Raw genomic sequence first — 72,089 nt, 5'->3', positions numbered from 1 at the left:
TCCTTATTTTATCCACCTCCAATTCAACCCAGGCTGCAGCTCGCGAGTAACTCCGAGCGACTACACTCGGCCACCGGCCCCGAAGCCACTGCAGTTAATCACGCAGTGCAACGTACTGCTCCCCGTGACGGCGAACTTTGTTACGACTGTAACCGGCGCCAGCTACGCCCTCTGAGTGCACGTGTTTCACCACGCTCTCAAACTCTGCACCTCGGACACGGAGAGTCACGTGACAAAAAGCAGGATGTAGAACTACCTCAAGGCTACTTATTGCCGCAGTAGTATGGCTTGCCCTCTCAACACGCTTCTTTTTCCTATTTTGTTCCCTCTGTGATGGCCGGCGCTTTAGTTCTTTACATCGGCTTTTAGTATTTTTTTACTTTTTTCCCTCTTTTCCCAGCAGTGGCAGGTGGGCGAATGGGCAGCTACTAGAGGTGGTCAAGATTTTATGCGCCGATAACACGGCATGTCGGTAGGAAAGGAAAGGCGCAGAATCTGTCCTCCATCTCAGTGGACACCAGTCTCTACTAAATTCGAAAATGAATTGTGGGAATAACAAATGCGAAGAGGAATTCGACACAGCAAACAGAAAAGGTATGCTTGGTTTGTGGGGTTTAACGTCCCAGTGCGACTCAGGCTATGAGAAACGCCGTTGTGGAGGTTTCCGGAAATTTCAACCAACTGGGGTTTCTTAACGTTCACTGACATCGCACAGCAAACGGGCGCCTTGCTTTTCGCCTCCCTCGAAAAGCGGATGCCGAGGCCGGGATTCGATCCTGCACCGTTGGGAACAGTAGTCGAGCGCCGTAACCACTGCACAGCCTCGGCGGGGCAAAAGTTTGCTTGGCACATATCAAATTCAAATTCATTTATTTCTGCCTTGTAATGTTATTTATCAGTACTGTTAGCCCTTATTGGGCCAGAACATGGCCGTAACGTTTATAGCAGCACGAGCACATTTTATCACGGACAGCGTAAGTTCGCTGTTCAAGCTAATACCGCACTTAAATAAACAGAATCTCCTCCGCGAATGGCTCTTTTCAACGCACTGGCATCTGTGGATTAAAGAAAAACCAAGAGCACGCAAGAATTCAAAACACAAGAGCACAAGAAATAAAAGAAGACCAGGAAAAAGAGTGTGAGTGTTATCGACTACACTGCACATCAGAATTCCACGCACTTAAAGGAAGCACATACCTCATAGATTGCTGTTTTGAAATCATTTATTTAATAGCGCCATAGCGGGAGATAGACTCTTCGAACTGGTCCAGTGAATTAACTTCTGCTGTCCGTGGTAGGCAGTTCCAGTGTTCAATTGTTCATGGGAAAAAAAGAGAACTTAAATGTCTCCGTCGTTACCCGTAGAGGAAGGAACTGTGCAGGGTAGTTTCCGCGTACTCGAAGCGATGATCGTTTTTGACGATACCGCTTTGATGTCAAAATTGAAATTGGCTTTGTTCATTAAATAAAGGTATTCTAACCTGGCTTTTTGTATTCACTGCGAAAGTTAGGGCAAGTGTAATTTCGCAAGAAGTTCTGTGACCAAGTCTGTCGCGTATTTTGATGGCATAAATCTTCGGCATATCTCTGAACTGTCTTAATTTTATATATTTGGCTTTTTGTGAAAGAATCCAATACAACACATGCATACTCAAGCTTAGAGCGTGCTACGGTCATATAGGCCATAAGTCAGACATATGTAAATGCAAGTCAAAGTCTACGCTTCAAATACCAAAGTTTTTGCTCAGCTGACGCCCAAATTATTATTTCCAGTTCAATCGTCAAATATGATCATCCCGAAATATTTGAAATGCCTGACATGTGAAATAGATTTACTGTCTAGCTCGTAATCGAGATGTAAAATATGTTTAGTATTCCTAGTAGTCCTTGCAAAAAATATTTTATTCTAACTTATTTACATTTTTTCTCTGGAACACCATTGTTGTATAGTGTTTAAGCCCCAATTCACCAAGACTTTATATTCTCGACTTGAAACATCTCAATAAATGACAATCGTCTGCAAACAAACGAAACGCAATTTTTGGATTTAAATTTTGAGCAATGCCATTAATCTAAATTTAAAATTGTACTGGAACCAGTACGGATCCCTGTGGGCTCCAGACGTTACTGGCAATATTTCAAATATTGTAGAAATATACTACAAGAGTGTGAAAAGAAACTGGACCAGATTATACAAATATTGATGCTCCATTCTACAAAATTTGCTCGATTTGCCGAATTCTTACATGAGGTAGATTTTTGCGTCTCCTAAAAAAATCAGAAATGGTATTGGCCACAATGCCTGCAAACTTTTAACGGACATTTTGCAATGCACTGAGTGCCAGTATGACATAGGCGTTTCCAGAGTTTTAAATCATGCAGATTTTTGTATAGTGGCACACAGAACAACTGGAAAAAAAATCCTGTTGAAGAATTGTTGTTTAAGACAGTTGGTTTTTTAAATATCTTGGCAGAAACTGTTGATGGAAAACAATTGTCGAGATGTGATTCACTAGGTTCAAAAAAACAATGACAGCATAAAATTTAAATGTCAATATGTTCTTCAAAGTCCACGAGGGTGTTGCTGTGGGCTAGTGGATTGAACATTGCGCAATTCACCTTTATAGTAATCTTCAAAATCACCAGCCGACATCAGCATACTGAACCCATGATATTCAGACGAGTGATGATGGTCGTGTAGAACATTTTGCTTAGGTGCAATTATTCAAGTTGGGGAAGTTGCATGAAAGAACACTTGCACTTGCATAAGTCAGAGTGGGACTGAGGGCTTGTCTCACCCCTTCTCTCATGCGTGTTCTTTCATGCAACTTTGCCATGTATGAAGAGATGAGTTTGCCAGTTGCACAAACAGAGGTGCAACAGCTGAAATAGAATTAAGACATTTTTGGAGCAGCGAAATTGCTTTGCAGCTGTAAAATTTATATTTGGAGGATCTCACAGGAAAAAATAAAAAACTCCAAAACAGTCCGCAAACCTTACTTTTGGCAACTAAAAAAAATGAAGAGGTTTGAATATCGCACCGTATGAATATGATCCAAACGAAATCTAGTAAGGGCCACCTATCACCGGCGCTTAGTATATTTCCTTCGGAAATCTGGCGTGTACCTTTTTTTGTAAGTAAGCAGTTTGCATTGCAAAGCATGCTATCATACAAAAAAAAAAGAGAAAAAAAGAATGTGAGCCACAAAACCAAGTGGGTTAAGTTTTCAAAATTTAGGGACTGAAAAAAAAAATAATCATCCCCATCATCCTGACGATGCCCACTGCAGGGCGAAGGCCTCTCCCATATTCCTTCAATTAACAAGGAGAAAATTCCAAAGAATATGCACTTTTTTTTTTCTGCACCTAAAGCGGTTTGACAACCTTAAATTATTTCATCCTGCTCATAAGGCTCATAAAACAATGCTTTACTGTCTACAAACTCCTTAGCTTGTGTCGTGTGAAGGCAGCTCCAGAAGAGCTCAATTTGAAGCCACGTCTGCGATCAACTTGAGCCGAAAGTAAGCGCACTATGAAAAAAATGGATTCAAAAGCAAACCCAACTGGGAAAGAAAAGAAAAAGCAACTGCCCTACATTATGGCCATTGTAACGAGCAGATAATTACCGTAGTGAAACATGAGATCCGTGCATTAGACGCAAGGAAAAGAGCAAAGAAAGTAAACATCTGGTCAGAACAAGAAATGCAGCAATAATATAATAATAGATTACTGCATGCTGTTTGGTCTAGAATCCAAGCTTCCAACTTTTACTTGAATGCAGAAGCACCGCCTGTAGATATCCATTCATTTTGATCCCCAACTAACGAGAACACAAAATCTAAACCGATGAAAGCATATGTAGAGACCACAAGAAATGCATCACAATCTAAAAGCAAGACTTTCATTCTAGGCAAGCGGATACAAGACCCTCACAATAAAAACAGCTCATATTGCGATTAAAAATGTAAAATCCTGATGCGGGAAATTAAGATCGGTTGGGCATAGTAGGAACTCAAAATAGTGATTTGTAAATTATGCGGTTTAACGTCCCGCAAAGGCAAATAGGCTATGACAATACAGGATGGCTCAATAATATTTTTGGACATCAGTTAATCCGCTACGTGAACTCACAAGGCACTGTACTTGCTTCTCCATTATACGCTCCTCCATTATACCTCAATGTAAAGCGTAGCTTTTTGGGCTTGGTGGTGCACGAACATAGCCATATTGTAGCGCCAAATTGACAAGACACACGAGAAGATCGCTCGTGTGTCTTCGGTCTTCTCATGTGTCGCGTCTGTTTTGAGCTATAATATAGCTAACCTCAATCTAACCTGCTACGTTGGGATAATCAGCGGAGCAGAAAAGCCACAATGACGGATGGGAAAGTGGTTTGAGTTCCTATACGTCCGGAGCGTTATCTTGATAGTCTGATAAACATTTCATATAGGGAGCTTGCATGAAGCGATGCATGCTGGGTATAATCGGCCATGATGTTGTCGCTGGCAGCAGACGGCTGGAAGCGCAGCCAGGCTGAATGGAGCGAATGCCTTGTCATTTTCGACGGTCCACCGAGCACACAAGCGGCTTTTCATGCGCTGTCCTTATGTGTGTGCAAGACCTTGCAAGATATCAGTGGGCAACGTACGCGTCGACGCTGTGCCTGAAAAATCGGGCGCGCTATGAAGAAAGGCAAAGCAGTGCGGCGCTGACCTGGGCGCAGACGACTGGCTGTACTATGCGTCTGGACCTGTGGCCGCCCGTCGACATCGCCGTATCGCCATGACTTCTAGTTCTGGCGAGTAGTTTGATACTTTCCCGGACTAGCGTCGGTCTCTTAGTGTTGGCCCATGCGAGCCATTCGAGTCGGCAACGCTAGAGGGATCATTTGCCTTCCCGCACTCGTGCATGCGTACTTTTGGAATTGTGAAGAACCCGCAGTCGCCTGTCTGATCGCTCCAGCATCATCTGCGCGCCCTACGCGACCATCCAAACGAGTATGAGTGACGTGCTGCGTCGTCTGCTGCCAGCGACAACATCATGGCGGATTATACCCAGCATGCATCGCTTCATGCAAGCTCCCTATAAAAACATAGTAGGTTTCCTTTACTTTGTCACATAACGTGAGCAAGCACAAACAGAAACGCCTAGAACGAGGCCGAGACTGACATATTAGCGCTAATCACCCAACGCTCAAGAAAATAATTTCATTTCGTGAACCCCGTGCGCGTATAGACCAACACCGTGTTTACAAACAAACGGGGCGCTCGCGGTATCGCAGCCGACTGGGGGTGAAAAATAGGGTTAGCGCCCATAGGAATACATGGAACCAAAATATTTCTAAGCAGTTTCCTCATTTCACGAGACACCTATGATGTCCTTGTTCCGTGCAGAGTAACCGTGAACATCCTAGAACAGATCGTGAAAGTATGAAATCTCATGACCGAGGCAAAGTATTTTTAAAACACCGCGAAACGTATGGGGTAAACGCTACTTACCGCAACATTTTTCTCGTTTCGTAGAGCACCAGAAGTGGTGGCCGGTCGTTAAACATTGGCCAGTGCTTTGAAGAAGTATGCTGCGTCATTACTGAGGCGGTCTAAAACTCCCCGAATAATCTATGTTGTGAATCCGGACACCCCCAAAATGCTAATGTAGCGAAACACGTAGTTTTGTTTACAGTCTTTTATGCTGCCGCATGGAGTAAATTAGCTTGAAAATACTGTCCCTCAAGTGATACATCCTAGACAGAATTACATTTAAAAGGCAGTTGTCAAACGCCGTACCGAACGGACCGAACGAGAGTCGCGCATTGCAGCAGACGACAGCGCAGCTGGCGATACCCACCGCGGCCGCCTCCAGCTCCGGAGCGTCTGTTAGCGACAGCGCAGGTGGTGCATTGCCATCTGCAACTGTGCGCAGTCAGTTTATCGTGCTGTGAAGGGTCCAGCAAGTCGTCAAACTTGCAGTACTTGCAAGGGAATGTAGTGCGCCATGAAACATAATGTCGGGGCGTGATACAAGACGCTCGTCAAAAAATGAGAAGGGTTCAGCGCTGCTGAACCGAGTAAAATGTTGCGGTGTGTAGTGTTTACATGTGTTTCTATTGGTCGCCCTCCCAACTCGCACCCGCATACGTTTCGAGGCATTTTAAAAATACTTCGCCTCGTTAATGAGATTTCATACTTTCGTGATCTGTTCTGGATGTTCATGGTTTATCTGTACCGAATAACGAGATCATAGGTCCGCCGTGAAGTTAGAAAAATGATTTGAAATTTTTCAGGTCCTGTATTCCTATGGGCGCTAAGCCTAGTTTTCACCCCCCAACCAGCCCAGCCTGGCGACAGAAGCGCCACCGCATCACGCTTACGTCACAGATCGGTGTTGGTCTATTAAAGGCAAGAGAGAGTAGTACGCCTATTATTTTTGTTAAAGAAAGGAGAAAGGAAAAGTGGCGTGCCCGTCCGGGGCCCCGGACCGTGGAGCGGACTGAATATGCCGAGAGCCGTTTTCAGTCCGCGTGCACCGAGCGTCCGCCGCGGACCAAGATTCTTTTTGCTCTTCTTGCTTTATCGTCGCCACCTCCGCGTTGCTACGCCCGCGCTTTTAATCTCGTATTCAGTTCGAGCGGGGCATGTTTCTTGTGCATGCGCTCCGTCATTCGCTCCGTGTTCGCAGCAGTGCATCGTTTTTTGTGTGTTAGTGCGCCCATGTTGAAACTCTCGGTAGAAAGGCATTCGGCAGCGCGCACGAACAGCGGGGGAGGAGGGTACACGTGGATAGTCAGCTGGCTTCGTATGAATGCTCGACGGCCGGATGGACACGCGGACGCTTGATCACGTGGCAGCAGATCCGTGGTGACGCGCGCGGACCGTCCGTGCTCCGGTCCTTTCTTCTGAACCCACCTTTACAGACGATTACGTAAGCCGTTCAGAAAGCTGCTCGTCTTCGCATCACCGGTGCCGAACCAACAAGTGCGAGTTCAGTTGGTCACGCAAAAACCACTCTTTCAAGCCTTCTTCCTTCGAACCTCTCAAACGTGACACGTTGAAGCAACCGTAGCGCTTGAGCAAAACACAAAGAACACGAACACTGCAAACTTGCCGGCTCGATAAATGCCCGTCTGCTTTGAGCATTACCTGTCGACGGCACTTCGGAGGCACACACACTTCTGCTGAAGTTAAGCACGCGAAATGCAACACATTTCACGATTGTTCACAATCGATGAAGCACATTTACCAACCGTCGAAACGTGGTCGAACCTGTCGTAGCGCAAGCAGCCATGTTAGCGAGCGGAATGTAGCCTGGGTAACTACCGGCGACCGCCTGTCGGTGAAAAGGTGAGGGCATAAAGTAACACAGAAAGTTTGTTTCGGTTTCAGTTTCGTTACAAAAAAGAAAAGAAGCTTGAGTGTATTCTGAGTTTTAGTATTAATTCTTGTGCTGTATTTGGTGTAAAGGCATATTGGCGACAGTATACACCAAAGAAATATCCAGGAAATTGCCAGATGGAGATAATGTAGAATAACGACCTGCTGCTTGCTTTACACTGAGTTTTAAAAGTTTACGTGTGAGTTCAGATGGCAGCATTAATACGATTGTCACTTTCCAGTGATAGTTCAGCGAAGCCGAACAAAGTACGCATGAAATTTGTTGTAGAACTTCAGCAATTTCGAAAACGAGGCAACTGTCTCAAATTTGTGATCGACAGCATGACAAATGAAGCGGCAGAGTTGGAACCCGAGTTGGAAGTCCGTTGTCTATGGTGCGCAGCCGTGTCTCACCATGCGTGCCGATAATACGGTGCTGAACAAAGCTGCCTAGTAGGTGTGCTGACAAAGATTAGACGACACAGATAACTTTCTCTCTTTCTCATTTCTAATTAGGGCTGCGTGTTTTAAAAGGGCTGTATTCGTTGTGGTATAAGGAAATCAAATGCGGCCCTTTTAAAACATCTATGCAATGCGTAATTCGAAGAGGCGCTGTGCTAAGGTGCACAGGCTGGAAACTCTCTGCGTGTACGCACTCAATGTGCCGATTAGATGCAGACATTATCGGCGTCAAAAGTGTATTACCGAGAACTTCACAGAATGCCCACACCCAGTGGAATTAAGGCAATATCAAACCATGTTTGGATGTGGGGGGCCCGGTACGCAGCATGCGCTTTGCAGCTGCAACAGCAAATGTACCAACACGTAATTATACATATCAGTCACCTGGCCTAATTTGAAGAGTATCTTTATTCATTGTGTCGTGTCACCCTCCATGCTTTGGCTCATTCTTTGTTCACTGTCGCCCAAATCTAAGAACCCGAAAATATCACATTTCCTGGAATGGACGCAACATCCTTCGAATATGATCTAATATTATTTCCATTCTCCCTGAGAAATTTCCCACAGTGCGATCAATTTTATAATCAATACATTTCTTATGCACTCTGTAAACCAGTACCAATTGTATTTTCTACTGCAAGTGTCAATGTGAATGATATGTGCATGCTAATTGCAATGCATTTGAAAAAAAAAAGAAATTGAACGAAACACAACTTTGCTGAGAGAATAAATATCCAATTCAAACATTCAATATTTTCTCGGGTTCCCGTCGCTGTGTCAATTTTACTATTTTATTTTTTCGTGAAACATATTAACAATAACGCTTTGTGATGAGTACACCATTAGAATATATAGTGTGCTTGCAGCAAAGATTTGTTGCCGCGCCGTTTCTACGTCGTCGTTTGCACCCTTCTGGTAGATGCTCTCGTCTGCACCCTTAACGTAGGGTGCTTCGACGAAATAAGGTGGAAATTTGTGGCACACCCTTTGACGCATCCTTAAAGGTGAGATACTGCCATATATGGCGCATTATGGGGTGCAAATTCACAGCGCATCCTTTTCTTGCACCCTTAAGGGTGAGCAACTGTTTAATGTGCACGGACCACAGAGTGAAATGCCGTCTCGTAGGGCTTAGACGAACTAAGAAACATTATCTGACTTCGCGGGGCGGCCTGCTGTGTCCCCACGCCTTGGTCCCCACCAATATATTTTGCATGAGGGCTATCAAACGAGTAGTTAGCAGTCATGTCTACTAGCCATCAAAGAGCGGGTTTCTGAGTGCCATTCATGTCACTTAGTTGCCAAAGTCAGACTAGCTATGACACCTGTGCGGAAATGGAATAGACCTAAAAGAATTGATCTGGGCTCGAACTTGATTTTACTGGCCCGGTTGATGACAACTGCTATGCGCGTGTGGTTGAAGCAGCCACAAAATACCTCGAAGTTCGTCGCGTACAAATATGAAACCCTGACGATGTCATCAAACAGTTGCGTTTCATTTTCGCCACGTTGGGCAGTCCGTAGATGGTCGTCGGTCAGAATGGTACTTAATTTTCCTGACGAAGCAAAAGGTAGTATTGAAGCGGAACACCACGCGACACGTTGCAAGCGAACCGCATCACCCTGCGAGAAACAGACAGGCCGAGAGAAGGGTCAAGAGGACTAACGTGTGGACAGAAAAACTGCAAAATGAATGTATTGCTTGCCGTCTGGCAAAGTCTCCTTTAGCCGAACACTCAAGTGCTCATGCGACCGTTCAGCACGCTGCTGGCAAGCTTATGTTTGAACAACACACAAAAAGAGCCTCAGATTTACTTAATCTCACAAATGCGCCGACTCTAATGAAAATGGAGTATACCACCCATCTGGAAGGGTAACCAACACTCGTCCGCAATATCGCCGGCTCTCTGAATTGGCTGGCTGCTAGCGTCACTAGTAACACTGATCATCGTTTATTTGAGGTCTCTGTGCTCAAAGGTGGTCCATTACAAAGTAGACACGTGGACCACATGCGATGGCGTTAGACCTCAGAAATCTAAACCTTATTCTCACAACCGGCTTGCTACTGCTCCGTCGCCTTCGTTGCGCCGGCATTTGACAGAGCCGGATGTTAATGGGCCCCATACTCCTCGAAATTGGGAGCCTTGAGCTGTGGGACCTTTCGGGAGATTTCCATGGACCGGCAGTGATAGAGATGCGACTCACCAGTAAGCGCGAGTTAGCTTCTCTCACGTGACTCTATGTGGCGGCTAGCGTGCAGCCCGAGCAAGCGAATAGTTGGCGGAGCAGGATGCCACGAAAGAGTGCCTAGATTCCTCTCGCCCCCGCAGCCGTGATAGCGTATTTGCCCTCCCAAGCCAACTAAAACAAGTGTCATGCCCAAGTATACAAGCGTTGTCATAAATCATTCAGTTTAATTTCATTTGTATCTTAGTCGCAGTTCAATATAACGTGGAAACATTGCATGCAGTTATGAATTCCACACATTATCTAGATGGTCAAAACCGTCAACCATATTGTCATGTTGTCTGTGACGATACTTTTCCGTGGGATCGCTAAAGACATAGGGTTAGTACAACCCAGGTTAGAGTGAACGCGGCGGCGGCATTCCCATTTAAACCCACTTCACTTCTTTGCTAGTCATGTTTGCAGACATGACTGTGCGTTGTGAAAATATCAGCAGTCTCTACATCACCTTTGGATGAAATTGAGCTCAATTTACGGCGCATCAATTTGGCAACGTTGGCAAAACGGGGATCATAGTAGCCGCTTGTGTCGTACTTCGCAATGCCATGCGTTGCGGTGCTGCACGTATAATGGTGCGGCAGCGCACTCCACTATTGCTAGTCAAACATTTCCTAGTTCGTTACATGTTTAGGCACTTGTGTGAGTTGGTCAAGGTTGGTAAATGTGGCGGGCTAGTCATTAAGAACGAGACTCAGAAATCTTCGCAGAAATACAGCCGCTAAGAAGCGCAGGTATGGAGATATGTCCATTTGGCGTGGAAAAAGAAACAGTACTCGCACATGAAAAGAAATGCTCGATTCCTTTCAGCGTCTGAAACTCGGTGGCTGAAACAGCGTTAGGCAAGTGGCGCGGATCGAGATGCGCGATGCGTGTGTATTGCACTTAAGGGGAAAACAACTGATTGCGAGTCATGTGAAAGTGGACGGTTGTGGTGACAGTGTTCTGTTGCTTATGAGCAAAGGTAAGCTCGTTCTCTAAAACACCAGTGACTCTATCTAGCGCGAACGCTGGCTACTTTGGCTGTCTTGGTGGTTCGACGGGACGCCGGGAACGGATGGCTAAATTGCCGACGGCTCCGAAAACCAAGTTTCTCGCGCGTAATCGACTGACGCGCGCGCAAGAAATACTGTCAACCATGCACGAAACCCCGCGCAGTACATGCTGCGTGTAGTAAAACATGCAACGTACAGCAGAACTATCGCAGTATATACTTATCAGCCTTTATATCACTCGATTTTGCAATGGTAAACAAAAATGCAATGTTAAAATACTCTTCTGTCTTTATTGTTTTATATAGTTGACTTAAAGGGCGTAAAGTGAGAAAGTAAAATGAAAGTAATGAGTTACTTTTAATAACAATACCCACCAGTGAGTACATTCAACCATGGGAGTGCCGTGATGGCGCTACTCGAGTTTAGCCCAACCTCCTCGCCGCGTTTTACCTCCTTGGTTAAAGAACTCGAAATGGCTGCGCCAATAGATTGGCAGGCGGATGTGCTTACATGTAGTCTGCAAATTTCATTTGGTCTAGTTACATAGAATACTGAGCACAGGTGCTGAACGGTGAACACCTTAAGAAACTGACGTACAGCGCTAAACGTGCGAGCTTTACTTTACCACAAGTCTCAGGAGAGGTTGTAGTGCGTTGTGTTGAGTTGTGTTGTGGTGTGGTGTGCACTGCCACAATAGTCTACGCAACCGAAGGAACCGTGATCCGCCGGGGAGATTTCACCGCTTCTTCGGCAAGTAGTATGAATAGCAGAGGCGCGAAGCGTGCATAACTGGGGACAGTAGAATCCATTAAATGTCTCCTTTGCTCTTGTGTCAGTTTAGTTAGTGTCGCGTAGCAATACTAGTAATCGCAGTCGGGCCTCACTCATTTGAAGGTTGGCGTGCTTAAGCGAAAGCTTGCATACCCTACGTAAAAGCCAAATTGCTAGCTGTTTTTCACGGGTTAGCGCAGTTCTCCGGCAATGCTAAATGAATTTGATAGTGCCGCATTCAATTGACAGGATAGAATTTTACCAATTTTACTCATTTGTTTTGAGCTATTCCGAATTAGTAGCGGAAGAACGCGAAACAATTACCAAGCGGCCGGCTTACGGCGCTTGTGTGTATCGCTTCTCGTGGTTTCCGTCGTGGAGCGTCTAGATGGACGCCCACGAACTGAAATTAAGATCCTAGGTCCCTGGCCACGGCGATTGTCTGCGGTGAAGGCCTCCCAGGCACTGCTCCGCGTTATGAAAAGCACAGGACTGATCGAAAGGCTATGATTTTTTATGTTACGTGATATGACTGTGAAGTGATGTGATGTGACATGTCTGTGATGTAACTGTACTGTCATCACCCATCCCTCTCTCACCCACAACATTTATACCCATCTACCCCTCTCCCCCAGTCCAGGTAGCAAACCAGTTCCTTTACCGGTTAACCTCCCTGCCTTTCCTCCTCATCTTCCTCCTCCTCCTCCTCCTCCTCCTCCTCCTCCTCCTCCTCCTCCTCCTCCTCCTCCTCCTCCTCCTCCTCCTCCTCCTCCTCCTCCTCCTCGTCGTGCTTTCCCACTCTCTAAGACACTTGGCGACCGTTTTCGGCTGTAATTAGAGGGCGTAACATCTCTAGAGTGCTGGCTTTGCGTTATAAGTTGACATGCAAAACTACCGTTCTTACGCAAACTATTGCAATGATTGCAGCTACGAAGATTCGGAATTATAAAATTTAATATTAAGTGCAGTCAATATATTTTAGCAGTCTAAAATGAATTGCGCTCAACGTACGTCTAGACAAGCGCGGAAGTGTACCCATGCAGACAAAAACAGAGCCACATTTACACCTGTGTGGCATGTTCGTGGGTAATCTTTATTAGGAATCCCCTTCGGGGACGATATCAGTTATGTTGTAGCGTACGGACTCGTCAACGCGCGAGCTAGAATATCGCAGTGAGCAGAACCGTGCTTATATGCTCACGAGCGAAATGTAAACAAATGTAATGAAGTCCGAAACCATTGGTGCGAGAAATGGGCTTTCATCTGTGACGCGCATTTCGCTTCCACGGAAATATTGCTGTCTTGCATGACTTGTTCCACACTGTCGTAGATGTGGGTTGGTCACCGAAGAAAATTCCGGTAAACTTAACCGATTTACATGGCTACACAAATGAAGAAAATTGTACACAAATTCACACCGGTGACCGTTTCGTCCGGCGTCTTGCAAGCCACCGTCTGCGCCGACGGTTGGCTGTGTTCCGCTCTCTAGGCTTTCCTGTTTCTTTTTTCCTTTTAGCCTCCTTCGTACTAGTGAGACGCCCAGCGTGCGTAGACTCTTGGAACTTGGCAGTCGCGGCGCCAATACGGTACGGCGGCGGTAACAGAAATCCTCGTCGCCTCATCGGCGTCCGCTCACGACCCCTAGTCGGCTCGGATATCTGGCCGGTCTGGCGTCCGCATCTGGTTAGGCCGCCAGCAAACATACGCACACAAACACACAATAACGAGCGGCCGCTCGGCCAGCGATCAGGGTGATGATAGCGCCGTGGCGCCGTCTCCTGACACTCCTTTCAATTCTGGCTTTTTTATTTTTATGTCCCCGACACATACTGTACACGGAAGAAAGCAAACTTTCCTATTTTCTAAGATTTTTACGCCGAAAATGTTCTTCGAGGTTGCCTATTTTTTAAAAGCCGCACTTTAACAGGTGCACTGCGAAATGAGGCACTTCAGGCGCCCGCCTACGGCGCTAAGATATTTCCGCCGAAGAGGGCGCTAATCGCTTGTTCTTGTTGGAATCCATATACTGGACATAAGCTGCACATCCAGAGCGGGCACTTTGTGTGCGCACATTCTGTACACTCACCGCCTACACACATTCCATACACACATTCCGTAAACGGCGACCACGAGAAAACGATTGCCGGGCTTTAGCATGCTACATTGCGCGTGATATTTGGTTTGCGACACGCAAGTAGCATGCTCACAGAAAACCTTTAAGATACGGTCTCCAAATGCGGCAGCCTCTATTTTTCCCAACCATGGCAATTCCTTTTAAATCTACCTTGGTAACCTCCTCAAAAGAACACTTGGATCATATCATGCTCTAATTGCTGATGATGCTGCACAACATGAGACAATAGCAGGGGTTGCTTGTCTCTTATTAGCTTTATTAGGCTTTTCTCTCAGCGTGTTCGACTATAGAACCATTTTTACTAGGGATTTTTGAGTATGGTACCAGCCACGGAGAATTAAAGTCCTCCCAGGGCAACTGCTGTTATTTCTGTTTGGATATTTTGATTTCTGATATTCAGTAAGATTTTCGTCGCCAGTTCTTGGATCGGGTACCTTCTCACATCAATGAAATTAGTCCTTTGTGGGGGTAATGGCTGCATTGGAATATCAATTATAGAGTCGGACTTTCTCGCGTCGTGTACCCCTGGCCTATCCTGCCATAGTTATCTGCTTTCTCTTGGGTCCCCTTTCTAAGACATTTGGTTTCTTGTTGAAACACTCCAATTATCTTTTATTGCTTTTGAAGACTTAGAACATGTACAGTATAAGCGGAATTGAGGCCACTGCCATTCACGCAAGTGCGACGTGTTTTTGACATGTCTTGGGGGTAGGATTACTTCCCCTCATTATTTATTTGCACAAATCTGGGCGTTCTCCCTTACATTGTGCAATGAACCTAAAATAACGGGTTATTTTTATCCTCTCTTGTCACCGTTTCAACTAGCTAAGAAAACATGCTCTGAATATTTGCCTATTTCTAACTTTTTCCAATCTACTCTCATTTGCAGCCACTCACCTTGGCTTCAGAAATGGGGCAGTTAGCTTCGTTGTTCAGAAATAGGTAAATATTACTCCCTCTGTGAACGGTTCTCAGCTACATACATCCATCCATTCCACTGCTCTCATTCGTCTGCTTGGCTTTCCTTAATTATCCTGTTTGCTTTTCATCAGTAGGATTGCCTTGCCTCTAAAATTATACTAATTCATATTATTATTGCGAAGAATTTATGAACTTTTTGCTTTGAATCTCCAATCTCCTGGTGGGCAATGGCGATTCTTAAAAGGCGCAGCAACAGCAACATTGCCCTGCACTCTCGCCAATCTTCCACTGTGGGAATCTGCCATATTCAGAGGCGAGAAGAAGAAGAAATTGAGTGGTCTCGTGCTTTTGCCTCGTGCGCGCGCCAGTGCTTGCTGCGAGCGGAACGCGACTAGGAGAACGCAGCCAAGGTCGACATTAGTTTTCAAGGCTCCCGGCATTGTATCTGCGTGAGGTAAGTCCATGGCAGTGCTTTATGGCAAGCAGCAACTGCAGCCAGTGGTCTGTGCTCTAGCTTGTGCCGGCGGTGTACCTTCGGAGCGTTTGCTGTGTCTTCTACAGCGAGACTATTGGTAGTTCCATCAGGCCGTGTGCAGCAATCTCCAATGCCTTGGATGAGGACGTCCTAGCTCAGCATTTGGTTTGGCGTATCATGAGCGACTTCGTGCAGACTGAACTGCGTTTATGTCGCAACGACGAAGCCATGTATGGACTACAAGCGGCTGGTCACTCGAGGCTTTTCCGGAGTATTGCACTCCTCTCCCCAGAATCTTACGATACGTGTACGCCGCCACAACCTAAGAAGGAAGCAGCACGAGCAAGAGTTTTTGTCGATTATGGACCCCACCCGCGCCTGCGGTAACATTAGGAGAATCCAATGGTGCCCTGCGTAGCACCCTTCGCGACGTCATTATCATAAGGGATCAAATAAACCTGTATACTTTGCTCCTCCAGCTTAGGGGATATCGCGAATTGAAGATAAAAATGGAAGAAGGTATTTTTATACATAGTTTAAACAGTAGGAAGCGCACGTATGGAGGTTCTATAGCCCATAATATTTAGAATGCCTTAGTTTTGTGCAAATTAAGCTTAAATGCTAGTGTTGTTTATTAATGCAACATTGGTCTACGGCCACCGTATACTTTGAGCCCGACGGGAGGAGTGGAACAAAGGCCGCACTTGGAAAGTCTGTCCACATGTTTTACGTGCAGGCTAGTTCGTGTTCTCGCAGTTGTGTGGTATGTTTCATGGTCACAGTTGACCCGCAGGGGTCGTGCTGGAGAGCACTCCTTCATTTTTGTTTCTTTGCAGAAACTAAGTTCTCCTAACTGTCATACATAACGGTACTGTCACTTAGGTGTACTTAACTTATGTGCGGAACTGCATCACGGAATCTCCATTCAAACCATTTTCGTTATCCATCATGGCAGCTTTTAGTTCCCTGTTATAAACTGCAAATACCTTTAGTTTTTTTTGTTTTTCTAAAGTGATATAGCTGTCATAAAGACATCTCGAACAGCAACTTTTATAATCAATTGACCAAAAAAGTCATATTTGTGTTCTGTACCATTGTTTTCGCTTCCATTGTTTTTCCTTTATGCAAATCCAGACCACCCGTCGCTGCTACCGTCGCCGTGGCAGCGCTTGCACCGCAGGCAAGGGTTGAATCGCAGCATTCACCCAGCAGTAAGCAGCATCCTATGGCTTCATTGCCCGGATAAAGGTAATTCAACGTGAACGTGCACTTTCCAGGAGCATTAGATCATTAGTAGCTCATTCGCCCTGCTTTGCAGCTAGCTTTTGCGTCTTGCAGGAAGGTTAGGTTCCACCATTTACGAGGGACATCCTTCAGGCAGTACTGGATTTATTTTGTCGTAACCATGGCGTGTGATGGCGTGTGCAGGTGGCCATAGTGTCAGCGGAAAGTTTCCAAGAGCACTGCTGTATTCGTCCTCATCCGCCACCAGATTTGGAAGGTACATTGGTTTAAAGCCTACCAAAGGAGCAGCGAGAGGAAAAGAGGTTCTGGACTGAGGACTCCAACTGCTACTCCGGCAACATTTGCAGGCGAGTAAGTCTTTAAGATTTACCCGGCCCTATAATCACGTCAGCGGTTCCCGGCGTAATTTTCTTCAGCGCCTACAGCATGTATGCAGGTCTTATCAGCGGTTTTATGGGAATTCTCTGCAAATGTTAATGCTCGCTGTATTGACAGCGTTGGGCTCTGGCCGTCATGCACCTGCCATGCACACGGCATTGAGGAGAGTGGTCCGGTAATCTAAAATGTTTTCTAGGAATGCTAACAATGATGCAGGATCAATGATATCGGTATTTGTGGTCTGTGAACCCACGGTCAAGTTTCGCCTACGAGGTGTCGTGCTAGAGAAGCAAGGAGCTGAGAATCGGATTTTCTTTTCTCCTTGGTGCGACCTCTCCGCTATCTTAATCATTAACCTTCTCGCTACTGTCTTTAAGTGTACTTAACCTCCAATACGAATCACATGCCACTCTTAATCGACCCGCTAGAAGATTTATTGCAGCGCATGCTAGTATTTGACTGCCAATAATAGCCTCCGAAACGGATTCCTTTAAAGCGACGTAGCTGTCATGGCTTTTTGGAGCAGCAAACCTATCCAAACTTGTATTTGTCACAATCGCCTGGGCATCTTTACCACTTTTCGTGTGCCTCAGGCAGTGATAGGCATGCTGGCGGCGACAAGTGTAATTGTGTTCGCCTAAGCCGCAGCAGCTACTCCTGTTTTAAAGGTCGGCAGGAAAACTTAAAATTACTGGTGCTTACTGGGACGCATGGACGTTTCGGGATGACTAAACACTGCTTACTATGCTAACTTGTAGTGTGTGCGCGGCACATTTTTATGTTGAATCGCTTGGTAAGGCAACGTATTGTTTGTATTGAGCCAAACGGGTTTCTTTCAGATTATTACGCAACCACCGTCCAGCTTTTTCTTATTACCTTGCCGAAACCGCGGCCGTGGAGTGTTACCGAGCGATGACGCTCAAAGGACATTTCCCAGTAGGGCAATCTTCTTGTCGGTGACACGCAAAGTTCATTTGAAGGAAAGGCTTACGGAGAATCCCTGGCATATTTGCTGCCGAGATTCGTTCATGATAGCAGGGTGAGCTTATTCTTCAAGCAGTAGATGAATGCAGGGCTCGTTGAGCCTTATATTCTACAGAGACGCATGAGTCCTCTGTGGACACACTGTAACGTTCCCTTATTGCAACCGACACGAGAAGAGTGATTTTAAGCATTGGATATGTTATTTCAATTTCAAATGGTGAGCCCCTGAATTATTGCAAGAAGTAAACGCTTGCATTCACTTCACATCAGAATCCGCCGCCTCGCTTTGTTCGACACCGGCTGCTTTTCCAAAAGACGCCTCTGCCGCTTCAAGGTCACGGGTTAGCTGCGATTCTAGATTTGATTATGCTTTATGAGAAGCATGACGTTTCATGCCATAGGAAGCGCTTTTCTGGAAGTAATAGGAAAGATGTACTCGGTACAGCACGAAGACTGCTGGTGGCGGCGACCACTGTGGAGTGCGCGTCTACGAGAACCAGTTATTTGCAATGGGAATTTTGACCTTTGTGAGTATGGCGAATTTTTTGGGGGAGTGGAGGAGGGCGTCGTTTAGTGGTTAGCTTAACGGAGGGGGTGCAGGGAGGGAAAGGCAGCTATAGTCGGATACAATTGAAGAAAGAAGCCGAAATACGCGTCTGCCATTCACGGTAATGGATCAACTGCGGCCTCATGAGAGCCAGCCGATTTCATTAGTAGATATGGCTTCCTTTCAGCGGTAGGCACCGCAGCATTATTAAGTTGTTTCCGACCATACTGAAGCACTGTTCTGAGAATTCTTGTGAATTGCACATTTATCGCCGGTTTTCTTCGAAAATTGTTGGTTGAGATGAGCTGCTGCCCCCTGCTTTCAGTCCCCTGCTGGACTAGTGTCGCACTTTCAAACAAAATTTCTCGCTTGAGTGCAGTGGTGACAAAACTTCAGAGTCGCTCAGAAGATTTTATGCAATAGCGCCGGCATTAACCCTCCTTATATTTATCTCCCTTTGCGGCAGCCAGTAGCAGCCCCGTACTACTTTGGACGTTTTCGATGGAAGCCGCCGACCCCGATAATACAGGACCCGACAACGAAGCTGGCCCCGGTGGAAATGGCAGAGAACCCGAGCAGCGGTAAGACATTCTGTAGGTTTTGTCCGCCAGTGTTTTGGATGATTTCATGTTGCATACAGCATAATTATCTGCTTTGACGTGATTGCAGATTTTATTATAAAGCGAACCTCTGGGGCCTTGCTATGTTGGCATGTGTTTCAGTTATAGTAATTGCCCATACGACACATGCTCCTTGACTAAGACAGATACGCTTCCCTCCATCCCGCAAGTAAATATCCTAATAAATCATCAGAGGGCCCCATGGCATCTCCCCAGACCGCATATGTACTATAACGGGATTCAGGCGTAACGTGGTATTTTCGCTTTTCTCCGGTCAGTTGCAGGGACTAACAGGGCGCCGGCACTGTGCCCGCCGTATGGGTTAGTGTTCGGGAAACTCCAAACACGTGGAGGCACGATCCCCTTCAGGCTCATTTTTGTTTTAAACAGATGACGCAGCCGTGGGTCGGCACCCCATTGCACGTCATATTAACGGCCCTTAAGAGGTAGAAGTTGCTGTGGAGCTCAGCACTTGTTCTATTAGCTCTTCTCCTCGCACCATCTGAGTAAGACAGTTACTGCGCCCCTCCATTTCTTGTCTTTGCTTCACAAACCAACGATGTGTATGCGCCCATCCGCTCTGAAGGAACATTTCTGCCCTCGCCTGCTTCACTGGAAGCGCGCCCTTACACTGGAACTTAGCAGAGATATGGTGATTCTTGCATTACACCGCGCCTGGTGCAGAAGCTGATTTTGTATTATTGGATCAGCCTTTACAGGTTGCTGCTTTTACACGTAGAAAAAAGTATGTGGGAAAAGGTATAATTGTGAGAAAAAAAAGGTCTAAACAATGTTACTAACAAACGTAGTAGGGTATATATAGTCTTGGCAAAAGTGTAGAGCCCACGGGGTCTGCTTTTGAGCCGTGTAGTGGCGCTGATTAAGAATTAGGAGATCCTTCCCATTGGAGAGGGTAGGGCGAAAAATCTTCTTACTATCTAGAGGATTGAACTCTGCAAATCCATTACAAGCCGCACAAATAGGCTCAGAAGTAGATCCCCTAGAATCTACTTTTCTGCCAGTGACTCTACTTACACTTTTACCATTTATTACAAACGAGGTTGATATCGCAAGTGGTTAAGGATGTTAGTGCTTGTCAAACCTTTTTACAAGCCTTATAAGTCTTTTTTGCTTTTTATAAGTTGACCCTAGCGGGAATTACATTCTGCAATGTATTCCATCCGGAGAGTTAAAAATTAAACAGGTACTTCGCGCTTACAATTGCCGCTGTCATTCTCCCTAGAAACACCACAGACACCTAGACAATATGTTTTTGTCGGCCAGGTCTAATACAATTTTTCGTATCTCCCGAAGGGGAGCGAGTAGCACGGGCTTAGCTGGGATATACGAGTTTAACAAGAGCCCTGCTAAACGAAATCAGAACTGTGGGAACCAACGGAAGAGCGCGGCTTTCAATGTTGACCTGGCTACTCCTCGTTTTAGGGTTAACGCCTCAACTTTGCGATAGGAAGAAGCCGCCGTGACAGCTGACTGCCTAATTTAGCATTCTCTTCACGTCATTGACAGCCAGACCCCCCCGCTAGATGTTTTCGCTTTAATGCATCGTCGTTGCATTTCTTTTTATGCTCCTCCACTCGCATTTAGGCATTGGGGGAAGCCATCCTCACAGTCGACTGCCATTGCACTCTGGCGAAGCCTCGGCTATCCTACACGTTTGAGTGCATTTCACACCTACTTGAAGGAATGCCACGATCATCGCTTTTTTATTAATGTAGAGCACAGGACTTGGCAATAACGCCGCATCAATATTAACTCTAAACGACACGTTGCAAAGCGTGATCTATCTTGGTCCTAATCAGAAAAAGCAGAACGCCAGGTTTTAAAATTATTAAGTAAAAAATATTATATATAAGTAAAAAAAAATATTTAAAAAAATTAAGTGAAAAGAAATTAGCTTGGCAATATCGGATAGGAACATCCCATTACACTCCGCAGTGAAGCACTGGTAGCGGTAAGAGAATACATTTAATTAGGACACGTAGTGACCGAGAATCTGGATCACGTCGGTGCAATAACAATTGGTAACTTACAATGGGATGGAGTGCACTTGGCAGACACACGCAGGGGATGAAACCCAGTTTGTCTCTATACCCCAAGAGTAAACTATATAACAACAGTGTCCTATATTAGTACTACACTACATGGCGCAAATGGGAGACTAACGGAAAGGGTTGGACTTGAAGTGAGGACAGCGCATAAATGCAGTCAAAGAAAGAAATAGGTAAAATAGAGACAGGTAATAGCAGTTTGAGTCAGGGTAAGATTCTGAGTTAGTAGCATCTAAACAGAAATCCAGAAGCGTCTTTGGGCAAGGGATATAATATGAAAAATAATAATAAGCCATTTGAAAACAATCAATTCGAATATAACACGATCAAACTTGGCACGGGTCGTCAGATTTTGCGGGAGGACGGGCAGTTTTCCTGAAGGAGCACTTTTCACCTCCAGTGTCTGAATTCAAGCTGTCGCCGGCGGTGACCAGTATTAGCCCGGGAAACAATATTCCGGTGGTTTCCTGCCAAAACAAGCTATAATACGAATTTGTGAAAGATATCTCGCTTTTTTCGAGCGCACTATATTTGATCAAACAAAGTTCAGCAGAGCTGTTATTTTGGCTTACTGAGACATTTTGTCAACGATAGCTCAAAAGAATGGACATGCGCTGATGTGGGCTACCTGCTGCCAGCATGTGCGGTGCCATCTATTCAGGACATGTGTTCTAATTTGAGCTCACCTTGGAGGAGCGTTCATATCGGGCACGTTTTACTTCCGGAGCCTTTTAAGGCGACTTTCAAGTTACAAGAATCGTTTTTGCATTTCAGCGCGGAAGAGGAAGTGACAGAGTGGCATCTGGAAGATTTTGACATGGGGCCCTTGCTCGGAAAGGGGGCGTTTGGAGAAGTGTACCTGTGCAAAGAGAAGAGTAACGACTACGTTATAGCACTGAAGGTCAGTGCTGAGAAAGTAGAGTACATGAACTTATTGATTCGATTATTGCGCCCTTGTAGTGAGCATTCAATTCGTACGGTACACCATTGCTGCCGTACGGTTCTATTATTCGATCTTAGAGGACTTACATGTTGCATCAGCGGCTGCTTGAAGGCCTCATTTATGCGGAGTAATTTATTACACGTTGCTGGAGTAGTATTTAAAAAAAAAGCGCATATAGGCATTCGCGGTGCAGTGTAAAGTGGCATCATGTACGGACCTTGCACGGTTATGACTGGGTGGTTCACTATGTAGAAGTAGCGAAAGAAAGTTTTATTTATATACGAAGGTTGAAATATAACATTTCTTCTGAAAACAAAACAGAAATGTGGGTAATTATTTAATTCGCAATGATGTCTCATATTTAACACTCTATCATAGACATAATGTCACTCTGCTTTAGAATCCGGCTGTGGAAACCACAATTACGTTTCTTTCAAGGGTTCTAAAATAAACACCTGCACACGGGGCACAAAATCATCCAGTATATGCTCTCATGCAGACGAGAGTCGTCATATGGTATTAGAGTACAGAGTCCACCAGTTCTATGGACACCGCCTCAGGCAGGCCTGATTTGAACAGCGGTCAACGCAGCCATCTGCCCAAGCAGGCAAATGGTCGCTCTCGCAGAATAAGGCTAATTAAGGAAAATAGCCCGTGAAAATTCGGATACAATTATTCGTTGCTTTCAATAAGGTATACTTTTGATGAAGTTGTAAGAGCATAATGCGCCTTATTTCTTTGTTCATGCTGCTTGTTTAGGGAAAAGTGTGGATTCATTCTTACTAACGCTGGAGGCTCACGCGAAATTATTTAATGACGACGCCCGATAGTTTTATTGCACGATCTTGTATAGCGGTTATTTCTAGCGGGCCGTGCAGTGGACATTTCACGGTCAGAGCCCCCCATTTCTTCCCGTGACCTGCCTCGATTGTCCTGCACACTCTTATCACGAGGAGACTCACTACAATTACCGTCCGAACGCAGTACGTTAGGTCTTCGTTACGATCTAGCTCTTTAGTTCGAATTTGCGGTGTATTGAAACTAATCTTCGAGCTCTATTTCGTTCAACTTACCGAGTCTAGACTGTTTTACGGAACAATGTTGCTCTTCGGTGCTATATGTCTATGTGAAATGCATGTCTCGGTGATTGGCACAAATAAGCCACCGTGCCCTTTATATTTAGAGTCACCGGATATTTAGATTGATGAGCATACACAGAAGCGTCATGTGCCGAGAATGAGTGCACAAAGAAGGCTTTTGAGGCTGTTTATTTATAAACAAAATCAACATACAAACTCCGCCCTGTCAGAACATGTGGCGTTTGCGACTTCATCTCTCGCTTTTGTAAGCAGCTCGCGAGCGTGCTTTTAGAGACAGGTAAGCGCATGTATTTGCAGCGCCACATATCTGTGTTGCCCTATCTATCGGAAGTCAAGCGCCTGATTTTAGTCGCCACCAAATAAATAAAAAACAACAACGCAGGGTCGAGGAAAGGGTAACCATATAAACGGAGGTGTAGCCTGCCACAAGGCTTGTAGGATTGCAGGATGATTATGGCAGCGCTGTTAGGTAATAATCTTGGTCCTGCACTGAACGCATCCACTGCTTTTAGAGTTAGGGGCTTAAAATACTGAAGCTGTTTAATATCTGAACTAGGGCTCAGAGACGTCCGAGAGTTTTTCTATGAAAACGCCCGTCGGAAAGTGAAAGCACTCCGAACAGTGCTATACGAACAAGCATTTGGCGAGTTTGCAAAGTAAATGGAAACGAGTACATGTCTCGAAGCTTAATACACGTGTATCCAAGCGGCTTAAGCCATGTGACGCGCTTAGAGACGTAATTACCTGCGACTCTGTTAGAACATTTCGCATCTGCTGCCTTGCTTAATGTCCAATCAGCGGCATCCACAACCGTAGGTTTCCTTGCGAGCACGATTCATGATTGGAGTAGTTCAATCTTGCCAACGCATAGTATAAGATGATTCACGATGCTTATATAAAATTGGTGGGAGAAAACAAACGCTTGATCTATACTGAGAAAAATATTTTTTGAAGCCATATATGGTGGGGGGGGGGATGTTTTTCCTATTCTATTGTTTAGGGAGACCAGATATATTACTAGGAAACTCCAGAGAGTGAAAGCCTTCAACCCAACAGACAAGATAATATATTCAGAGAAATGAAGACTAATAAAGAAGTGTAGTGTCCGACATGAGGAAGTATATTACAGAGAGACTTGAGCAGGATGTAAAGAACGGCGGTGACCTAAAAAGAGTGAAAGTTAAGCACAAGCAAAAATCAGCTGTTCGCGCGCAGAGACAAGGGGGACATTGTCGTTAGCAACATGGATATACTAGTAAATGTAGCCGAGGTGTTCTACATTGATTTATACAGTAGAGGACTTTTATCAGCATGATATTGTGAGTAGTGGTAGTAGAGAGGAATCAGATGTTCCGTCGAATATTATTTGGGGAGGATCTGATTTTTTAAAAGGACAGTGAAGAAATAATGGTGAACATTCTGTCCACCCTTGTATGTAATACTTTATCTCCTCCAGAGTACTGGAAGCTTGGAAGAGCGCTACTATTAATCGTAATCCTTAAGAAAGTGGACGTCAAGGATATAAAAAATTAGGCCGATCTGTTTCGTGTTTCCTGTAATCACAAACAGAAACTATAAAATGCTTCGAGAGCCTTTTCTAAAGGCTACTGTACGATTGGCCACGTGCACTGTATGAAACAGGTGATAGAAAAACCCTCGTGATATGAACGACGCCTGACATAAAATTCACGCTTGGAACGAAATCCGCTAGCAAAATTCGTCCGGTTATTCTAAAGCTCACTGATTACCGAGAAAAGGTTTTGGAATTAAAGAACTGCTCAAAGTTTAAGGGATCTGGGCAGTACGACACTCATGATTACTCGCAGAAAATACGCGCTATTAGAAAACCATTGTGGGACAGCACTGCTAGCATCAGGGACCGTAAAGAACGCGTGAAACTAGTATTCGACAAAATAGCAGTGAATGGAAATCTTCACCTATGGAATTTCGATAAACTATAAAAAGTAGCCGTTCCCAATCGAACAAAATTGTGACATGAGAAGAGCTCCTTCCCATTGTAGCTCTTGAACGTTAACTGTCGAAGCGTTGTAAATAAAACTGCAGATTTGGAATACTTGTTTACCATTCAGGATCCTTACGTGGTAGCAATTACTAAAACCTGGTTACATGATGAGATAAATGACAGCGAATTTGTTCCCCCTGAGTTCGGAGGTTAACGTCGGGATCGCAACAATAGCGACGGTGGCGTTGCACTACTGCTTAAGAAAAAACTTTTGCGCATGAATGATCACTAACCTTGAATGTTTGTTGGGCAAAATGCTCTGTGATGAACACTCTGTAATGGCTGGCGTTGTTTACAGACCGCCAGGTTCTGGTTTGGATGTGCTAGAGAACTTGAAAACCTACATTATGAACAGCACGACCATTAATACCAAGTTTGTGCTATGTGGCTATTTTAATCTTCCGGGTAAAGATTGGCCTATATTTTCGTCACGTAGTAGTGATGTTGCCCATAATGAAAAACTCATTAACAATGCGTTTTGTTTCGATTTAAATCAGTTCGTCAGAGATTACACACGTATTCAGGGTAAAAGTAACTCGGTTCTATATCTGGTTTTTGTAGGTGGCAACTTCCCCTTTGAAATTCAATGCGAGGTTGTTGATGGCACTTCAGACCATCAAGCTGGCTTAGTTCACTTTAGCTCAATTAAACAAGGTCAACTAATATAGCTCGTGTGCCAGTTTTTTCTTCTGCAGATGACATTAGTATTATAGATAGATCAGAACTATTATTTGGTGAACTTCTAATTGGCGCAAATAACAATCTTGATGACGTAAACTGAATGTGCCTGAAATTCAAGAACACTGTGCTTGCCTATATTCAGCGGTTGGTTGCCTTTACACTTAGGAAAATAAACATGACTAATCCATGGATTACGAGAGATGTAATTCATTTAAAAAGAAAAGTAATCACGAACGGAACAATTTTTACAATGGTCACTTAAGTAGGCTATTATATGAATCTCCTGCTAATTTCTGTCGATTCATATCACCAAACACATCTCGCACTGACAAATTTGTGATAAACAATCGGTCAACATGTGATGAAGCAGAAATCTCAGACGCTTTATATGAACATTTCAAATCGGTCTTCACACGTGATAACTCATGCACACCTCATTTTGCTGAATTTGATTGCCTGCCTGCCATTGAAGACTTGGAAATAACTGGACCGGGCGTGATTAACCTTTTATTAAACTTCGACGAGAGAAAATCCTCTGGGCCAGATGAAATACCCAATTCCTTTTTGAAGAGGTACGCTGAATGGCTGTCGAAATTTCTGACAATTATCTTCAACGCAGCTCTGTCGTCAAGTACTTTGCCGGAAGACTGGAAACTGTCACAAATAAAGCCGTTACATAAAAGCGGAAACAGGCAACTTGTCTCGAATTATCGACCAATAGCTCTAACCTGTACCTGCTGTAAGTTATTGGAGCATATCATTCATAAACAGATTACCGCATTTCTTGAAACTCATTCCATTCTTTCACTAGATCAGCACGGTTTTAGGACGGGTTTCTCGACTGTGACCCAACTTGTTGAAGCAATTCATGATTTTTTATCTGCTATAAACGACCGAAGTCAAATAGGCGCATTATTTTTAGACTTAGCTAAAGCATTCGATAAAATCGCTCACTCGAATATACTAACTAAACTTCGTAGCATATAAAACATTCTATACTCTGTAACTGTTTTCAAGCGTACCTGACATCTAGACACCAATATGTTGTCTATAGAGAATTTTCTTCTAAATTTTTGCCAGTTGAATCCGGGGTACCCCAAGGATCAGTATTTAGACCTTTACTTTTTCTGATTTTTATTATTACATTGTTGATGGTTGTGGCGCAAAGCTCCGGTTATATGCTGACGACTATGTATTGTACTGTGTTATTAATTCACATGAAGAATATGTGAAGTTGAACACTGATCTCAATCGGGTTCTAAAGTGGTTTGGCACCTGGCAGATGTGTGTAAACTATGCCAAAAGTGTTGTTTTAACTGTCACAAATAAGAAGCATCCACTGACGTTTGACTATTCAGCTCACGGTAACCAACTTGTCCGAGCTTCTGAATACAAGTACCTAGGTCTTCACATAACTCACGATTTGAGTTGGCACCATCATATTATACACATTGCTAATAAATTCATGACAAAATTACATTACTCGAAGTGATGTCTCCGTAACTCGTCAAAGGATGTTAAGCTGCGTATAAATCTCTAGTGCTACCTCTTTTTGAATACGGCAATATAATTTTGGAACCGCTTACTTTAGTTAATATTAATAGAGTGGAAAGAGTGCAAAAGAAGGCGGTCAGGTTTATCTTCAATCAATGTGGCAAAAAGTCGGTTACGGAACTCAGGGATAGAGGAGGTTTGATTGCATTATCAAACAGAAATAAGATAGCACGCTTGCGTTTCCTGTTTAAAGTTGTAAAAGGCAAATTAAGTAGCAACACGCATGAATTGGTTGCCCTTTCTTCTGGTTATGCTACGAGACGCAGAAATCCTTTTACTTTGCTTCCTCTTCAAACAATGTCTTTTAAGTATTCACTCTTCCCTCGTACGGTAGTAAAGTGGAACGGCCTCGATGGTGCATGGTTTGAGGTGGGAGACATCCAGCAATTTTAGGTGTTTATTGAACGTAGCATGTGAAATTTATTCATTGTTATTTACAGTCACTTGTTTGTTTTTTAATTCCATTCATGTGTCTACGGTTTCATGTATTTTATCCTTTTGGACAATATTTCATTATTGTTTTTGCTATTGTGATGTTCTCTGTGGTCATTCCCACCCTGACACGGCTCCTACCTTCGGGTTAGCAGTATTGCAAATAAATAAATAAACAAATAACTAAATGCCCTACGAGAAGGCATTTATCTCCTTCGAAACCACATGAGTCATGGCTGTATAGCGATATCAAAATGTAGATGGGCCATACGTGAAAATAGTGGAACAATTCTATAGCGACTGCACAGGGACCATGTACAGTCCTCCATCAAGAAAGAAATAAAGTTCCCATAAGGAAGAGTGTTAGGTAAGCAGATAACTGTATGGTTCACCCGCTTCCTTAAAGTAACAGTTCGGACACCTCACTTGAGAAAAGTTAGGGAGGATGTTTGATGAAGAGTGCCTCAGTAATATGCGGTTTTTCGGATCACATTGGCGTGCTAAGTAACTCAGGGGACAAATTGTGAACTTTTATATTGATTTATTGAGGAAAAGCGAAATGGTGGGTCTAAATAGTTATATGGAGAAGATTAATGTTTTACAGCCGCGAATACATGAGCGCCAATACATGGTGGAGAAACCGACCTTCAGGTTTCTACATTTTCAACAAAGCCTGTACATATTCCAGCACGACAACAGTATCGTGTGTACAATCGCCAAATAGGCGGCACACGATGTGGGAATGTCTCATAGCACAAACGTCTGGCTTACATACGCCACCAGCCTTATTCCGTTTTTTATTCTCCGGGCACACGTTCGTGAATTTGGTATGGAAGCAAAGACTGTGCGACATTTCTTGCCATAACCTTTTTGAGGCCATGCAGTCTGCGACGAATGCGCCGAATGACTGCATGCGTATGTGAATTGTGGTTGGTGAAGAGTACCGACATTTTGGAGTAACTGATTGGAGGACTCAGGAATAAAGTGTGTGCATCATACGCAGCAGAGCGCTGCCAAGTTTTTTACCCGTGATACTTTCAATGAAGTGATAACAGGATTCCAAGAAAGCTGGTAAAAGGCAACACAAAAGTATTTAATTCTTGAGCACTTTTGTGCACAGACTGGAGCGGTAACTGGAAATTATGTAGACTGAAATTCCTATGTTTAAACGCAGATCTGAGAGAGCATGAGAACTCAAAGAAAGGCAACTGATACCTCACCTGTAATTTCGTCGACAAAAATGGTTCTGCATGGCGCAATTCAAATCACGCATGTTCTTAGGGGCCGTCTGGACGCACACGTGAGATCATAGGCGCCTACTGTACGATGAAAGTATTGCCGTTTTGAGTCAGCTGCGATCGCATTGTCTGATAAGGAATAGTGCTATTTAAATGATACTTAATATTTATGCCTTACTTCATTAAATTCGAACGTCCGGCAGATATGTTTCTTCACGATTGTACGTTTTTATTCCCGGGCAATGATTCTATTTATAACTTTATACCGCATTTTTTTTTATCACGGTAGGTTGGTTACTAATCTTGAAAATGCACAAAAATGTACTCATCCTGTCTAGTTCTGTGTGACTTTAGCATACCGTTGTGTCTTGTGTACGCTCCGTTTCAAAGCGGTTTTTTAAATCATTGGTGTATGTGAATGCTGCAGTCGTCTTTTAGGGGCCCAATCCTTACTGGAACTGAGAAAAACTGAACGCCTGCTTCGCCAAGTGTTCTCTGTCTTTGCCGCTAATTTGCGCTAAGGTGTCTCTTGAATAAAAGGACTCGCTACAGAGTTTCGAAAACTGTACCATCCAGCGTAAATGGTCTTTATGAAGTGAGAAATGTGTTAGCTTTAAAGACCCATCGTCCGTCAGTCAATACTTTACAGACAGCCAAAAGAAACCGTGTTGTTGAAGATCGGAGGCGGACCTTTGAGAGAAAACATTCGCTCTCTCGATGCTCTTGATGCTGCCTCGTTAGCCGACTTTTGCCCCTTGAGGCTGTCTGAAAGAGTACGGGAGCTCACCCCCATAGGTACCAGCAGTCAGCGTAGAGACGCACTACTGGTTAACGCGCCTCATTCGAAAAGCGGAGGCATCAATCCGCCCACCTACGGGTTAACCGAAAACTGCTTGCTCCTTTTTGTATAGCTCCGTGTTAAGGCGGCACAACGAAGTTTAGCGCAGGGTTCCTGTTTCCGCGTAACTTTTCAACGCCTACTAACTTTGCCTGAATTGTTCATCATCACAACTTTGCGCGTGCAGGTACTGGACAAGGAAGCTGTGCAGAGGGCCAACATGGAGGCACAGCTTGTTAGGGAAATTCAGATTCACGGTCAACTGAGGTGAGCTTGCTCGCACTTCGCTGTCGTGAATGCGCTGTTAGTCTAGCTTCTAACACGTTGCGTAGTGGCTTATGCTGTTGCGCAGAGCTTATCCCTGCTTTCTGGGCTTTCCGCATTGGTGGAACTGCCAGCACGAATCAATTGCTTGACTCCCCAATCGTGCCCTGAGGGAAACGGTGAAGGAAGGAATGAAAGTAAGAATGGTGGCAGTCCTAGAGAAGGGCAGCGTATAGAGTCCGTCCCTTGGGTTTTAACGTCATCTGAAATCACACTATAAACAGTTACGTTTTGCTTCCAATGAACATATAATTCGAACTAGCGTTTAGTACGGTTGCAGAGCAGGAGGCGATGAGAAAGTTGATACAAATCCGGCTTTCCGGGACATGTAATTTTGCGTCAACACACTAATGTAATGTGATCGGTAATATGATCTAAGCATGCTTCTCGTTCAAATTAAACTATGTGTGCACCAATTCGTGCTTTTTGTTAAATTTCTTTTAGTCTCGTTTCTTCTATTTTTGTTTTCACCTTTGAAATAGGAGACTTCACGGGCCTTTTTTCCTGAGATGTCGGCTGAGGGGTCCAACACTGATAAATTTATATATTGCTGCATACCATTCAATTATGTATTTGTCGCAGCTGCTAGCTTGCTGCATTATCTGTGTAATTGTAGAGCACAATTGATTGTCGCGAGACGCAGCTTCATCAGCTACTTTGACGCGAAAGAAGCGCCGAAATGTGTCCCAATGATTTCGGCCGCTACGTATGTTTCTGTAAGGGTCTAGGTTTTGTGGCTTCATCTAGAGGTTTCTGCGCCGCCTTGAAATTGAGTGCTGATGGGTGCGACACGTTTCTTTGTTCGACGGCAACCAAGCATGTTGGCTGTTATCGCCGCCGCCGAATCTCTTAGTTTTTTGCGACCGCAAGTCAGCCAAATAAATGTTTTAATCAGTAAATTCCAAGCCTCTTCTTTCGTCTCCAATGGCCTTGTCCCCAATACGTGACAATATGCCTATTCCATGGGCGTGATTTCAGCTTCCAATGCATTGAAAAAATTGCGCCGGGGAGTTGAACACTTTATAAAAAACCAATGCACAGTTTTTTGGAAATATTGTGTTAGAAGCGGTCAAATATTCTAAGACATATTTATGAATTTGTTGTTACAGTTTATATACACCTGATATACGCAGGGAAACATTGCTCCTAAATTTGTCGTGAGCTGGCATTGTGTGGTTAAGACTGTGATAGAAACCTACGGGGTCTCTTTTCGAAAAACTTATAGTGTGTAACACACATGCTTACTCCGGATATATTCATTTTTATGGTGTCATTACGCGATAGGTGAAACAATAGCCTTCGTAAGCGCTTTCCCAAAACTTGTTCAGGGTTTTTGGGTACCATTCGTAACGTTGTTCTACAGCGTAGGCTGTTCTTTCCACTGCTTCTTTTTATGCACCGTCCAGGCGCCCAGTCAGTATTAGACGCTGCTACAGGGTCTTCGCGTTTCCTACACCTAACTAAAATTTGAGGGAAGCACACTCCCTAGCCTGAGTGTCCCTCGGTAATTTCGGCGAGTAGACAGAGCTTCCAGAACAGAAGGTCGATCATCGCGTTCTGTTTTATGCTTTGATTGGGGCTTCGCAACGTCCGATTGGGGTTGTCGCTAGGACATGTTCAAGGCTTTGGTGCTAGGTTGTCCCGATGTTTCAAAAATGACCAAGCAAGCAGCACGTGAGCCGATGGTATTCAGACGGCTGATACAGGTTCTTCAAGACAGTGCCGGCAATATATCGAATATAAAGCTGGAAGGTGACAGAGCAGTGTGTCTTTATATTAACAAGGCTCGTTCAGTTTTTCACCACCATGTGGTGGTGCATGAAATGCGTTGGGACCGATGCTCCTCGCGTGCATATGATGACACCTCGACTTTTCGGAGCAACCTGTACGATGTTCTCGTTACCGTACGTGCATGATCGTGATCAGCAGCTTGCACCACAGTCTACATCTGACATGAATAACTTCACGCAGTTTTATTTGGCTCCTACATGGCCCATATCTGCTGGACGCGCTCGTTCGAAGGAGACGCAGAAGGACGCGTACAGGGGATGCAGCGAGAGCATCTTCCTTTTATTGAGAGCAATGCGGGGAGGGATGGGGGGATGGGGACTGTTTCGGTTCCTGTCCGCGTTTCCGGTCTTCAGTACAGTCCGCTTCTGTGAGCGCTTAACCGGAGAGCTCCAGTGTAGAGACGTCACAGCAATGTCACCAAATTTAATTTTCTCTAGTATACTTTGAATATGGCAGAGTTTCTGGAGTTCATTTTGCCAGTTTCTAAGCAATGCAGCCACATTTCTTCACATAAAAAGAGTTGTTTGGTTTCATATATCCCTCCAATGTCTCAACACTCCTTGAATTCATGCTGTACAGAGTGTAATTTACCATGCAGTCCAAAATAATCATTGAACGTTTGTTTGTATATAATCGCACCAGAAGTCACGGTGATGTAAATGGCGCACACGTTCCGATTTGTCACGTCGTATATTTCCAGAAGTGGAGTACCTTCGTGTGCAGAAAATATCTGAATTTGGTTAAAATCTTGGCAAGACATTTTTTTAAATTCTACGATCTAAAAAGAGTCCCATGTGCGAAGCTTAAGTGTAAAGAATGCGAGGCATTTTGTTTCGTCTCAGGACTTGTAATGGCCAAGTAATTGACAAATTATGCCGCTCCGCGCGTTTAGTCTATTTAGCAGCCCGCAGTAACAGGTAAAAGGCCGTGAATGACGTATTCACTGCAGCGGTGCGTCTGCGTCTGGAAAGCGACCGCTCTAATGAGGAAAACTAATTCTTCAAAAGTCTACAGAGCTTTCCTTGCCTCGAAAAAAAAATGCGCCTAGGAAAGCGTAAGCGAAAGATACGGTGATCTTACCTCCCAACTTTTTTGACGCGATTACGAGCTTCTCCGCAATGGTCAGGCGCTATGCGAAGCCTGAATATTATTTCAGCTGTAATGGGCTTGAACACTACTTCCAATATAGATTCTACTGCAAACATATGCTTGGTTTACCTAGAAGTGCCATGTCTTCAGTTGTTGGAATCGTTCCAAACTTTCCGAAAAACCAGAGAAGTGATTGCTATGCGTGTCAGTGCTGTTGCGTATGCTTACATTTGCTTGGTCCTTCTTCCATATAAAAATGAGGGAGCATTAGCTAGATAACCAGGTCTTCTGACTGCGTGATCGTTTTTCCTCTCGCGAGAAAGCGCACGTAAAACACTCTTCAAGCCCCTCGTGAGCTTTCCAAAGTAAAAATGCTTGCTAAGAACCCATTTCTGTTTTCTCGTTTTCTGTGTCGGATTGGATCTAAGTGCCTTGTGTATTCCATTTTCTGGCTACTGTTTAAATTCGTGGCACTCCAACATTATTCTAGTTTACTCAAAAGTTTGGTAATACTATAAATAAAAATGTTGAAATATATACTGAAATGCTTAAACATTTTCGCATCACACTTTATGCACCTTTCAATTTATACGTGCGCATACTATACAATGCTATGTTGTACACCACCAATGGTGACAGAATTGCTCAGCGGCTACTTTGTCCCACTTCTCGCAGACACCCGAACATCATTTGCTTATACAATTGGTTCCACGACGAAGACAGGGTCTTCCTCATCTTAGAGTACGCTCCGAAGGGCTCGCTTTTTGACAAGCTTATGAAGGAAGGATGTCTGTCTGAAAACGCAGTCGCAACGGTGAGTTCTCTGCTTCCTTCTGCTTACCCACATTTCATCGTGCTGGATGCTTTGATTCCTACAATCACCCATGCGACGTTTTCCAGACGCCCCTTTTAATGCCGGGCGAAAAGTGCTCTGCCCATGAGCTCAAGTCTCGGGGTTATCTTTCTATTCGGTCAATAAAGTCGTAATGATTCTATTGCTGAAAGTTGTAATAAAGGCAATGTTGAAACAGGGGTACTGAACGCGCAAGGGCACGCAAGTGCACACCCACACACACGCACACACACAGACACACATACACGCATGCACCTCACTCTCCCTGTCTCCTTGTGTAGTGTTTTACTCATTTTCACGGCGGGAGCTGCTTGGAACTTGTTTTGTAGAGATGAATTCGAATGCGAGGTGTTGAGTCCCTTCTTGACGCTCATAGAATATGGTTTCAACCGAAAATATAGTTTAAATGCAATGGGAAACCAAGCTAAGCTCTTGCCATGAGGTGGCGTATATCGTTTTAAGTGGCCAGTAACTAACTGTCCTGTATAACAAGCGAATCTTCGAAAATATGAATTTAACGTGCGGAATAGCTTGGCAACGCTGTGAGAAGCTTGGGTACAGGTGACTATTTGGGACACTTTCGCGTGCCTTATGAGCGGCGGGAATAAAGAGGGTATTTTTTTACCATTCACAGATACTTACTACCTATGGGTTACGTCGGTGCTGTAGTATAGGTGGATTGTACAGCAATGCTGACTTTGAGCACCTTATACGGTTCGCGTAATTTACGGAGCAAGGTTATGTTGCGAAAGGTATGGTCATGAGAACCTAACTCATGTCAAAATTGTTCTGGATTTAACAATTTGGTTGAAAATAACGAAGCACGAATAAATTTGAAGGCTTGTAGAGTTGGCTCTTCTGAATCAGCGATTGCAGAACAGCGTCCCTCGCATTTAATAAATATGTAATGCACATTCCGCTGGGGTACATCACAAATAAGGGAACTTCGCTTTGGCAACGGTAAGACGTGCTGCGACGTTATTTTATAACAGTACAAAACCAACTCAAGCAATTATGAAATGCGCACTTTTGAGGATCGGTATTTCAGTCACATCACCGATCAAGTACAATTAGGAGCTGAATTTACCTCCGATTGTGCGGTCCTCAATTCGGCATCTTGTTTGTTCCCCATGAAATCTATAACGTAATTTTTATTGCGTAGCGTGACTCAACCGTATTAAATTTGACTATTATATGAATATATCTGCGTGGTTGTGCAATCCACCACTTAAATCGCCACTGACGTATCTCTCCCGATTTTTGAAACAATTATCTGTGAACTTGAAAAAGAATCATCTAAAAAGCAATAATTGCTTTGGAACGAATCGTTCAGTAGAGGAACTCAATTCTTGAGCCCATTTTAGCAGGATGAAAAGAGCATACAGAAATCTGAGGATATATCAGCCAAAACAGTTAGGTTTGGGAGCATGAGTGGAAGTGGAAGCTAGCAGGAAATGAAACCTTGAGGATTTCCAGACGCCACATGCTTGCTGCAAGTACACTACCTCAAGTTCTTGCGGAGTCCTCTATATGCGGGCACAGCTGCAGGACATTCTAAAACCCGCCCCAAAGGTGACATACCGCGTTTCCATCCCAGCCCCACTCAATGCACATAGGTCTCAAGACAGCTTGGATCTCGTGGCACGTGTGGAACGCTCTCAAGAGTATCTGGTTCTAAGCACACGTTCCCGATCACCTAGAAGTGCACACATTGGGGATATCCCTTTGTGGAGTAGGCGTACGTGAAAGTTGACGGCTGTGGCATCAAACTATATTGGGAGCGGCCCTGACAGAAAAAGAAAGTGTTGGCTAGAGACATTTCTCAAATAACTCATTATATCCCCGTTTACTGCAAAAGCTATACTGCATGTCCTTGAGTAGTTACTGTCGGTGATAAGGAATCATTTAGCTGCACGCGCTTGCTAGTAAATTTGCCGAAATCCTAGTAAGCATATTCTTTGGCCGTACTTTCTGCATATAATTTCGGGCGCACCACCATATCGCTAGCAAACGAGAGCACTCACTCACCTATTTGTATTTGCAGGAGCGCCGGAGCGCGTTGTGTTCGCAATAAATGCTGTGAGGGTTGTACGCAGTTCTGCAAGATAAGCCCAGCCTTTTTGATCTCGACTACAATTCAGTGAAATGACAAGTTTTTAGTTATTCCTCACTCGTTGATAAGTAATTTTTCAATAAATAAGAATACCAGAAATTTTTTCTTTCGTTTGGAGAATTCCTGAAGATGCACTGGAAATACCTGATGGGCCCACATATGTGTACATTATTAGCCAACATTCGTTCGACGTCTAAATTATGCTCCTCTTGAGCCATACTTGTCAAAATTTGTAATGATGCAACAATCAAATTGGCATATTTTTGGATATCAGAGTGCTAGATGTTGCAGAACAAACAAAACAATTTAGATACACACATAAGCCGCACACGCGCTACTTTACAAAGAGAAACTTTCATCCTAAAAAAAACGAATTTATGCTTTCTTGCCTTGTGTCTCGTTTAAGATGCTTCCACTGGACTAGTTTCGAAAGCATCACGGTCATAACCGCCATAATTCGCCCAACATAGCGTTTCAGCAGCAACCATAAACGATAAGAAAGGAGGAATGCTGGGCTTCTACAGAGACACTACGAATAAACTTCAAACTTCAAAGTGGTTTTGCATGCTTGAGACCTGCCATCATTGTGGTGCACATGACTAGCACTGGTTCGCAGCACTGTCTTCTTGGGAACCCTAATGGCTGTGTCAGCTAGAAGGGGCTAACACTGGATGATGTGTGAGCGTGGATTTTATGATATAGGGTCCCTGGACGTTGTGGACCCCTTTAATGATGTCATATAGTTATTGGTTTACTTCTCTAGCGTCGAGGGCGACAGAAGTTTCGGGAGCGTTGTATTTTTTAACTTTCAGCAGACCAATAGGCTTAAAATCATGTTTCCTTTTAGGTTTTAACCAATCTTGCCTTGCTGTGTTCGAAGTTGCTAAAGTTGTTCGGTTTCTTCTCACATTAAACAATACTCTAATACATGAGTACTGGAGGTGATAACATTTTAACGTAGAGCAAGTAACAGTAACTCTAGGTGTTTACTGTACGCGTGTGGTTTAAATAATGAATCCATAAGGCATGCCAAGAAGTCAGTTATCGGTAACTGGAAAGGCGAACTGAATAGGGGGATTCGCTGGTCAACGCATGGTGTTGATTGAACTGAAGCCGTCAGTTTGAATGACTAGAACTGGGCGGGAAGTCTTACGAGGTGCACTCATGAGAAACGGGGCTTGTATCGGTATCTTCAATATCATGCCCAGAAAGATGAATCATGTAGAAACAAAACGTTTGCGACATTTAAAAAAAAATCAAACAGAGGGACACGTATTTCAAATATGTTGCAATGTGATAGAAAAAAAAAAAAGCAGCTGATGACATCCGCATTTATGCCATTTTTGCGTCTAGAGAGAGTCTGCAGATGGCATGTTCCTTGCAAGCTCACGACGAAACCCAAGAGCCGAGAAAATAATTTATTCGTGCGTTGTACCTGAAATGCTTCGGTGCTTCTGGAGAATAAAATTAGACAGTGAAAATGGCATTAGATACCCCATGTTTTCCAGTGTGGCATATAGTTGCCTCAGGTCTCAATCGATTGGGCCTTTTGGGCGGTTAGTTCCCGGTACAATGACAGTAATGCAGTGAACACGCGTGACAGATCTTTGGTCGTCCAGTTGGGAACTGGGTTCTAATATTTCGATGAAAGGGCAATCCAGCCTCTTTTAAATTTTGGTGTGCATTCTTTTTTTGCATTCTTGGACGATACGCTGCGTACCTCGCTCTTACAGCTGCTCATAAGCACTCCTCTCGATGCCTCTCATGCAGTATGTGTTCCAGTTGTGTTCAGCGTTGAACTACCTGCACTCAAGGAACGTTATTCACCGGGACATCAAACCAGAGAACCTTCTGTTAGGCCTCCACGGTGAAATCAAGGTGGCGGATTTCGGGTTGTCGGTGCAAGCTGTGGCCTTTCAGAGGTGGGCACACCGACCAGCTTTCATTAAGTATCGGTCGTCGTTTGTAGTACCTATATGGAGACTACTAGCGCTGTTTACAGTTATGTCTCCATGGTAGGCAATCAGAGCAACGGGTTTGTCTTAACAAAGCGCAAACTAATTTGTTAGGTCCAGAGGGGATTGAAATTTCGAGGTAATGTTTGGCAGGTATAGACAACATTTTATTCTTACTCGGCCAGCTTGCATTTACCGCTCCTTGTAGGGGCGGCTTCGTTCTTCGGTTGGCCGGTGTGCCATCTTTTCAAGCAACGTTTATTTTCCCCTAACAACTAATGATGTGCGAGGCGGGGCTGAAACTGACTTCAAGCGATTAGCCGGGACAGCCGCAGATACTGGGGAACTAGTCTAAGCTAGTTATGAGTTTCAGCACCTCTCTAGAATTGCAAAGAGATGAGCGTGCCTTATTTCACGGTGCATAAACGCGCATGTTGATACTTGCAATGCCCCTTGCAGGCGGAAAACGTTTTGTGGAACTTTGGACTATAGCGCGCCTGAGATTATAACCAAACTACCATACGACAAGAAAGTGGACATCTGGAGCCTAGGAGTACTCATTTACGAGCTGCTCGTGGGAAAAGCTCCATTCCAGGCACCTACCGCTACTCGCACCCAGGAGCGCATCCGAGATGCCACGGTCATGTTCCCGATGCTCATGAGCAACGCCGTGTGCGACCTCGTCGGAAGAGTGAGTAGCCTCCATTGTCTTAAGTAGCTTGAGCTTGAGGCTGGTGGCAATAATTGGCCTTCATGCAAGTCAACAAATCAAACGAGGAGTTCATTATTTTGTCCACACGGCTGGTTAACCAGGCGATTCAAATTATCCATAATGTGTTTTTCAACAACCAAAACATATATTTTTTGTAGTGACTGCTGTTCGTGGCGCGTGTAGGAGACATATATTTCACCTGATAGCTTGTAACGAAAAGAAGAATAATAAACCAATAATTTCGATGTTGGGACATGTAAATATAATACTAAGGTGAAGGCCGTCCAAATTGCGAAATCGTATACAAGGAGAAGTTTTAAAATTTAGCAGTGGAAGTTATAGTGCGTGGTATGAAACGTGAAGAAAACACTAACAAAAACCAAAGTTGGCATTCAACGTTGCACATTGAATAAATGAATTGGCTTTGAGTAAATGCCGACACAGCTTGCTTCTTTTCTCATGTGGAAGATGTCAAACGTGATTCCTGTGACGATATCACGCCACACAGATGCCATTTTTACACTGCGCGATGCAGCAGAACGACCCTCGGCGAGTAGTAAAAAGCCTACCTTTTGGGCTAAAAACGTACGAACAACGATGCCGTTTAGGAATTTTTATAAACTTGGCCTAACTTCACTGTAAAAAACCTTCGCTTTCAAAATATTCATTGCTGGATGAGGTGAAATACGAAACAGTTGATCATAAATTTATGCAATCAGTTTATTACGCACTACGCGCAAATAATATACTCTCTACTGCAAAGCGCACCAGCAGACAAACCGCTCACATACCTTTCATGGCTTTTCAAAGAAGGATCTGAATTAATAATCTCAAGCACAGCATATCCTGTAGCCGCCGCTTTGTGCTCTTACTCCTGATAAGGACAGAACAATGAGAGATGGCTCGACCATGGTCTCCTGAACCAATGTTACTAGACTAGCTGCATATAAACTCTCCGCCCGTGCTTTTAGTGTTGATGTTTTCCTTCCCTCGCAAGCCTCCCGATGCTGGGGCCGCTACATCTTGCTCCGCAGTAGACGGTCCGTCGCAGCCTACAGCTCGCGTAGACGTGTAGCTTGTGTGTGTTTCAGGCTCGCTGCTATTTTTCCTTGGCAAACTTGCGATACCAGGAAAAAGTGGTACTCGCCTAAAACGTCTTGGCCAGTCTCATCGCTGCGTTTACTTGTAGACTGTTTACACCACTGTATCAGAAACCTAGCAAGAAAATGGATGCATCGTGAATAATAATTACTGGCGTATGTACCGAGCTCCTGACAAAAAAACGCAATAGCCACCCATACGCGCATGTCTGTACGCGACCACCCACATATGCGCGCATGGAAACACATAACGTCCACACGCATACGAATGCACACTCATGTAAGCTCCCAAGAACACACGCACATATCATATGCAGACACGGACGCCCACACAAGCTTACCCATACGTGCGTGCCCATACGTGTCCGCGTGCGAGTACATTCAGTCGCACTCACGTACACTAACAACTGCCATGTACACGCAAGCACTCACCCGCAAATACTCCCCACACACACGCACAAATAGCCATTTTCACGTACGCAGACACTCTCGTATACCCACATGCAGGTATAGGCCCCACACGCTGAAACAGACGCACATAAATATGTGCGCCCACATATACCATAGGCGCGTATGTACACACACGCTAGCCCACCTTCACACACACATGCACACACTCACACTTACGTGCACGCGATCGAACTCATATACGCACACAAACGCACAAATACGCACTCACTCCCCAACACGCACGCAGGAATTTACGCAGATACCCACCCACGCAAGAACACATGCGCACAAACACGCACACATGCACATACGCGCACAAGTGCGGCCAGATACGCGCACTCTGACCACACGCATACGCAAACACGTGCTGACCCTCAGACACACATAGCACACAGGAATGCAAAAAACACGCATGCATGCACGCCCACAGAAACACAAACACACATACATACGCACAGACGCATGCCCACATACGCTCCAACATACGCGCATGCACGCGTAAGCACGCACGTGCGCACGTAGAACAAAGAAAATATGAGAAAACTGCGCTGCACAGCGCCACCGGCTAGTGAGAGAGGGAAGCAAGTTGCTTCTACAGCTCCATGATGGCGCAGGTACGTGGAGCTCACGCAGAGCCGCCGAGCTTCACAGCTAGAGCTTGTATACTAACTTTTATTTCTAAAGCAACAGCAGAACGTCATGAGGCAACAGAATATGAAGGGATGTCCACACAGTGCTCACTAAAAACGAAAATATTATTCAGGAAGCAATTTCTTAAAAAGGCGCTGTGTGAGCAAGCTCATTTTTGATGCCATAAGGTGAACTACGTATGCAAATATTCATGTCTTTACTGCAATATAGCTATACAATGGGTACTTACACAACTCTGATCTAACTGCATTACCTGAGAGGCCTCGAAAATTTCTTTAGCCAGCTGACCTTTGGGTTTATGCACAATTCGCCTGTTTTTATCCAGTCACTGGCAAGAAGAATCACGGCAGTCAACAGCAATGTGGCGCGCGGTGTTCCTCGCATTATGTTTCTGCTCCCTCAGTCTAACATTCAAACAACGATCAGTTTTGCTAACATAGCATCCTCCGCAACCGAAGACGATCGAATATGCTTGGTTTTTTACGAACTTCGCATATTTTACCTCATGCTCTTTCGTGCAGACGGGACCAGCTTCACTTGACTTTTCGAGACCATTTACACGAGCACAGATACTTCTCAATTTCACAGGAGCTGAAAACCCGCTGCAGCTCTCCTTACAATTTTTTTCAAATTATAGGAGACGACATGTACGTAACGTATCACAGACATATTTTTTCCTCCGCTCCTTTGGTTGACTGCTGTGCCAGATTTTAACTTCTTCAACATGCCCTCCGCTACTGCTACTAAAATACGAGGATATCCTTCAGTAATGAGCCTCTCAAATGGACAATGAAAGCTGTTGACAGTCCAAGGGGGTGCATTATTTCTTCATGGCGTTACTGAGTCAACACCCGACAATGCCCCTTTTTGCGAGCTTTGAGTGAGAGGAACTGTTCGGAAGCTACGGCATTTTATTTTTCTCTTCATAGGACCAGCACATACGTGTATCAGTGAAGTACAAAGTCAAGAAATTTTCTAGTCATTCACAGGCGCTTAATGTGTCACTTCAAGAGGCGCAAAAACTTGAAAAATAGACCGAAATGATAGCAATAAATTCTTCACCAAAATTTACCGAATCAGATTTAATCAAAACCAGATAGTCATCTACAAATCAGAAAATCGTACGGCATTTGAACTTATGAGATGATTTTAAGTGTCCGGTAGTGCATAGCTCAATAAAACTCTCTGAGCATTGGAGCAGTGCACGCACCTATGCGCCTCGCTTCTGAATAAAAGCACAGATATACCATTCAGAGTATGTAGATACAAGGTATGTTTCTATAGGGGCCAAAATGTTTTGTACAGAGATGCAAGACGCATTTTGGAAAGTAACTGCTCCGTACCTGTCAATTACTTTACCAGTGCAATTATCACTTTGTCATGTGGGATACAATATTACAAGTGTTTGACGGGAATAGCGAAAGAGCTCAATCATTTGTCCTGGTTATTAGGAACTTTAGTAACTTGCACATCCTTATGCCATGGCTGACAGAAGGCAAAAAGAAAGCCGAATGACAACGAGAAGTGATATTGTTACGCCGCGTAGCGGCGCATGAGAAGCAGAAGAAAGAGAACAAGAAGAAGCAGGGGAAGCGACCCGCGCACAGACTGCATGATCTGGGTTTTGTGAGCCGTGTGCGTTCGTCCTTCATACGATGTTCATCCGTATTAAAACCATTTCATCCGTTACAATATTTGCAAGTACCCACCGAAGCTGCATGTGCAGTGTTCCAATCCGCTGAGTGTTTGAAAAACTGTGGCATGGAGTCAGCTGCTTCATCAGCAGCTCAACTGAGTTCATGTGGCAGCAGCAGCTTCCACTACTTCCAAAGAAACCTTCGAAAAAAGCCAAGATGGATGCTTAACAAAGTTTATAACCAGAAAGTTATTCCTAATCCGGAGGATGTTCAGTGCGTCCTACGCCTCGGCCCAAAGTAATGCGGTTCAGCGAAGGATGAAGCCCACTCCCATCCCCCTCCCCTTCCCTTCCTCCCTAGCTACTAGAAATTACACGGCACGTTTCCCGACCAGCTGAAGAGCCTAGGCCATTAGGTGTTTCTGTTTCTCGGACGGAGCGGACATGGTGCTGCGCCCGAGACCTCGAACAAAAAGCCTCCCAATTAACAAGAATGTCACCCACTTGCGGACGAATTCTTTGTTTTTATTAGCCGCGGGCAAAGAATGGAGTTTTTGGGGTATTTCCCAAAGATTGCTTAAGCAAAAAGCGGGCGATGCGGTTTTCTCGGTTTTTAATGAAAACGGAACAGCCCATCTTGCGAAAGCGAAAAAGAAAGCTAAAAAATTGTGCGAAAAGTTCGATACAGAAGCCCTGTTTTTATTCATAGATAAGAGTGTATTTTTTTTAGCGCAAAAGCTCACCAATTAGTTATGCCTTTACGGGTGGTTATTTAATAAACATAACGTAGCAGCAGTGCCTTTTTTTTGAAAGTGAAATTCAATGTTTATTAGATTGAACATGTTTACAAAATGTATAAAAATACAGACGAGGGTCCCATAGTCATAACACTGCACCGGGACCCTCGATAGATCACTACAACAAAATAAATAATAACAGCAAAGTTAGCGAAAGCTTATAACATACAAAACATGGCAAATCGGTATCTTTACACAAAAACAAATGCACTAACACAGAAATTAGGCGAATCAGTAGTTTTACACAAAAACAAAGGCACTAACACAGGTATCAGAAATAAAAAATATAAAACATCAGCAGTTCAACAAATATTCCTTCAAGTTATTCTTAAATGTGGGCAAGGACATATAAGTTTTCAGTGTTAAAGGCAATGAGTTCCAAAATGAAATGGCTGCAAAAGATGTCGTCATTTTTCTATAATTAGTACGAACTTTCTGGAGTCATCATCATCATCATCATCAGCCTGATTATACCCACTGCAGGGCGAAGGCCTCTCCCATATTTCTCCACTTAACCCGGTTCTGTGCTAGCTGCGTCCACTTGACCCCTGCGAACTTCTTAATCTCATCCGCCCACCTAACTTTCTGCCTCCCCCTGCTACGCTTTCCTTCCCTTGGAATTCAGTTTGTTACCCTAAGCGACCATCGGTTATCCTCTCTTCGCACTACATGTCCTGCCCATGTCCATTTCTTCTTCTTAATTTCCACTAGAATGTCGGTAACTTGAGTTATTTCTCTGACCCACTCTGCACGCTTTCTATCTCTTAATGTTACCCCTACCATTTTTCGTTCCATAGCCCTCTGGGTTGTCCTCAACTTAAGTAGAACTCTCTTGGTTAGCGTCCACGTTTCAGCCCCATAGGTGAGTACAGGCAAGATGCAACTGTTGTATACTTTCCTCTTGAGCGATACCGGTAAGCTGCTAGTCATAATCTGCGAGTGCTTGCCAAATGCGCTCCATCCCAATCTTATTCTTCTTGATATTTCCTTTTCATGGTCCGAATCTGCGGTTACTATCTGTCCTAAGTAGACATATTCGCCTACTATTTCCAGTATTTCGCTACCTAATGTAAACTGCTGTTCCTTCCCGAGACTGTTGAACATTACCTTAGTCTTCTGCATATTGATTTTCAAGCCTACCTTTCTACTTTTTCTGTCTAGGTCATCAATCATTATTTGCAGTTCATCCCCCGAGTTGCTTAGCAAGGCAATGTCATCAGCAAATAGCAGATTACTGAGGTATTCTCCATCTACCCTTATCCCAAACTGCTCCCATTCCAAGTCTCTGAATACTTCCTCTAAACAAGCTGTGAATAGTACTGGGGAGATTGTGTCTCCTTGCCTAACACCTTTCTTTATGGGAATTTTGTTGCTCTCTTTATGTAGAACTATGGTTGCTGTGCAGCCACTATATATATCTTCCAGCACTTTCACGTACGGCTCGTCTACCCCCTGATTTCGCGATGCCTGCATCACCGCCGAGGTTTCAACTGAGTCAAATGCTTTTTCGTAATCAATGAATGCTATCTACAAGGGCTGGTTATATTCCGAGCATTTTTCTATCACCTGATTGATGGTATGAATATGATCGATAGTAGAGTACCGTTTCCGAAACCCTGCTTGATCCTTTGCTTGATTGCAGTCTAAGGTTGTCCTGATTCTATTAGCGATTACCTTACTAAATACCTTATACGTAACAGACAGTAAGCTGGTTGGTCTGTAATTTTTAAGGTCCTTAGAGTCCCCTTTCTTGTGAATGAGGATAATGTTTGCATTCTTCAATGCTTCTGGTACCGTCGATGACACCAGGCACTGCGTATACAGGGTGGCCAGTTTTTCTAGCATGATATCCCCCCCGTCCTTCAGCAAATCTGTAGTTATCTGCTCCTCTCCAGCTGATTTCCCCCTTTTCATAGTTTCTAGTGCTTTCTTGACCTCGTCCTTCGTTACTGGTGGAACGTCTGACTGTTTTTCCCTACCGCCAATCTCATTACGGTCCTGACTACTTTGGCTACTGTGGAGATCTGTATAGAACTCCTCGGCTACTTTGACTATCTTGTCCATATTAGTGATGATGTTGCCCGCCTTGTCCCTTATAGCATACACCTGGTTTTTGCCTATGCCCAATTTTTTTCTTTACCGCTTTAAGGCTTCCCCCGTTCTTTACAGCATGCTCAATTTTCTCCATGTTATACTTCCTTATATCGGCCACCTTGCGCTTATTGATTAGCTTTGATATCTCGGCCAATTCGATCTGGTCTGTTGGATTGGAAGCTTTCATACTCTGCCGTTTCTTAATCAAATCTTTCGTCTCCTTAGACAGCTTACCGGTATCCTCTCTAACTATCCTACCGCCTACTTCTACCGCGCACTCAGTAATGATATCTCTGACATTATTGCTCATTGCCTCTAGGGTAATGTCGCCATCCTCAGTTAGAGCTGAATGCCTATTCTTTAGCGAGATCCTGAACTCTTCTGCCCTCCCCCTCACCGCTAATTCGTTGATGGGTTTCTTTCTTACTAATCTATTGCTTTCCTTCTTCAGATTTAAGCTGATTCGGGACCTCACCATCCTGTGGTCACTACATCGAACTTTCCCGATTACCTCTACATCCTGCACAATGGCGGGGGTTTGAACACATTATGAAGTCGATTTCATTTTTAGTATCTCCGTTAGGACTTTTCCATGGCTATTTCCGGTTCTTCCGTTTGCTGAAGAAGGTATTCATGATTCGTAAGTTATTGCGCTCTGCAAACTCAACTAGTAACTCCCCCCTGCTATTCCTAGAGCCAATGCCATAGTCACCTACTGCATTGTCTCCTGCCTGTTTTTTCCCTACCTTGGCATTGAAGTCGCCCGTTAGTACAGTATACTGCGTCTTTACTTTTCGCATTGCCGATTCTATATCTTCATAGAAGCTTTCAACTGCCTGGTCATCATAACTACATGTAAGTGCATAGGCCTGTACAACCTTCAGTTTATACCGTTCATTAGGCCTAATTACGATGCCTGCAACCCTCTCATTAATACTATAGAATTCATCTATATTACCCGCTATATACTTATTGAGAAGGAAACCTACCCCTAGTTGTCGCCTCTCTGGTAAACCTCGATAACACAGTACATGCCCATCCTTCAGTACAGTATATGCCTCATTCGGCCTCCTAACCTCACTAAGCCCTATGACATCCCATTTCATGCCCTCTAGTTCCTCTAACAGCACTGCTAAACTAGCTTCACTAGCAAGGGTTCCAGCATTAAACGTTGCCAGGGTCAGTTTCCAATGGCGGCCTGTCCAGCGGAGCCAGGCTTTCTTAGCACCCCCTGCTGCGTCACAGGTCTGACCGCCGCCGTGGTCAGTTGTTCCGCAGCCGCTGGTGACTGAGGGCCGGGGTTTTATGGAGCTTATCATAGGAGGTTGTGACCAATTACTGCACCAGGGTGGCCAACTCCTGTTCTGGTGAGGGAGTGCGTTGCCGGATGTGTTTACCGGCATCAGGTCGCACCCCAAACCTGTATATGCAATTCCATCGACACGCGGATTTTTTTATTTTTTTTTGTCATCCGGTGGAGAATTGAGCGGCACCGAGATTTGAACCCCGGTCCTCTTGCATGCGAGGCGGATGTTCTACCGCTACGCCACCGCTGCACGCTTTTTCGGGAGTAGTAAATTGTTATTCGCTGCAAATCTTGTAGAGTTATAGTCCGAAAGTAGTAACGGAATAACAAACTGGAAATGCAAGCTGCTATTCAAGCTGCTTTGGGAAGTTCCTACAAAAACGATTAGCCCTCTTAACTGTTGACGACCCTTATAAGAGAAAGAAATCAAACGACGGTAATTGGATTTTTTTAAATAACTAAGACAAAGTGCTGCGTGCTTGCCCTATTGTCGTCAAAGACATGTATTGTTCTATTCCGCATGAAAAACTGTTAAAGTGTATTGAAGTAAGTGAGAGGAACGGAGCAGTTGCTTTCTAGAATGCATCTCGCATCTCTGTGCAAAACATTTTGGCCCTGATACAAACCTACCTTGAGTTTACTTACGCTGAATAGGATGGCCATGTTATCGTTCAGAAGAACGGGCAATACCAAGCCGCGTGCGTAGGTCCATTGCTCATCGATTTGGACTGAGGTATGTACGAAAGGACACTTAAAAATCGTCTCACTAGTTCACATGCTGCAAGATTTTCCGCTTTCTAGATGGCTATCTGGTTTTGATGAAATCTTATTCGGTGAATTTCGATGAAGAATGTATTGCTATTGTTTCCGTATTTTTTCATACGTTCTTCCGACTCTTGAAGTGACACTTGAAGTGCCCATGAATGACTGGTAAAATTTCTTGACTTGACCTTGTATTTCACTGTTGCACGTAAATGCTGGTGTTATGAACCGATAGGTAAATGCTGTTGCTTCCATACTGTTTCTTTCATTCAAAACTTGTAAAAAGGGGCACTGTCTTGCATCAGTAATGCCAATCAAGACATCATACACCCACTGGACAGTGAATAGCTCTTATAGTAATGTTGAGAGCGTCGCACTGCTGAATACCCTCTTAATATTCTAGCGACAGTAGCGGACAATGTTGACAAAGTTGAAATCTGATACCACAGTCAGCCACACTAACAGAGACGAAAATTAGTCTGTGGTACCTTATGTTCATGCCGTCTACCATAATTTGAAAAAAAAAATTGGAAAGAGAGCTGGAGAAGACGTTTTCAGGTCCTTTGAAATAGAGAAGCATGTGCGAGCATGTAATTGGTTAGAAAAGTCAATTTGAAGCTGGACCCTTGTGTACGAAAAAGGATGAAGTAAAATTTGTGATGTGCGTAAAAAGCCTGGTATATTCGATCCCTTTGGATTAGGGAGGATGCTATGTAGGCCAGACTGCTCGTTATTATAATGATAGGCTTAAGGGAACACAAGAACAATGTCAATAAATCAGTCGACCCCCCCCCCCCCCCCCCCATTGGACCTTACTGCTGTGATTGTTCTTGCCCCCCACTGTATAACGACTGCCGAATGACAGATACATACAAAGATCATCTGACTAGAGAAATTATCGAAGCGTCAGAGATAATGAAGTTAAGTCAGAGGTGTGTATGTATTCCTTCTGCAGCTATCTTGCAGAAAACACCCGATTTTTTATACTACTGCACCTTATGGTACCAAAACTGCTTGCTCAGAGGGACATTTGTCGTTATTTTTTGTTTGTTTGTTTTTTCAGTTTTTCTTTTTTCAGTGTCACTGGCACATTTATAAGCAATGGCTTCCTTATTAAAACTGTATTTGTAAGTCAGCGTTGTGTGTCGTCCTTTGTTGCCCCTAGCCTCGTGCCGTTGTGCTTTTGGACTATAAATAATGTCTGACGAACGGACCCATCAGCTATTGTTGTATAGTATCGTTTGCCAACCGGCAAGCATGTTTGGCACCTTTCGCAACCCTCTTGATGGATGGCTCAACTGATAAGTGAGCCCGATGGGGGCCGTTTCTAGCGTGGTATTTAAGCGCGTAAGCACTGTATGATTTCGCTAATGCCCACAAAAGACATAATTTTTGTTCCGGCGTGCACTAAAAGTAAGGCTAGGTCGGACTTCTACTTCCAGGGACTAAACATTCTGCTGCTGTGGGACTGTGCATGCGATGGCAGAGCTTTCCTGCCTCCCTTCCTTTCGACTGGAGCATGATAAAACAAGTCGAGAGTGGTATCAAATAGACGGATACTCTAGTGCAAATATCTGTGGTATAATGCAGGGCTTTATTGGAGTTTGCGGAATCGAGTCAAATGTCCAGAGGGAATTCTTTAGCATGGTCCCGAGAATAAGCAATAAAGCAACTCATTAGCAGAATGTTGCATCAGTATATGGGAAAAAATAGGCAGAAAATAAATAGTTACCATGGTAACTGGCCAAGGGCTGTCGTTGAGAATAAAAATGGCGTCAAATTGTGACCGCTTAATATGATTCAGAGGGTAAATCAAGTGGACGCTTAAGTAGCTTTAAGAGCAGAATGGAACATCATTAGAGACTCCACGATGTTGTGTCGGTACCGGGACGTTGTTTCTCTATTATGAGATGGTATTACTATGTCGCTATGTTGTGTTAGAGCAACTCGTCTGTGCCACTCCACGAAACCAGTGAGGTAACCGTGGTCGTCTTGGTACCAGAGTGTTGATCAGTAGGAATTCCTGGTAGCACTCTTCATAATGTGTACGTCGTATCGTGGCAGTGTGGCAGTCAGTGTTACCATTTTGCAGCAGTATATATCCAGGAGTAACAGCTGCACCCTAACACCTAGTAAGCAAAGTCTAGCCACCTAGTACCACGGAGTATGTACCGAACAGATATTGGCAAGAGTAGGCCTTCGGTAGTCTCCCTTATCAGTACACATAGGTGTATTACTTTTTAAGACGTTATACGCCGTCCTATCCACTGAGGCACCCTTCACCTCTCACACTCGCTTTCCTAGTAAAGGCGCGCCGTTCCGTATGCTCTCCTTTTGTTTCTGCTTGCTCCAGATTCATGCCACCTCTTTCGGCTGCCAAAGTCAGCCCTGCTGCCCAGCAGGGGATATGTGCTGCTATGCCATGGTTTTCTTCATACCAAGCAACAAACTCTCGGCCTGAACCGCTGTTATGTTGCGGACATTTGATTATATGATAGCCAAAGAAATGTGCTAAAGACAGATAGCCGGACAGATAAACGGACAGGTATGATAGAGGTAGGTAAATCGTCTTACATAGAACCTGATAGATACATTACCAGCCGGATACAGACAGTAAACCAAAGTAGGTTATTTATATAAGGAGAGATAAGTTGATCATGACAATTTCGCGATTAAACAATGCTAACTATATCATTTCTTCATTCTTGTGCAGCTGCTGAAAAGGCGTGCAGAAGAGCGCCCAACGTTGGACGAAGTGCTGGCGCATGAGTGGGTGACCCTTCGTGCTGACACTTCCGTGGAGTGTAGCACTCTGTAAGGCCGGGGTGACCTCCAAGAAGGATGTGCAGCAGGCCCAAAAATTGGAAGAGCCCAAACGCATGAAAAGACATTGGCATCAATGAGATTCAAGCAGGAATCTGTAGAAACAAAATTTGCAGCTAGGGCTCAGCAATTTCTTGTGGTCGTTCCTGCTGGCCGATCCAATCAGTTCCCTTACAAAAACTGAAGTTTTCGAAAGGTTCTAGAGTTTATCTGCTGCGTTAAACACTGACAGAAAACATTCGAATGAGCTAGTGAAAGAAAATATTACAGCGGATTTAGCTGAGCTGGCCAGATGTGGAGTATGTGCGCAAGCAAGTAGTTTCATTTCGTTTTCTGTTCGCCACATGAGTTCATGACAGGCTTCAGGGAGAATATCGCTGAAATTATGAGTAGAAAACATACTGCTGCTGCGCAATAAAATTTCGGCACCGCTTGAAGCACTTTCAAGGGCAATGCCAAAGAGATTGAAACCACTGTGTACTCATGGAAAATGATGAAGGCGACAGCACCCACTATACAGTAAGAAAGCGCCGTTTAAAATAAGGAAGATATTCGGCTCCTTTTATAGCTGTAGAGCACTCGCTTTTCTAGAACAATTTCTTTCAATATCCTCTAATGGATAACTTTTCAGTGTGTGCGAAGGCCGAAGGTGGAGTATTCCCACACACCTGCTATGGTTTCCCAACTTACCCGGAAAAAAAAAAAACTCTAAAACTAAGTCAGGAGAAGGGACTCGGCAGGAATGGGCCTAACAAATCCAGCCGTCGCACGCGGACTCTAGTATACCCACCGGCTCGACAATCTTCTCCCACAATTCAGGCAGGTCGGAGAGGCTGGCAATGACCTATATTTCTAATTCACCCTGGTCGCCAGGGCGTGAGTGGCGTCAAACACAATTGGGGCTTCGTAATTGTAGCTTCATCTAGATTTGAGGACCTGTGAAAATAGGGTCTGAACCAAAACGCCTCTTTGTAGGTAATAGACAATACATATTTACCGCCACCACCACAACTGACTAGTTCCTACAGGGTGCCTCGATGCCTAAACTACGACTGCTAGCAGCGACACTGCTGCATGAATTTCGAAGATTCACTTCGTGTCTTTAGACACAATAGGTGAGTGTCTTAACCATAGAGACAAGGTGGTGGGCTGCCAAGTATGGATAGTCTTCAGTTTATCTATTTTGGCTTTTCTCCTTACTAACATTACTTTTCGAAACGATATGAAAGCTGCTTTCTAAAACTCATAGATTGATCGTGAAACACAGTGCGATATAATAGCAGAAGTAGATTTCTTTAGTATGCTCTAATCGTGCGAGCTGCAAACAGAACGTTTTAATGGGACAAAATCTCTACCCTCATGTTTTGGCGGAGGAGAAAAAAATTCACACTTTGTGATGGTGGCGAACATGTATATCGGACGTTAGCTGAAGAAACACGAAAACATAGCAGTGGTTCATCCTTCGGACGTATGCGATTTGATTGGCGGCGTCAGCTGTTGGCACACTGGTGCGGCAATATAAGTATAATTTAGATGTTTTTGTTTTAATGTTTTGCTCTGATCCCACGGTGTGCATGAGGTCACTGGTAGGCAGACTGTCTCAACGCAGAGGGAAACACCTGTTGTAATGTTAATGTCAAGGGTAAAGGCCAGCATCAGCCCGAACTCGCTGTATGTATCGCTCATACCGCAGCAGACCGCTCTAAAACGTTTTTAGCTCGAACTTCGCCTTAAGAGCAGACTCGACAGGGCATTTAATATCACACTTTGTTTCGGTGAATATCCCTTCGAATGGCATAGCTGTTCCTTACCATACGGTCGTGTGTATGTGCGTGAGTGTGTGTGTGTGTGTGTGTGTGTGTGTGTGTGTGTGTGTGTGTGTGTGTGTGTGTGTGTGTGTGTGTGTGTGTGTGTGCGTGCGTGCGTGCGTGCGTGCGTGCGTCCGTTCGTGCGAGAATGAGGTTGAACGAAGACGGAAAGAAGAAACTGTATGGAATTGTGCCTCATGGTTAATATGCCGCCATCACTTCCGGCATGAAGATAGGAGAGAAAAAAGGGGGAAGTAGAATTTTGCGGTACTTTGGGCCACTAACGTGTGATGAGGCGAAAGCCTTTTTTGGAAACGCGGGTGGTTCCTGCTTCTTCTGTATGATCTGCGGTGCGGCACGCGAGGGCCAACGTAATGGCTCAGCAATGACGGGTCAGCTTCGTATATGCAGTAATCGCCTAGTGATGTCATTGGTCCTGAGTGGCCGTGACGTGATGGTGACGTGAGTCTAATTTATTGTACGTGATCGGATGTGACGTCATGATGTCCCATCCGGTCATGCCTCATGTGGGGTCATGGCCGATGAAATCATCAGGTGATGACATAAAAACTTAGCGGTATTTCGCGGATTCTCGCGAAGAAGTCTGGCATTTCTCGTGGGCGCACACTGATGGCCTTAATGTAGAGAACAGAGTCGCGCGAAGCTGGAGTCGCAGTTGTGTCCTCACCTCAGAGTAAGGCATCCACGTTTATGTCTTGAAGAAACTGGAGAACTGCCCGGACAGCCTTGAATATCTTGATGTTGAGATGAAAGTAGAGATCTACAGCACCCCTTTTTTCTCGCTGCCCATATATACCGCAACAAAACTTCAGTTGGCGCCTGCGTACGCCCATATATCTGTGTGTTTTCGTTTTGTACTTCGCATTGCTCTTTAAGTAAGCTTACACAACTCGTTCTGACGAAAAGCCGTGCTGTCGTCGTAGTGGTCGTGGTAAAGATTATCATTATTACTAGTCTGAGTTATTACAAAGATGACGAACTGCTCAGAATGGAAAGCCAATGTAAGCTGTTCCGACTTGTCGGTGCATAAATATAAGAAATTACAAGTTATAGAAAATCAAGAACATAAAATATAAAAAATAATAAACAATGCAAAATCAAAAAACAAAAACAAGCATGTTATCAGAGTGACGAAACATCGTCCATATGGGGCGACACTATCGCCTCATGCCCTCAACCGATGAGGTTAAGTGTCACCCCTAAACGTTTTTTATCTTCCTTGTCGTATATGGCATCAGCCCAAACTAGCTGAATGTCCGCAGTAGAGTTAAGGCTCGAACAATCGTGCCTCGACCAGGAATGGAACCACCATCCAAGCAGATTATCTTCCTTGGACCAGGCGCGGTAGAACAATCGCCGTTACCTGCCACACCTCATATAAAAGTGCAGCGCACTGTCACACTGTGTTGTAAATGTCGTCTTTATCAAGTTCCATCTGGAAGAGTTTTGAAGCGAAAGCTTCACTACGCTAGGTAGAGACTCGCTTCGCGTGGGCTTCAATTTGACCTTAATGTGACCTTCAGTTAGCAGGACAAACTGTTTCTAGGTGGTTTAGGTCTCCAAAAATAAATGTGACAGATACTGTGCCATTCCTTTCCTTTAAACCAACACACAATGCCAGCGCGGAACTTGTGCTATGCGATTCAGGTGTCCACAAAAAACTATGACTGATACTCTTTCTTTTTTATACCTAACACATTACGACACTGTGGGCTAGCCATTGACCTACAAGAAACCAGAGGGTAAAGCAGGGATAAAATATACTCTGCCTTCCTTTTCCCAAAACATAATACCACTTGAAGTTCAACTTTGCGGACCACACCACCAGGTCACGTCCTCAACCATGTCATCTTTGACATTTCAAACTTGGAGCAGAGGAGAGAGTGAAAGGGGTGGAGTACGTGAATAATTCCATGGATGACGTCACGTCATGTGATTCTTCGATGGAATCAACCATGACGTCAATCGATGGTTATGAGAACTAGGGGCAACCGCGCTTCGAATCATAGGCAGCCACTGGACGCCAGCGGCGATGATGCTGCGCTTAGCGCGTCGTAGCAATGCCAGTTAATTCGGGCTACGATACAGTTCTACCAAGCGTAACCATGCTGTGAAGCTTTCGCTGATTACTATCTTTAACTATTTAAACTTCTGCTAATTTGTTGCGGTGTGAATAAACGCCCCAGAACCCTCTCCTACTGGGAATCACTGTTTGTCGTATACGCCCACCGAGAGCACGTCGAGACCTGCTACAACTGCTGGGTGACGGGACAGAGGACTGATGCTCGCTCCAAGTCATGGGGAAAGTGCTACCGAAGATGCCGCGGAAAGCTCCCGAAGCCACAATTGGGAAAACTGCCGGTATGCTAACCTGAATGCATCGTATTCGAGGGGAGGGAGGGGGCAAGGGGTGCACACCAACAATCGGAATTTAAAGAATATTCTGCTCAAGAAAATAACATATACAAAGCCAAGAATGCCACGGAACACCATCTCTCTGGGCGCCAACAATTAATGAGGCAAGAGACCGCACTGAACTGGGAAGCTGAAAACTGGGATACTCTTAAATAGCCAGGGACGGAACCTCTCTGAGCGAGCTGTCGGATCTAAATCAGCGGGTTGAATATGTAGACTCATAAGTGATGTAAACACGCATACTAGAGAGACTTGAACCCCCAGAAATCATATTACGAATTCGAGACTTGTCCAAATATGGGACGCCCATGAGAGCTTCATGAAGGGAAGGAGAAAGCAGATGCGCATTAGAAGGATAAAGAAAATGTCGACTCTTGAACGACAGATGGAATAGTACTCGAACAAACTTCAGAATCAGCACTAGGGACACATTTGCGATGAAATGAATGGGGAATGTGAAAAGAATACCATTGTGTGTAAGTTATTCAGCCATGCCATCAGGTCAGCAACTCCAGCTATATGTTGGGACCATTAGGTGTTCATTGCACTTTACTTTCCGCTGCCACGCGGGCAACAAGTTGGGCATGTTCATGCACTAGAAGCGCCCTAGATATCGATTACCGATTTTTTTTGTCTGATTGGTTTTACTCCCAAAGAGTACGTTCAATAGAAGCCGACGAGTATAATTGTGACAACAAGGTATTATGCGTTTTTCACACGAAACATTATTATTTAAATAGTACTAACCCGTCTATGGAAACCAGAATAGTCCCCATCGTCTATAGGCATAACTAGCTGCACGACACTGTGGTGAAAGTTCCATATTGAATGAGGCCGCATAGAGTTTGCTAAATGCTGTAGCCATTTGCTGCTATTGCAATACAGCCTCCACGGCAACGTATTGGACATTTTCTCTGCTTTCAGTAGCAGGTAAACATATGTGTTGAGTCAGTACTCGAGGAGTAAGCCATGAGGCCTATTCTGCTCGTTCCTGGTATCGTTTGGTTTAAAAATGTTTTCTTAGACGTCCACATCAGCATGTCATACAAATTAATCGAAGTCGAGCGAGAGCTCCAAAAGCTTTTTCTGCAAAAGACAAAGCCAAAATACTTAAATCAACTGAAACGAAAAATTACTTTGCGCTGGTAAGGAAGCTAGCGAGGAAGATCACGAAGCGGGCAGTGGCGCGGGGCGGAGTGCTTGCCCCAGGCCCGTTGGCCATTAAAGCATATTTCATCGTCATGTTATCGCGTCGTTCTGTTTTTGTTGTATCGCCATCACTTGTCATGCCACCACGTAACATTTTGTTTGGAGGTGCGGTTCATCCCCATCCTCGCCTTGCCCCGTCGAAGCCAACCGTACGCGGGTCCATCGGTCGAGAGCCCGTCGAGATCGCCGCCAAGCTTTACCCTAGCCCTTTGTGCTCAGACCCGACCAGCCACTCTCCCCAGCCCCGTCCCCAGCCCTGACCACAACACATGACGACCAGGAAGAGCCCAAAGCCAACCCGACCGACCCTACGACGAAGGAACCTCACGACCACTCGAGCGAAGACAGCACCCCTGCTCAAGCCGTTCGTCGTGTCCATGAGCCTTGGCCTTCGGCGAACGGTGAAGAATGGACCTGATGCTCCGGGGCAAGCATTCATCCCACCTTCACATTCACTGTGATGTCCAGCGTTTCATGTCCTAATCCTGTGTCTGTGTTCATCGCCACTTCATGGAATGAATTTCTAGCAATCGATCGGGACGATCGCTCTGTGGCCCCGGGTAGTGCTACGAAAATGACGAAGCGGGCAGTGGCGCGGGGCGGAGCGCTCGTGCCAGACCCGCTGGCCATTAAAAGCATATTTCATCGTCATGTTATCGCGTCGTTCTGTTTTTGTTGTGTCACCGTGTTTCATCACTTGTAATGCCACCACGTAACAATATTTTCGGAAAACATGTCCCTAGTGAGGCATTCCGCCTTTGCATTCAGTAGCGAGTGTTTTTTTCTAAATAAGATCAAACCTGCTACCGCTGGCGTGTAAATGCGGCGCTAATTCACTCCTTTGAGCCGCTAGAGCACTCCAGCAAGCTTGTCGTGTGCGGAGACGAAAACGATGATGCGCGGCCTTTAAGGGAACTATGAAATAAATAAACCTCTTTTCCTTCGATCCCATGCCCAGCGCTTTACCAACTGTGCCACGCCCAGGATCATGAAACGCTCTTCATAATTCCCCTTTTCTATCGTGAAGATGACAGCAGGATTCCGCGAACGACAGATACTGCGCGTTTTCTTTCCTGTAAATGAATTATAGACTGCCGGTGAACTTTGATGCGTTTAATGAAATGCTGGTAGTGTTCGACAAGGGGCGCGCGATGTACCGTCACGACAGGTCATGACGTCGCCAGGCGATTCATGCATATACAAAGCTGACCCCGCCTGGCGTCCATCTAGGCATCTGTGGGGCGCCCTTCATTTGCCGCTTCCTCGAACGCCGCACCACACGGCAAACAGAAGCAGACCCAGATGTCTAGGAGGCGTTAGTACAGCAGGCATCAGCGGCGTTTGAAATTTATTTACAGGATAAAAAAAGGCGCAGTATCTGTCACAACTGTCCGCGGACACATGTGCCACGCATTAAAGGAAGGGAGGAAGGTGGGAGTGAAAAACGCGAGGGAAATACAGGTGCCTTAGTCGATGGCTACGATCCACAGCGCTATAATGGCGTTCGCTTCATTGCACTTTAGGAGTACAAGTGCCCTCTAGAACGTTTTATCTAACGGTTTGGAGAATTTGACTTAGCTCGACATTTCTATAGCGCCTTTCGAAGAGCCAAGGTTTGTGTGCAATGTTTTCGTTTGAAGCATATCGCGGGAATCTTGCCACATCGCGTAATAGAGAATTGGGCGCATTGGGTTGCGTGCTTAATTAACAGCGCATGTGAAAAAGACACGCGTTCGGATCACAGCAACCAGGTCGAAGCATGACCTGCATTTGATTATACTTGCGGACAAGCTTTTCTGGCTATGCAGCCAAGGCTACGGGGACGGAGCATTTGTCATGATGTTACCACCCCTAAAAGCTTTGGCATATTTGGCCTCAGGTGCGATTTCGGTTTTAGTTCCCCCTTTGCTTTAACGAAAAGCTTCCGAGCCTCCAAATACACAGGAATATCTTTCTTTAGACTACTTAAGGTCCAAGTGAATGTATAATAGCGGTTAATGAATGTACCGCGCTACGTACGATGCCGAAACAAGCGCATTACAAAAGCGCGCAGAAGCAGACGGGTAGAAGCAGCAACAGCAGGCGACGTACGCTTCGGGATATTCTCGGCAGAGGGCGCAGCCATCCCGTTTGCACTAGTTTGTTTTCTTTTTCTTTTGTTGGACTTTTTGGTTTTAGTCGGACTCGTGTAAACTGACGTGCACCAGTTGCATAGAGCAAGACTGTGACATCATCGTCATCATCATCATCATGATCACTAGGGATGTGATCCAACATGTAGTGATCGAGAGCCCAGAACTGCGACCCGCCCCCACTACAACAGCGACAACACCAACGGAGGCGCTTTTGACACCACTCGGTCTACAGTCGACGTCACTACCCGAAGAGACTAGGGTAATCATGAGGGCAATGGAGACGACAAAGCGCCGCCTCGAGGACTGGTGGCGCAACAGAGAAGACTGTTAAATTTCTCTCCTAGCCTGATCCAGAACTTTGTGATCCCCCGATAGAAAGGGGAATGGCCGCATCAGCATCAGCATCATCATCATTAGGGAGCTTACATGCGCCACGGCACAACATGTAGGCTCCGTAGTTTATACGGTGCCGTGCACTGACTGAATTAACGTTCTTCTGGCCTATATCATAATACAATCTATATCTAATAATAACATAAGCGTTCCTGTAATGATCTAATATTCCAGAGCACGATTCGCGTAATTTATCAAGGAACTATATTCCACTGCGCAGTGAGCTGATGCCTTTCGGCTCTGTAGCTTTGGCTGCATACCCGTAAAAACTTGTCCTGCAGTATAGCGACCAGCTCTGCCTCTGTATGGTCGACAGTTCCTCTAACTAGGGAAAGAACCCAAGCTTACTCTCCCAGAGTACTCCTCGTCATCGTTGATGGTCAGCTGGGTGCAGATGAAGTCTTCGTTGTTGATGCCATGGAGGTACGGCGATAAATCGACACCGGATTACGGGTTGCTGGGACTTGAGCCGAAGATCACCCGATGGCGTTTCTTGCCCATTGCGTCCGGGTGTAAACCTGCGCAGGGGCAGAGCAAGCATGAGACTATAAATCGCGGTGTATTCGCTTCATAGACTTCTTGCTGCCGTTTTGACACCTTGATACCTATTATATGACTGCGCACACATGGGTGAGGCTTCGAAGGATATCTCAAAATAACGGCTTGAGGGGCTAGTTGGTGCTGCATAACAGTGCTGCATTACATTCTCATTACAGTTCGTAGTGTGCGCGTGTGTTGTGTATCTTCTCTTGTGTTTGTGTTTGTTGCGCCAAATTTCTCAATACTTCGAAGGATAGTCCGTCATGACCAAAGAAATTCTAAGTGTTGAGTCAGTTCGTCATAGCATAAAGGTAGATGCAGCAAACTATATCTGCCCCTAAGGCGGAGCTTTAACGACCTCCTTATTTTATCCACCTCCAATTCAACCCAGGCTGCAGCTCGCGAGTAACTCCGAGCGACTACACTCGGCCACCGGCCCCGAAGCCACTGCAGTTAATCACGCAGTGCAACGTACTGCTCCCCGTGACGGCGAACTTTGTTACGACTGTAACCGGCGCCAGCTACGCCCTCTGAGTGCACGTGTTTCACCACGCTCTCAAACTCTGCACCTCGGACACGGAGAGTCACGTGACAAAAAGCAGGATGTAGAACTACCTCAAGGCTACTTATTGCCGCAGTAGTATGGCTTGCCCTCTCAACACGCTTCTTTTTCCTATTTTGTTCCCTCTGTGATGGCCGGCGCTTTAGTTCTTTACATCGGCTTTTAGTATTTTTTTACTTTTTTCCCTCTTTTCCCAGCAGTGGCAGGTGGGCGAATGGGCAGCTACTAGAGGTGGTCAAGATTTTATGCGCCGATAACACGGCATGTCGGTAGGAAAGGAAAGGCGCAGAATCTGTCCTCCATCTCAGTGGACACCAGTCTCTACTAAATTCGAAAATGAATTGTGGGAATAACAAATCCGAAGAGGAATTCGACACAGCAAACAGAAAAGGTATGCTTGGTTTGTGGGGTTTAACGTCCCAGTGCGACTCAGGCTATGAGAAACGCCGTTGTGGAGGTTTCCGGAAATTTCAACCAACTGGGGTTTCTTAACGTTCACTGACATCGCACAGCAAACGGGCGCCTTGCTTTTCGCCTCCCTCGAAAAGCGGATGCCGAGGCCGGGATTCGATCCTGCACCGTTGGGAACAGTAGTCGAGCGCCGTAACCACTGCACAGCCTCGGCGGGGCAAAAGTTTGCTTGGCACATATGAAATTCAAATTCATTTATTTCTGCCTTGTAATGTTATTTATCAGTACTGTTAGCCCTTATTGGGCCAGAACATGGCCGTAACGTTTATAGCAGCACGAGCACATTTTATCAAGGACAGCGTAAGTTCGCTGTTCAAGCTAATACCGCACTTAAATAAACAGAATCTCCTCCGCGAATGGCTCTTTTCAACGCACTGGCATCTGTGGATTAAAGAAAAACCAAGAGCACGCAACAATTCAAAACACAAGAGCACAAGAAATAAAAGAAGACCAGGAAAAAGAGTGTGAGTGTTATCGACTACACTGCACATCAGAATTCCACGCACTTAAAGGAAGCACATACCTCATAGATTGCTGTTTTGAAATCATTTATTTAATAGCGCCATAGCGGGAGATAGACTCTTCGAACTGGTCCAGTGAATTAACTTCTGCTGTCCGTGGTAGGCAGTTCCAGTGTTCAATTGTTCATGGGAAAAAAAGAGAACTTAAATGTTTCCGTCGTTACCCGTAGAGGAAGGAACTGTGCAGGGTAGTTTCCGCGTACTCGAAGCGATGATCGTTTTTGACGATACCGCTTTGATGTCAAAATTGAAATTGGCTTTGTTCATTAAATAAAGGTATTTTAACCTGGCTTTTTGTATTCACTGCGAAAGTTGGGGCAAGTGTAATTTCGCAAGAAGTTCTGTGACCAAGTCTGTCGTTGTGTATTTTGATGGCATAAATCTTCGGCATATCTCTGAACTGTCTCAATTTTATATATTTGGCTTTTTGTGAAAGAATCCAATACAACACATGCATACTCAAGCTTAGGGCGTGCTACGGTCATATAGGCCATAAGTCAGACATATGTAAATGCAAGTCAAAGTCTACGCTTCAAATACCAAAGTTTTTGCTCAGCTGACGCCCAAATTATTATTTCCAGTTCAATCGTCAAATATGATCATCCCGAAATATTTGAAATGCCTGACATGTGAAATAGATTTACTGTCTAGCTCGTAATCGAGATGTAAAATATGTTTAGTATTCCTAGTAGTCCTTGCAAAAAATATTTTATTCTAACTTATTTACATTTTTTCTCTGGAACACCATTGTTGTATAGTGTTTATAAGCCCCAATTCACCAAGACTTTATATCCTCGACTTGAAACATCTCAATAAATGACAATCGTCTGCAAACAAACGAAACGTAATTTTTGGATTTAAATTTTGATCAATGCCATTAATCTAAATTTAAAATTGTACTGGAACCAGTACGGATCCCTGTGGGCTCCAGACGTTACTGGCAATATTTCAAATATTGTAGAAATATACTACAAGAGTGTGAAAAGAAACTGGACCACATTATACAAACATTGATGCTCCATTCTACAAAATTTGCTCGATTTGCCGAATTCTTAGATGAGGTAGATTTTTGCGTCTCCTAAAAAAATCAGAAATGGTATTGGCCACAATGCCTGCAAACTTTTAACGGACATTTTGCAATGCACTGAGTGCCAGTATGACATAGGCGTTTCCAGAGTTTTAAATCATGCAGATTTTTGTATAGTGGCACACAGAACAACTGAAAAAAAAAATCCTGTTGAAGAATTGTTGTTTAAGACAGTTGGTTTTTTAAATATCTTGGCAGAAACTGTTGATGGAAAACAATTGTCGAGATGTGATTCACTAGGTTCAAAAAAACAATGACAGCATAAAATTTAAATGTCAATATGTTCTTCAAAGTCCACGAGGGTGTTGCTGTGGGCTAGTGGATTGAACATTGCGCAATTCACCTTTATAGTAATCTTCAAAATCACCAGCCGACATCAGCATACTGAACCCATGATATTCAGACGAGTGATGATGGTCGTGTAGAACATTTTGCTTAGGTGCAATTATTCAAGTTGGGGAAGTTGCATGAAAGAACACTTGCATAAGTCAGAGTGGGACTGAGGGCTTGTCTCACCCCTTCTCTCATGCGTGTTCTTTCATGCAACTTTCCCATGTATGAAGAGATGAGTTTGCCTGTTGCACAAACAGAGGTGCAACAGCTGAAATAGAATTAAGACATTTTTGGAGCAGCGAAATTGCTTTGCAGCTGTAAAATTTATATTTGGAGGATCTCACAGGAAAAAATAAAAAACTCCAAAACAGTCCGGAAACCTTACTTTTGGCAACTAAAAAAAAAATGAAGAGGTGTGAATATCGCACCGTATGAATATGATCCAAACGAAATCTAGTAAGGGCCACCTATCACCGGCGCTTAGTATATTTCCTTCGGAAATCTGGCGTGTACCTTTTTTTGTAAGTAAGCAGTTTGTATTGCAAAGCATGCTATCATACAAAAAAAGAGAAAAAAAGAATGTGAGCCACAAAACCAAGTGGGTTAAGTTTTCAAAATTTAGGGACTGAAAAAAAAAATAATCATCCCCATCATCCTGACTATGCCCACTGCAGGGCGAAGGCCTCTCCCATATTCCTTCAATTAACAAGGAGAAAATTCCAAAGAATATGCACTTTTTTTTCTGCACCTAAAGCGGTTTGACAACCTTAAAGTATCTCATCCTGCTCATAAGGCTCATAAAACAATGCTTTACTGTCTACAAACTCCTTAGCTTGTGTAGTGTGAAGGCAGCTCCAGAAGAGCTGAATTTGAAGCCACGTCTGCGATCAACTTGAGCCCAAAGTAAGCGCACTATGAAAAAAATGGATTCAAAAGCAAACCCAACTGGGAAAGAAAAGAAAAAGCAACTGCCCTACATTATGGCCATTGTAACGAGCAGATAATTACAGTAGTGAAACATGAGATCCGTGCATTAGACGCAAGGAAAAGAGCAAAGAAAGTAAACATCTGGTCAGAACAAGAAATGCAGCAATAATATAATAATAGATTACTGCATGCTGTTTGGTCTAGAATCCAAGCTTCCAACTTTTACTTGAATGCAGGAGCACCGCCTGTAGATATCCATTCATTTTGATCACCAACTAACGAGAACACAAAATCTAAACCGATGAAAGCATATGTAGAGACCACAAGAAATGCATCACAATCTAAATGCAAGACTTTCATTCTAGGCAAGCGGATACAAGACCCTCACAATAAAAACAGCTCATATTGCGATTAAAAATGTAAAATCCTGATGCGGGAAATTAAGATCGGTTGGGCATAGTAGGAACTCAAAATAGTGATTTGTAAATTATGCGGTTTAACGTCCCGCAAAGGCAAATAGGCTATGACAATACAGGATGGCTCAATAATATTTTTGGACATCAGTTAATCCGCTACGTGAACTCACAAGGCACTGTACTTGCTTCTCCATTATACGCTTCTCCATTATACCTCAACGTAAAGCGTAGCTTTTTGGGCTTGGTGGTGCACGAACATAGCCATATTGTAGCGCCAAATAGACAAGACACACGAGAAGATCGCTCGTGTGTCTTCGGTCTTCTCATGTGTCGCGTCTGTTTTGAGCTATAATATAGCTAACCTCAATCTAACCTGCTACGTTGGGATAATCAGCGGAGCAGAAAAGCCACAATGACGGATGGGAAAGTGGTTTGAGTTCCTATACGTCCGGAGCGTTATCTTGATAGTCTGATAAACATTTCATATAGGGAGCTTGCATGAAGCGATGCATGCTGGGTATAATCGGCCATGATGTTGTCGCTGGCAGCAGACGGCTGGAAGCGCAGCCAGGCTGAATGGAGCGAATGCCTTGTCATTTTCGACGGTCCACCGAGCACACAAGCGGCTTTTCATGCGCTGTCCTTATGTGTGTGCAAGACCTTGCAAGATATCAGTGGGCAACGTACGCGTCGACGCTGTGCCTGAAAAATCGGGCGCGCTATGAAGAAAGGCAAAGCAGTGCGGCGCTGACCTGGGCGCAGACGACTGGCTGTACTATGCGTCTGGACCTGTGGCCGCCCGTCGACATCGCCGTATCGCCATGACTTCTAGTTCTGGCGAGTAGTTTGATACTTTCCCGGACTAGCGTCGGTCTCTTAGTGTTGGCCCATGCGAGCCATTCGAGTCGGCAACGCTAGAGGGATCATTTGCCTTCCCGCACTCGTGCATGCGTACTTTTGGAATTGTGAAGAACCCGCAGTCGCCTGTCTGATCGCTCCAGCTTCATCTGCGCGCCCTACGCGACCATCCAAACGAGTATGAGTGACGTGCTGCGTCGTCTGCTGCCAGCGACAACATCATGGTGGATTATACCCAGCATGCATCGCTTCATGCAAGCTCCCTATAAAAACATAGTAGGTTTCCTTTACTTTGTCACATAACGTGAACAAGCACAAACAGAAACGCCTAGAACGAGGCCGAGACTGACATATTAGCGCTAATCACCCAACGCTCAAGAAAATAATTTCATTTCGTGAACCCCGTGCGCGTATAGACCAACACCGTGTTTACAAACAAACGGGGCGCTCGCGGTATCGCAGCCGACTGGGGGTGAAAAATAGGGTTAGCGCCCATAGGAATACATGGAACCGAAATATTTCTAAGCAGTTTCCTCATTTCACGAGACACCTATGATGTCCTTGTTCCGTGCAGAGTAACCGTGAACATCCTAGAACAGATCGTGAAAGTATGAAATCTCATGACCGAGGCAAAGTATTTTTAAAACACCGCGAAACGTATGGTGTAAACGCTACTTACCGCAACATTTTTCTCGTTTCGTAGAGCACCAGAAGTGGTGGCCGGTCGTTAAACATTGGCCAGTGCTTTGAAGAAGTATGCTGCGTCATTACTGAGGCGGTCTAAAACTCCCCGAATAAACTATGTTGTGAATCCGGACACCCCCAAAATGATAATGTGGCGAAACACGTAGTTTTGTTTACAGTCTTTTATGCTGCCGCATGGAGTAAATTAGCTTGAAAATACTGTCCCTCAAGTGATACATCCTAGACAGAATTACATTTAAAAGGCAGTTGTCAAACGCCGTACCGAACGGACCGAACGAGAGTCGCGCATTGCAGCAGACGACAGCGCAGCTGGCGATACCCACCGCGGCCGCCTCCAGCTCCGGAGCGTCTGTTAGCGACAGCGCAGGTGGTGCATTGCCATCTGCAACTGTGCGCAGTCAGTTTATCGTGCTGTGAAGGGTCCAGCAAGTCGTCAAACTTGCAGTACTTGCAAGGGAATGTAGTGCGCCATGAAACATAATGTCGGGGCGTGATACAAGACGCTCGTCAAAAAATGAGAAGGGTTCAACGCTGCTGAACCGAGTAAAATGTTGCGGTGTGTTGTGTTTACATGTGTCTCTATTGGTCGCCCTCCCAACTCGCACCCGCATACGTTTCGAGGTATTTTAAAAATACTTCGCCTCGTTAATGAGATTTCATACTTTCGTGATCTGTTCTGGATGTTCATGGTTTATCTGTACCGAATAACGAGATCATAGGTACGCCGTGAAGTTAGAAAAATGATTTGAAATTTTTCAGGTCCTGTATTCCTATGGGCGCTAAGCCTAGTTTTCACCCCCCAACCAGCCCAGCCTGGCGACAGAAGCGCCACCGCATCACGCTTACGTCACAGATCGGTGTTGGTCTATTAAAGGCAAGAGAGAGTAGTACGCCTATTATTTTTGTTAAAGAAAGGAGAAAGGAAAGGTGGCGTGCCCGTCCGGGGCCCCGGACCGCGGAGCGGACTGAAAATGCCGAGAGCCGTTTTCAGTCCGCGTGCACCGAGCGTCCGCCGCGGACCAAGATTGTTTTTGCTCTTCTTGCTTTATCGTCGCCACCTCCGCGTTGCTACGCCCGCGCTTTTCGTCTCGTATTCAGTTCGAACGGGGCATGTTTCTTGTGCATGCGCTCCGTCATTCGCTCCGTGTTCGCAGCAGTGCATCGTTTTTTGTGTGTTAGTGTGCCAATGTTGAAACTCTCGGTAGAAAGGCGTTCGGCAGCGCGCACGAACAGCGGGGGAGGAGGGTACACGTGGATAGTCAGCTGGCTTCGTATGAATGCTCGACGGCCGGATGGACACGCGGACGCTTGATCACGTGGCAGCAGATCCGTGGTGACGCGCGCGGACTGTCCGTGCTCCGGTCCTTTCTTCTGAACCCACCTTTACAGACGATTACGTAAGCCGTTCAGAAAGCTGCTCGTCTTCGCATCACCGGTGCCGAACCAACAAGTGCGAGTTCAGTTGGTCACGCAAAAACCACTCTTTCAAGCCTTCTTCCTTCGAACCTCTCAAACGTGACACGTTGAAGCAACCGTAGCGCTTGAGCAAAACACAAAGAACACGAACACTGCAAACTTGCCGGCTCGATAAATGCCCGTCTGCTTTAAGCATTACCTGTCGACGGCACTTCGGAGGCACACACACTTCTGCTGAAGTTAAGCACGCGAAATGCAACACATTTCACGATGGTTCACAATCGATGAAGCACATTTACCAACCGTCGAAACGTGGTCGAACCTGTCGTAGCGCAAGCAGCCATGTTAGCGAGCGGAATGTAGCCTGGGTAACTACCGGCGACCGCCTGTCGGTGAAAAGGTGAGGGCATAAAGTAACACAGAAAGTTTGTTTCGGTTTCAGTTTCGTTACAAAAAAGAAAAGAAGCTTGAGTGTATTTTGAGTTTTAGTATTAATTCTTGTGCTGTATTTGGTGTAAAGGCATATTGGCGACAGTATACACCAAAGAAATATCCAGGAAATTGCCAGATGGAGATAATGTAGAATAACGACCTGCTGCTTGCTTTACACTGAGTTTTAAAAGTTTACGTGTGAGTTCAGATGGCAGCATTAATATGATTGTCACTTTCCAGTGATAGTTCAGCGAAGCCGAACAAAGTGCGCATGAAATTTGTTGTAGAACTTGAGCAATTTCGAAAACGAAGCAACTGTCTCAAATTTGTGATCGACAGCATGACAAATGAAGCGGCAGAGTTGGAACCCGAGTTGGAAGTCCGTTGTCTATGGTGCGCAGCCGTGTCTCACTATGCGTGCCGATAATACGGTGCTGAACAAAGCTGCCTAGTAGGTGTGCTGACAAAGATTAGACGACACAGATAACTTTCTCTCTTTCTCATTTCTAATTAGGGCTGCGTGTTTTAAAAGGGCTGTATTCGTTGTGGTATAAGGAAATCGAATGCGGCCCTTTTAAAACATATATGCAATGCGTAATTCGAAGAGGCGCTGTGCTAAGGTGCACAGGCTGGAAACTCTCTGCGTGTACGCACTCAATGTGCCGATTAGATGCAGACATTATCGGCGGCGAAAGTGTATTACCGAGAACTTCACAGAATGCCCACACCCAGTGGAATTAAGGCAATATCAAACCATGTTTGGATGTGGGGGGCCCGGTACGCAGCATGCGCTTTGCAGCTGCAACAGCAAATGTACCAACACGTAATTATACATATCAGTCACCTGGCCTAATTTGAAGAGTATCTTTATTCATTGTGTCGTGTCACCCTCCATGCTTTGGCTCATTCTTTGTTCACTGTCGCTTAAATCTAAGAACCCGAAAATATCACATTTTCTGGAATGGACGCAACATCCTTCGAATATGATCTAATATTATTTCCATTCTCCCTGAGAAATTTCCCACAGTGCGATCAATTTTATAATCAATACATTTCTTATGCACTCTGTAAACCAGTACCAATTGTATTTTCTACTGCAAGTGTCAATGTGAATGATATGTGCATGCTAATTGCAATGCATTTGAAAAAAAAAGAAATTGAACGAAACACAACTTTGCTGAGAGAATAAATATCCAATTCAAACATTCAATATTTTCTCGGGTTCCCGTCGCTGTGTCAATTTTACTATTTTATTTTTTCGCGAAACATATTAACAATAACGCTTTGTGATGAGTACACCATTAGAATATATAGTGTGCTTGCAGCAAAGATTTGTTGCCGCGCCCTTTCTACGTCGTCGTTTGCACCCTTCTGGTAGATGCTCTCGTCTGCACCCTTAACGTAGGGTGCTTCGACGAAATAAGGTGGAAATTTGTGGCACACCCTTTGACGCATCCTTAAAGGTGAGATACTGCCATATAGGGCGCGTTATGGGGTGCAAATTGACAGCGCATCCTTTTCTTGCACCTTAAGGGTGAGCAACTGTTTAATGTGCACGGACCACAGAGTGAAATGCCATCTCGGAGGGCTTAGACGATCTAAGAAACATTATCTGACTTCGCGGCGCGGCCTGCTGTGTCCCCACGCCTTGGTCCCCACCAATATATTTTGCACCGTGTGCGGGATCATCGATGCATGAGGGCTATCAAACGAGTAGTTAGCAGTCATATCTACTAGCCATCAAAGAGCGGGTTTCTGAGTGCCATTCATGTCACTTAGTTGCCAAAATCAGACTAGCTATGACACCTGTGCGGAAATGGAATAGACCTAAAAGAATTGATCTGGGCTCGAACTTGATTTTACCGGCCCGGTTGATGACAACTGCTATGCGCGTGTGGTTGAAGCAGCCACAAAATACCTCGAAGTTCGTCGCGTACAAATATGAAACCCTGACGATGTCATCAAACAGTTGCGTTTCATTTTCGCCACGTTGGGCAGTCCGTAGATGGTCGTCGGTGAGAATGGTACTTAATTTTCCTGACGAAGCAAAAGGTAGTATTGAAGCGGAACACCACGCGACACGTTGCAAGCGAACCGCATCACCCTGCGAGAAACAGACAGGCCGAGAGAAGGGTCAAGAGGACTAACGTGTGGACAGAAAAACTGCAAAATGAATGTATTGCTTGCCGTCTGGCAAAGTCTCCTTTAGCCGAACACTCAAGTGCTCATGCGACCGTTCAGCACACTGCTGGCAAGCTTACGTTTGAACAACACACAAAAAGAGCCTCAGATTTACTTAATCTCACAAATGCGCCGACTCTAATGAAAATGGAGTATACCACCCATCTGGAAGGGTAACCAACACTCGTCCGCAATATCGCCGGCTCTCTGAATTTGCTGGCTGCTAGCGTCACTAGTAACACTGATCATCGTTTATTTGAGGTCTCTGTGCTCAAAGGTGGTCCATTGCAAAGTAGACACGTGGACCACATGCGATGGCGTTAGACCTCAGAAATCTAAACCTTATTCTCACAACCGGCTTGCTACTGCTCCGTCGCCTTCGTTGCGCCGGCATTTGACAGAGCCGGATGTTAATGGGCCCCATACTCCTCGAAATTGGGAGCCCTGAGCTGTGGGACCATTCGGGAGATTTCCATGGACCGGCAGTGATAGAGATGCGACTCACCAGTAAGCGCGAGTTAGCTTCTCTCACGTGACTCTATGTGGCGGCTAGCGTGCAGCCCGAGCAAGCGAATAGTTGGCGGAGCAGGATGCCACGAAAGAGTGCCTAGATTCCTCTCGCCCCCGCAGCCGTGATAGCGTATTTGCCCTCCCAAGCCAACTAAAACAAGTCTCATGCCCAAGTATACAAGCGTTGTCATAAATCATTCACTTTAATTTCATTTGTATCTTAGTCGCAGTTCAATATAACGTGGAAACATTGCATGCAGTTATGAATTCCACACATTATCTAGATGGTCAAAACCGTCAACCATATTGTCATGTTGTCTGTGACGATACTTTTCCGTGGGATCGCTAAAGACATAGGGTTAGTACAACCCAGGTTAGAGTGAACGCGGCGGCGGCATTCCCATTTAAACCCACTTCACTTCTTTGCTAGTCATGTTTGCAGACATGACTGTGCGTTGTGAACATATCAGCAGTCTCTACATCACCTTTGGATGAAATTGAGCTCAATTTACGGCGCATCAATTTGGCAACGTTGGCAAAACGGGGATCATAGTAGCCGCTTGTGTCGTACTTCGCAATGCCATGCGTTGCGGTGCTGCACGTATAATGGTGCGGCAGCGCACTCCACTATTGCTAGTCAAACATTTCCTAGTTCGTTACATGTTTAGGCACTTGTGTGAGTTGGTCAAGGTTGGTAAATGTGGCGGGCTAGTCATTAAGAACGAGACTCAGAAATCTTTGCAGAAATGCAGCCGCTAAGAAGCGCAGGTATGGAGATATGTCCATTTGGCGTGGAAAAGAAACAGTACTCGCACATGAAAAGAAATGCTCGATTCCTTTCAGCGTCTGAAACTCGGTGGCTGAAACAGCGTTAGACAAGTGGCGCGGATCGACATGCGCGATGCGTGTGTATTGCACTTAAGGGGAAGAACAATTGATTGCGAGTCATGTGAAAGTGGACGGTTGTGGTGATAGTGTTCTGTTGCTTATGAGCGAAGGTAAGCTCGTTCTCTAAAACACCAGTGACTCTAACTAGCGCGAACGCTGGCTACTTTGGCTGTTTTGGTGGTTCGACAGGACGCCGGGAACGGATGGCTAAATTGCCGACGGCTCCGAAAACCAAGTTTCTCGCGCGTAATCGACTGACGCGCGCGCAAGAAATACTGTCAACCATGCACGAAACCCCGCGCAGTACATGCTGCGTGTAGTAAAACACGCTACGTACAGCAGAACTATCGCAGTATATACTTATCAGCCTTTATATCACTCGATTTTGCAATGGTAAACAAAAATGCAATGTTAAAATACTCTTCTGTCTTTATTGTTGTATATAGTTGACTTTAAAGGGCGTAAAGTGAGAGAGTAAAATGAAAGTAATGAGTTACTTTTAATAACAATACCCACCAGTGAGTACATTCAACCATGGGAGTGCCGTGATTGCGCTACTCGAGTTTAGCCCAACCTTCTCGCCGCGTTTTACCTCCTTGGTTAAAGAACTCGAAATGGCTGCGCCAATAGATTGGCAGGCGGATGTGCTTACATCTAGTCTGCAAATTTCATTTGGTCTAGTTACATAGAATACTGAGCACAGGTGCTGAACGGTGAACACCTTAAGAAACTGACGTACAGCGCTAAACGTGCGAGCTTTACTTTACCACAAGTCTCAGGAGAGGTTGTAGTGCGTTGTGTTGAGTTGTGTTGTGGTGTGGTGTGCACTGCCACAATTGTCTACGCAACCGAAGGAACCGTGATCCGCCCGGGAGATTTCACCGCTTCTTCGGCAAGTAGTATGAATAGCAGAGGCGCGAAGCGTGCATAACTGGGGACAGTAGAATCCATTAAATGTCTCCTTTGCTCTAGTGTCAGTTTAGTTAGTGTCGCATAGCAATACTAGTAATCGCAGTCGGGCCTCACTCATTTGAAGGTTGGCGTGCTTAAGCGAAAGCTTGCATGCCCTACGTAAAAGCCGAATTGCTAGCCGTTTTTCACAGGTTAGCGCAGTTCTCCGGCAATGCTAAATGAATTTGATAGTGCCGCATTCAATTGAGAGGATAGAATTTCACCAATTTTACTCATTTGTTTTGAGCTATTCCGAATTAGTAGCGGAAGAACGCGAAACAATTACCAAGCGGCCGGCTTACGGCGCTTGTGTGTATCGCTTCTCGTGGTTTCCGTCGTGGAGCGTCTAGATGGACGCCCACGAACTGAAATTAAGATCCTAGGTCCCTGGCCACGGCGATCGTCTGCGGTGAAGGCCTCCCAGGCACTGCTCCGCGTTATGAAAAGCACAGGACTGATCGAAAGGCTATGATTTTTTATGTTGCGTGATATGACTGTGAAGTGATGTGATGTGACATGTCTGTGATGTAACTGTACTGTCATCACCCATCCCTCTCTCACCCACAACATTTATACCCATCTACCCCTCTCCACCAGTCCAGGTAGCAAACCAGTTCCTTTACCGGTTAACCTCCCTGCCTTTCCTCCTCATCTTCCTCCTCCTCCTCCTCCTCCTCCTCCTCCTCCTCCTCCTCCTCCTCCTCCTCCTCCTCCTCCTCCTCCTCCTCCTCCTCCTCCTCCTCCTCGTCGTGCTTTCCAACTCACTAAGACACTTGGCGACCGTTTTCGGCTGTAATGAGAGGGAGTAACACCACTAGAGTGCTGGCTTT

General features: G+C 44.9%; 1 protein-coding gene across 1 annotated transcript; it reads left to right on the top strand.

Moving 5' to 3' along the window:
* Window positions 1-19,027: 19,027 nt before the first annotated feature.
* On the top strand, window positions 19,028-50,540 carry LOC146184904 (aurora kinase C-like). Its single transcript, XM_084608650.1, has 7 exons — window positions 19,028-19,107; window positions 21,990-22,116; window positions 30,212-30,291; window positions 33,904-34,042; window positions 37,965-38,116; window positions 38,609-38,840; window positions 50,371-50,540. Exons 1-7 carry the CDS (start codon window positions 19,028-19,030, stop codon window positions 50,473-50,475), a joined length of 915 nt encoding a protein of 304 aa, XP_084464776.1. The 3' UTR covers window positions 50,476-50,540.
* The last annotated feature ends 21,549 nt before the right edge of the window (window positions 50,541-72,089 follow it).

Source organism: Amblyomma maculatum, chromosome 7 (genome assembly GCF_055883805.1).
Source record: "Amblyomma maculatum isolate TAMU_Amacu chromosome 7, ASM5588380v1, whole genome shotgun sequence".
NCBI lineage: Eukaryota > Metazoa > Arthropoda > Arachnida > Ixodida > Ixodidae > Amblyomma > Amblyomma maculatum.
Note: the sequence above shows the minus strand (reverse complement) of the source record. Positions and strands in the feature narration are given on the sequence as shown.

Bases quoted from the DNA above. Each gene is read 5' to 3' on its own strand.
- LOC146184904 (XM_084608650.1), top strand. From the start codon at position 19,028: ATGGAAGCCGCCGACCCCGATAATACAGGACCCGACAACGAAGCTGGC. The intron at 34,043-37,964 runs GTGAGTTCTCTG...CCTCTCATGCAG, and splicing joins CTGAAAACGCAGTCGCAACG to TATGTGTTCCAGTTGTGTTC. The intron at 38,117-38,608 runs GTGGGCACACCG...TGCCCCTTGCAG, and splicing joins CAAGCTGTGGCCTTTCAGAG to GCGGAAAACGTTTTGTGGAA.